Source organism: Rutidosis leptorrhynchoides, chromosome 2, assembly GCF_046630445.1.
Source record: "Rutidosis leptorrhynchoides isolate AG116_Rl617_1_P2 chromosome 2, CSIRO_AGI_Rlap_v1, whole genome shotgun sequence".
Taxonomy (NCBI): Eukaryota; Viridiplantae; Streptophyta; class Magnoliopsida; order Asterales; family Asteraceae; genus Rutidosis; species Rutidosis leptorrhynchoides.
The window spans coordinates 451,589,241-451,661,329 of record NC_092334.1 but is presented as its reverse complement, the minus strand read 5'-3'; the positions used below and the strand labels follow the sequence as shown (position 1 = coordinate 451,661,329).

At 34.5% G+C, this 72,089-nt stretch overlaps 1 protein-coding gene and 1 long non-coding RNA gene across 8 annotated transcripts; both read left to right on the top strand.

Moving 5' to 3' along the window:
• Window positions 1–33,204: 33,204 nt before the first annotated feature.
• LOC139892488 (uncharacterized) lies at window positions 33,205–35,577 on the top strand. 7 transcript variants are annotated; one of them, XR_011774094.1, is made up of 4 exons: window positions 33,408–33,902; window positions 34,092–34,960; window positions 35,049–35,129; window positions 35,442–35,577. It is a non-coding gene; the product is annotated as an uncharacterized lncRNA (long non-coding RNA). The 7 variants fall into 7 exon arrangements; XR_011774090.1 differs by adding an exon at window positions 33,205–33,248 and having other exon boundaries at window positions 33,757–33,902; window positions 34,092–35,577; XR_011774095.1 differs by having other exon boundaries at window positions 34,092–34,182; window positions 34,847–35,577.
• A 343-nt stretch (window positions 35,578–35,920) lies between these two features.
• On the top strand, window positions 35,921–39,261 carry LOC139889287 (uncharacterized). The gene is made up of 5 exons (XM_071872249.1): window positions 35,921–36,263; window positions 37,575–37,754; window positions 37,875–38,072; window positions 38,130–38,265; window positions 38,667–39,261. Exons 1-5 carry the CDS (start codon window positions 35,921–35,923, stop codon window positions 39,259–39,261), a joined length of 1,452 nt encoding a protein of 483 aa, XP_071728350.1.
• Window positions 39,262–72,089: the final 32,828 nt, after the last annotated feature.

Here is a 72,089-nt window from a genome sequence, read left to right as displayed (position 1 = left end):
ATATTGGGAGGATTACCAATTCTCCGATGAATCGGATTCTGACGAGAATTCCGATGATGTTATAGAAATTACCCCAACTGAATTTAAAAAGGCAAAAGAAAATAATAAGGGAAAGGGCATAAAAATAGAGAAATCTAATTCCAACCCCGATGAACTTTATATGTATCGTCAACCCCCGAAGTCCTTAAGTTGTAACAATGACCCGGGAACCTCTAAACCACCAGGTTTTTCTAAATCAATGTGGACAACGACGGCTCGTATTAGGAGAACATCATATATCCCTAGAAACTTGGCAAAACGAACCAAAACCGAACAAGAAGAAACGAGCGAGTCGGAATAAGATAGTTGTATTCGTGTGGTGTAATATATGTAATATAGTGGGCTTATGCTTTATGATATATGTAAAAATTGCTTGTATTAATAAGTATTTTTTTTATGAATCTAACTCTTGTCTATTTTACAGTATAAAAACACAAAATGGATAGACTACCCAATATTTTAAGAGACCTACCCGGAGACATGATTGATGAAATCTTGTCTAGAGTCGGTCAGAATTCCTCGGCACAACTATTTAAGGCGAGATCAGTTTGTAAGATATTCGAAGAACGTTCCAAGAATGCCTTGGTTTATAAAAGGCTTTCGTTCGAAAGATGGGGGATATCACATTGGGAAATCCATAAGTTACGATGTGTTTACTTTGACGCATATATTGCGGGGAACCCAAATGCTATTTTACGCAACGGGTTAAGAAATTATTTTGACTCAGTATATCCGAATATAGGACTTCGTGATTTAGAAAAAGTGGCTAACATGCAACATAAAGAAGCATGTTATGCTTACGGGTTAGTAATGTTCGCTTCTCACCAAAGTGAGAACAAGAACATCGGGCTACAACTATTAAACAAAACGTTCCCACAAGTGACGGAGTCGGTAATTGGGGTAAGAAATGAGGTTTTTAGGTTATTACGAGACTATTGGTCGTTACGTAACCCTCGTCCCTTTGACGACGTTACAACACGCTGTCTTATCAACGGCCATAACGGTTATGTTCCACAAGACCAAGGATGGGAAGTAGTCCTAGTAAAACCAGAATGCATGACTTGTTTCTGGACGTATGAATTACGTGTCTTTATTGCCTTTGCTGAACGACTTGTGTACTAGCTAGAATTATCTTCACAACTATCTTGTATCAAAGTTATTGTGTGCTATATTTCATGCTTTATGAAAAATAAGCGGTATTGTAAGTTTGTAAAATATTGTATAAAAATTTGAACGCGAAATATTATTACAATCAGTTTTTAATATAGAATTGTAGTAGTTGAATTGTATATTAGCTACTAAGTATGAACTTAACGGGTAGGTACTACCCGAATTTAAACTTATAAAATGCTAATATGAAGAAAAAGCTTTTATAAATGAGTTCATATTATGCTACGAAATACTATTAACTACTCTTAATATTCTGTATGATTAACTTGTTCCATTTGACTATTTTGAAGGAAATGGCACCGACTACTCGACACACCGTGAATATGAATGAAGAGGAATTCCGTACTTTTCTAGCTTCAAACATAGCCGCAGTACAGGCTGCGCTACATACCAACAATAACCTTGGATCTGGCAGTACAGGAAATCGTGTAGGATGCACCTACAAAGAATTCACTGCCTGCAAACCTTTAGAATTTGATGGAACCAAAGGACCGATCGGATTGAAACGGTGGACCGAGAAGGTCGAATCGGTGTTTGCCATAAGTAAGTGTACTGAAGAGGACAAAGTGAAGTACGCTACGCATACCTTCACAGGTTCTGCGTTAACATGGTGGAATACCTATCTAGAGCAAGTGGGACAAGATGATGCGTACGCACTACCGTGGTCAGCATTCAAGCACTTGATGAACGAGAAGTACCGTCCCAGAACCGAGGTCAATAAGCTCAAGATAGAACTTAGAGGGTTACGAACCCAAGGATTTGATATTACCACGTACGAAAGACGATTCACAGAATTGTGCCTATTGTGTCCGGGAGCATTCGAAGATGAGGAAGAGAAGATCGACGCGTTTGTGAAAGGATTACCGGAAAGAATCCAAGAAGATATAAGTTCACACGAGCCCGCCTCCATACAACAGGCATGTAGAATGGCTCACAAACTATTGAACCAGATTGAAGAAAGAATTAAAGAACAGACTGCTGAAGAGGCCAATGTGAAGCAAGTCAAAAGAAAGTGGGAGGAAAATGGTGATAAGAATCACCAATACAACAACAACAATAATCGCAACAATTATCCCAACAATCGCAACATCAATCGCAACTACAATAAACGGCCCAACAACAACAACAACAACAACAACAACAGCAACTACAACAATCATCCCAACAACAATAATAACCGCAACAACAACTACAATCAGAAGCAGCTATGCCAAAGGTGTGAAAAGTATCACTCGGGGTTCTGCACCAAATTTTGCAACAAGTGTAAAAGAAATGGTCATAGCGCGGCGAAGTGTGAGGTCTATGGACCAGGGGTTAATAGAACAAAAGGAACAAATGGTGTCGGAACGAGTAATGGCGGAGCAAGTAGTGTCGGAGCAAGTTATGCCAATGTAGTTTGTTATAAATGTGGAAAACCGGGCCACATTATTAGAAATTGCCCGAACCAGGAGAACACGAATGGACAAGGCCGCGGAAGACTTTTCAATATTAATGCGGTAGAGGCACAGGAAGACCCGGAGCTTGTTACGGGTACGTTTCTTATTGACAATAAATCTGCTTACGTTTTATTTGATTCGGGTGCGGATAGAAGCTATATGAGTAGAGATTTTTGTGCTAAATTAAGTTGTCCATTGACGCCTTTGGATAGTAAATTTTTACTCGAATTAGCAAATGGTAAATTAATTTCAGCAGATAATATATGTCGGAATCGAGAAATTAAACTGGTTAGCGAAACATTTAAGATTGATTTGATACCAGTAGAGTTAGGGAGTTTTGATGTGATAATCGGTATGGACTGGTTGAAAGAAGTGAAAGCAGAGATCGTTTGTTACAAAAATGCAATTCGCATTATACGAGAAAAAGGAAAACCCTTAATAGTGTACGGAGAAAAGGGCAACACGAAGCTACATATTATTAGTAATTTGAAGGCACAAAAACTAATAAGAAAAGGTTGCTATGCTATTCTAGCACACGTCGAGAAAGTACAAACTGAAGAAAAGAGCATCAATGATGTTCCCATTGCAAAAGAATTTCCCGATGTATTTCCGAAAGAATTACCGGGATTACCCCCACAGCGATCCGTTGAATTTCAAATAGATCTTGTACCAGGAGCTGCACCAATAGCTTGTGCTCCTTACAGACTCGCACCCAGTGAGATGAAAGAACTGCAAGGCCAATTACAAGAACTTTTAGAGCGTGGTTTCATTCGACCAAGCACATCACCGTGGGGAGCTCCTGTTTTGTTTGTCAAGAAGAAAGATGGTGCATTCAGGTTGTGTATCGACTACCGAGAGTTGAACAAACTTACCATCAAGAACCGCTACCCACTACCGAGAATCGACGACTTATTTGATCAACTACAAGGCTCATCTGTTTATTCAAAGATTGACTTACGTTCCGGGTATCATCAACTGAGGGTGAAAGAAGATGATATTCCAAAGACTGCTTTCAGAACACGTTACGGTCATTACGAGTTTATGGTCATGCCGTTTGGTTTAACTAATGCACCAGCTGTGTTCATGGACCTTATGAACCGAGTGTGTGGACCATACCTTGACAAGTTTGTCATTGTTTTCATTGATGACATACTTATTTACTCAAAGAATGACCAAGAACACGGTGAACATTTGAGAAAGGTGTTAGAAGTATTGAGGAAGGAAGAATTGTACGCTAAGTTTTCAAAGTGTGCATTTTGGTTGGAAGAAGTTCAATTCCTCGGTCACATAGTGAACAAAGAAGGTATTAAGGTGGATCCGGCGAAGATAGAAACTGTTGAAAAGTAGGAAACCCCGAAAACTCCGAAACACATACGCCAGTTTTTAGGACTAGCTGGTTACTACAGAAGGTTCATCCAAGACTTTTCCAGAATAGCAAAACCCTTGACTGCATTAACGCATAAAGGGAAGAAATTTGAATGGAATGATGAACAAGAGAAAGCGTTTCAGTTATTGAAGAAAAAGCTAACTACGGCACCTATATTGTCATTGCCTGAAGGGAATGATGATTTTGTGATTTATTGTGACGCATCAAAGCAAGGTCTCGGTTGTGTATTAATGCAACGAACGAAGGTGATTGCTTATGCGTCTAGACAATTGAAGATTCACGAACAAAATTATACGACGCATGATTTGGAATTAGGCGCGGTTGTTTTTGCATTAAAGACTTGGAGGCACTACTTATATGGGGTCAAAAGTATTATATATACCGACTACAAAAGTCTTCAACACATATTTAATCAGAAACAACTGAATATGAGGCAGCGTAGGTGGATTGAATTATTGAATGATTACGACTTTGAGATTCGTTACATCCCGGGGAAGGCAAATGTGGTAGCCGATGCCTTGAGCAGGAAGGACAGAGAACCCATTCGAGTAAAATCTATGAATATAATGATTCATAATAACCTTACTACTCAAATAAAGGAGGCGCAACAAGGAGTTTTAAAAGAGGGAAATTTAAAGGATGAAATACCCAAAGGATCGGAGAAACATCTTAATATTCGGGAAGACGGAACCCGGTATAGGGCTGAAAGGATTTGGGTACCAAAATTTGGAGATATGAGAGAAATGGTACTTAGAGAAGCTCATAAAACCATATACTCAATACATCCTGGAACGGGGAAGATGTACAAGGATCTCAGGAAATATTTTTGGTGGCCGGGTATGAAAGCCGATGTTGCTAAATACGTAGGAGAATGTTTGACGTGTTCTAAGGTCAAAGCTGAGCATCAGAAATCATCAGGTCTACTTCAACAACCCGAAATCCCGGAATGGAAATGGGAAAACATTACCATGGATTTCATCACTAAATTGCCAAGGACAGCAAGTGGTTTTGATACTATTTGGGTAATAGTTGATCGTCTCACCAAATCAGCACATTTCCTGCCAATAAGAGAAGATGACAAGATGGAGAAGTTAGCACGACTGTATTTGAAGGAAGTCGTCTCCAGACATGGAATACCAATCTCTATTATCTCTGATAGGGATGGTAGATTTATTTCAAGATTCTGGCAGACATTACAGCAAGCATTAGGAACTCGTCTAGACATGAGTACTTCCTATCATCCACAAACTGATGGGCAGAGTGAAAGGACGATACAAACGCTTGAAGACATGCTACGAGCATGTGTTATTGATTTCGGAAACAGTTGGGATCGACATCTACCATTAGCAGAATTTTCCTACAACAACAGCTACCATTCAAGCATTGAGATGGCGCCGTTTGAAGCACTTTATGGTAGAAAGTGCAGGTCTCCGATTTGTTGGAGTGAAGTGGGGGATAGACAGATTACGGGTCCGGAGATTATACAAGAAACTACCGAGAAGATCATCCAAATTCAACAACGGTTGAAAACCGCCCAAAGTCGACAAAAGAGCTACGCTGACATTAAAAGAAAAGATATAGAATTTGAAATTGGAGAGATGGTCATGCTTAAAGTTGCACCTTGGAAAGGCGTTGTTCGATTTGGTAAACGAGGGAAATTAAATCCAAGGTATATTGGACCATTCAAGATTATTGATCGTGTCGGACCAGTAGCTTACCGACTTGAGTTACCTCAACAACTCGCGGCTGTACATAACACTTTCCACGTCTCGAATTTGAAGAAATGTTTTGCTAAAGAAGATCTCACTATTCTGTTAGATGAAATCCAAATCAACAAAAAACTCCAATTCATCGAAGAACCCGTCGAAATAATGGATCGTGAAGTTAAAAGACTTAAGCAAAACAAGATACCAATTGTTAAGGTTCGATGGAATGCTCGTAGAGGACCCGAGTTCACCTGGGAGCGTGAAGATCAGATGAAGAAGAAATACCCGCATCTATTTCCAGAAGATTCGTCAACACCTTCAACAGCTTAAAATTTCGGGACGAAATTTATTTAACGGGTAGGTACTGTAGTGACCCGAACTTTTCCATGTTTATATATATTAATTGAGATTGATATTTACATGATTAAATGTTTCAAACATGTTAAGCAATCAAACTTGTTAAGACTTGATTAATTGAAATATGTTTCATATAGACAATTGACCACCCAAGTTGACCGGCGATTCACGAACGTTAAAACTTGTAAAAATGACATGACGATATATATATGGATATACATATGGTTAACATGAGATTATGTTAAGTAAGTATCTCCATAAGTATATTAACAATGAGTTATATACATATAAACAAGACTACTAACTTAAGGATTTCGAAACGAGACATATATGTAACGATTATCGTTGTAACGACATTTAAATGTATATATATCATATTAAGATATATTAATATATCATAATATCATGATAATATAATAATTTAACATCTCATTAGATATAATAAACAATGAGTTATCAACATTAATTGAGATCGTTAACTTAAAGGTTTCAAAACAACACTTACATGTAACGACTAACGATGACTTAACGACTCAGTTAAAATGTATATACATGTAGTGTATTTAGATGTATTAAAATACTTTTGGAAGACTTCAAGACATATATCAAAACACTCATACTTAACAAAAATGGTTACAGTTACTTTTCCATTCTTTTCTTTCATCAAGAATTCTAGTCGTATTCTTACCCGTATTATACACAGCTTCAAAATGTACTTACTATGAGTATATACCAATAGGAACTAGCATGGGATTCCACTCTTGATTATGTCATGTATGACTAATCAATTTTAACTTCTACCATGAGCTAGTCAACTAACTAGAACTCCTTTTAACCCCACTCACCACTCACCAATTACCACTCATCATTCACTCCATTTCACTTCCAATTCTCTTTCTAATTCTCTCTCAACACACACACACTATTATGAACGTATTTTTCCAGTATTTAATCATCATCTTCATCAAAAATCACTTCAAGAATCAAGCTATAATCATCATAGGAAGAACACTTCAAGAACACTTCAAAAATCCCTTCATGTTTACTAATTTAATTCCAAGCTTTCTAATCCATTCCAAGTAATCATCTAAGATCAAGAAACCTTTGTTATATACAGTAGGTTATCTTTCTTATTCAAGATAATATTCATATTCAAACTTTGATTCAATTTCTATAACTATAAACTATCTTAATTCGAGTAAAAATCTTACTTGAACTTGTTTTTGTGTCATGATCCTACTTCAAGAACTTTCAAGCCATCCAAGATCCTTTGAAGCTAGATCATTTCTTGTCACTTCCAGTAGGTTTACCTACTAAACTTGAGGTAGTAATTATGTTCATAACATCATTCGATTCATATATATAAAACTATCTTATTCGAAGGTTTAAACTCGTAATCACTAGAACATAGTTTAGTTAATTCTAAACTTGTTCGCAAACAAAAGTTAATCCTTCTAACTTGACTTTTAAAATTAACTACACACATGTTCTATATCTATATGATATGCTAACTTAATGATTTAAAACCTGGAAACACGAAAAACACCGTAAAACCGGATTTACGCCGTCGTAGTAACACCGCGGGCTGTTTTGGGTTAGTTAATTAAAATCTATGATAAACTTTGATTTAAAAGTTGTTATTCTGAGAAAATGATTTTTATTATGAACATGGAACTATATCCAAAAATTATGGTTAAACTCAAAGTGGAAGTATGTTTTCTAAAATGGTCATCTAGACGTCGTTCTTTCGACTGAAATGACTACCTTTACAAAAATGACTTGTAACTTATTTTTCCAACTATAAACCTATACTTTTCTGTTTAGATTCATAAAATAGAGTTCAATATGAAACCATAGCAATTTGATTCACTCAAAACGAATTTAAAATGAAGAAGTTATGGGTAAAACAAGATTGGATAATTTTTCTCATTTTAGCTACGTGAAAATTGGTAACAAATCTATTCCAACCATAACTTAATCAACTTGTATTGTATATTATGTAATCTTGAGATACCATAGACACGTATACAATGTTTCGACCTATCATGTCGACACATCTATATATATTTCGGAACAACCATAGACACTCTATATGTGAATGTTGGAGTTAGCTATACAGGGTTGAGGTTGATTCCAAAATATATATAGTTTGAGTTGTGATCAATACTGAGATACGTATACACTGGGTCATGGATTGATTCAAGATAATATTTATCGATTTATTTCTGTACATCTAACTGTGGACAACTAGTTGTAGGTTACTAACGAGGACAGCTGACTTAATAAACTTAAAACATCAAAATATATTAAAAGTGTTGTAAATATATTTTAAACATACTTTGATATATATGTATATATTGTTATAGGTTCGTGAATCAACCAGTGGCCAAGTCTTACTTCCCGACGAAGTAAAAATCTGTGAAAGTGAGTTATAGTCCCACTTTTAAAATCTAATATTTTTGGGATGAGAATACATGCAGGTTTTATAAATGATTTACAAAATAGACACAAGTACGTGAAACTACATTCTATGGTTGAATTATCGAAATCGAATATGCCCCTCTTTATTAAGTCTGGTAATCTAAGAATTAGGGAACAGACACCCTAATTGACATGAATCCTAAAGATAGATCTATTGGGCCTAACAAACCCCATCCAAAGTACCAGATGCTTTAGTACTTCAAAATTTATATCATATCCGAAGGGTGTCCCGGAATGAAGGGGATATTCTTATATATATGCATCTTGTTAATGTCAGTTACCAGGTGTTCACCATATGAATGATTTTTATCTCTATGTATGGGATGTGTATTGAAATATGAAATCTTGTGGTCTATTGTTACGATTTGATATATATAGGTTAAACCTATAACTCACCAACATTTTTGTTGACGTTTAAAGCATGTTTATTCTCAGGTGAATACTAAGAGCTTCCGCTGTTGCATACTAAAATAAGGACAAGATTTGGAGTCCATGTTTGTATGATATTGTGTAAAAACTGCATTCAAGAAACTGATTTCGATGTAACATATTTGTATTGTAAACCATTATGTAATGGTCGTGTGTAAACAGGATATTTTAGATTATCATTATTTGATAATCTACGTAAAGCTTTTTAAACCTTTATTTATGAAATAAATGTTATGGTTTGTTTTAAAAATGAATGCAGTCTTTGAAAAACGTCTCATATAGAGGTCAAAACCTCGCAACGAAATCAATTAATATGGAACGTTTTTAATCAATAAGAACGGGACATTTCACCTTGTAGTTGATCAAATAAGTCGTCGATTCTCGGTAGTTGGTAGCGGTTCTTGATGGTAAGTTTGTTCAACTCTCGGTAGTCGATACACAACCTGAATGTACCATCTTTCTTCTTGACAAACAAAACAGGAGCTCCCCACGGTGATGTGCTTGGTCGAATGAAACCACGCTCTAAAAGTTCTTGTAATTGGCTTTGCAGTTCTTTCATCTCGCTGGGTGCGAGTCTGTAAGGAGCACGAGCTATTGGTGCAGCTCCTGGTACAAGATCTATTTGAAATTCAACGGATCGATGTGGGGGTAATCCCGGTAATTCTTTCGGAAATACATCGGGAAATTCTTTTGCAATGGGAACATCATTGATGCTTTTTTCTTCAGTTTGTACTTTTTCGACGTGTGCTAGAACAGCATAGCAACATTTTCTTATTAGTTTTTGTGTCTTCAAATTACTAATAAGATGTAGCTTCGTGTTGCCCTTTTCTCCGTACACCATTAAGGGTTTTCCTTTTTCTCGTATAATGCGAATTGCATTTTTGTAACAAACGATCTCTGCTTTCACTTCTTTCAACCAGTCCATACCGATTATCACATCAAAACTCCCTAACTCTACTGGTATCAAATCAATCTTAAATGTTTCGCTAACCAGTTTAATTTCTCGATTCCGACATATATTATCTGCTGAAATTAATTTACCATTTGCTAATTCGAGTAAAAATTTACTATCCAAAGGCGTCAATGGACAACTTAATTTAGCACAAAAATCTCTACTCATATAGCTTCTATCCGCACCCGAATTAAATAAAACGTATGCAGATTTATTGTCAATAAGAAACGTACCCGTAACAAGCTCCGGGTCTTCCTGTGCCTCTGCGGCATTAATATTGAAAACTCTTCCGCGGCCTTGTCCATTCGTGTTCTCCTGGTTCGGGCAATTTCTAATAATGTGGCCCGGTTTTCCACATTTATAACAAACTACATTGGCATAACTTGCTCCGACACTACTTGCTCCGCCATTACTCGTTCCGACACCATTTGTTCCTTTCGTTCTATTAACCCCTGGTCCGTAGACCTCACACTTCGCCGCGCTATGACCATTTCTTTTACACTTGTTGTAAAATTTGGTGCAGAACCCCGAGTGATTCTTTTCACACCTTTGGCGTAGCTGCTTCTGATTGTTGTTGTTGTTGCGGTTATTATTGTTGTTGGGATGATTGTTGTAGTTGCTGCTGCTGTTGTTGTTTTTGTTGTTGTTGTTGTTGTTGGGCCGTTTGTTGTAGTTGTGATTGATGTTGCGATTGATGTTGCGATTGTTGGGATAATTGTTGCGATTATTGTTGTAATTGCTGTTGTTGTTGTATTGGTGATTCTTATCACCGTTTTCCTCCCACTTTCTTTTGACTTGCTTCACATTGGCCTCTTCAGCAGTCTGTTCTTTAATTCTTTCTTCAATCTGGTTCACGAGTTTGTGAGCCATTCTACATGCCTATTGTATGGAGGCGGGCTCGTGTGAACTTATATCTTCTTGGATTCTTTCCGGTAATCCTTTCACAAACGCGTCGATCTTCTCTTCCTCATCTTCGAATGCTCCCGGACACAATAGGCACAATTCTGTGAATCGTCTTTCGTACGTGGTAATATCAAATCCTTGGGTTCGTGACTCTCTAAGTTCTGTCTTGAGCTTATTGACCTCGGTTCTGGGACGGTACTTCTCGTTCATCAAGTGCTTGAATGCTGACCACGGTAGTGCGTACGCATCGTCTTGTCCCACTTGCTCTAGATAGGTATTCCACCATGTTAACGCAGAACCTGTGAAGGTATGCGTAGCGTACTTCACTTTGTCCTCTTCAGTACACTTACTTATGGCAAACATCGATTCGACCTTCTCGGTCCACCGTTTCAATCCGATCGGTCCTTCGGTTCCATCAAATTCCAAAGGTTTGCAGGCAGTGAATTCTTTGTAGGTGCATCCTACACGATTTCCTGTACTGCTAGATCCAAGGTTATTATTGGTATGTAGCGCAGTCTGTACTGCGGCTATGTTTGAAGCTAGAAAAGTACGGAATTCCTCTTCATTCATATTCACGGTGTGTCGAGTAGTCGGTGCCATTTCCTTCAAAATAGTCAAATGGAACAAGTTAATCATACAGAATATTAAGAGTAGTTAATAGTATTTCGTAGCATAATATGAACTCATTTATAAAAGCTTTTTCTTCATATTAGCATTTTATAAGTTTAAATTCGGGTAGTACCTACCCGTTAAGTTCATACTTAGTAGCTAATATACAATTCAACTACTACAATTCTATATGAAAAACTGATTATAATAATATTTCGCGTTCAAACTTTTACACAATATTTTACAAACTTACAATACCGCTTATTTTACATATAGCATGAAATATAGCACACAATAAATTTGATACAAGATGGTTGTGAAGATACATCTAGCTAGTACACAAGTCGTTCAGCAAAGGCAATAAAGACACGTAATTCATACGTCCAGAAACAAGTCATGCATTCTGGTTTTACTAGGATTACTTCCCATCCTTGGTCTTGTGGAACATAACCGTTATGGCCGTTGATAAGACAGCGTGTTGTAACGTCGTCAAAGGGACGAGGGTTACGTAATGTCCAACAGTCCCGTAACAATCTAAAAACCTCATTTCTTACCCCAATTACCAACTCCGTCACTTGTGGGAACGTTTTGTTTAATATTTTTAGCCCGATGTTCTTGTTCTCACTTTGGTGAGAAGCGAACATTACTAATCCGTAAGCATAACATGCTTCTTTATGTTGCATGTTAGCCGCTTTTTCTAAATCACGAAGTCCAATATTCGGATATATTGAGTCAAAATAATTTCTTAACCCATTGCGTAAAATAGCATTTGGGTTCCCCGCAATATATGAGTCAAAGTAAACACATCGTAACTTATGAATTTTCCAATGTGATATCCCCCATCTTTCGAACGAAAGCCTTTTATAAACCAAGCCATTCTTGGAACGTTCTTCGAATGTCTTACAAACTGATCTCGCCTTAAATAGTTGTGCCGAAGAATTCTGACCGACTCTAGACAAGATTTCATCAATCATGTCTCCGGGTAGGTCTCTTAAAATATTAGGTTGTCTATCCATTTTGTGTTTTTATACTGTAAAATAGACAAGAGTTAGATTCATAAAAAAAATACTTATTAATACAAGCAATTTTTACATATATCATAAAGCATAAGCACACTATATTACATATATTACACCACACGAATACAACTATCTTATTCAGACTCGCTTGTTTCTTCTTCTTCGGTTTTGGTTCGTTTTGCCAAGTTTCTAGGGATATATGATGTTCCCCTAATACGAGCCGTCATTTTCCACATTGGTTTAGAAAAACCTGGTGGTTTAGAGGTTCCCGGGTCATTGTTACAACTTAAGGACTTCGGGGGTTGACGATACATATAAAGTTCATCGGGGTTGAAATTAGATTTCTCAATTTTTATGCCCTTTCCCTTATTATTTTCTTTTGCCTTTTTAAATTCAGTTGGGGTAATTTCTATAACATCATCGGAATTCTCGTCAGAATCCGATTCATCGGAGAATTGGTAATCCTCCCAATATTTTGCTTCCTTGGCGGAAACACCATTGACCATGATTAACCTTGGTCGGTTGGTTGAGGATTTTCTTTTACTTAACCGTTTTATTATTTCCCCCACCGGTTCTATTTCTTCATCCGGTTCCGATTCTTCTTCCGGTTCCGATTCTCCTTCCGGTTCCGACTCTTCTTCCGGTTCCTCTTCGGGAACTTGTGAATCAGTCCACGAATCATTCCAATTTACATTTGACTCTTCATTATTATTAGGTGAGTCAATGGGACTTGTTCTAGAGGTAGACATCTATCACATAATATCAAACGCGTTAAGAGATTAATATATCACATAATATTCACATGTTAAAAATATATAGTTTCCAACAAAATTTGTTAAGCAATCATTTTTCAAGTAAACATGGTCGAAGTCCAGACTCACTAATGCATCCTAACAAACTCGATAAGACACACTAATGCAAAATTCTGGTTCTCTAAGACCAATGCTCGGATACCAAATGAAATGTCCCGTTCTTATTGATTAAAAACGTTCCATATTAATTGATTTCGTTGCGAGGTTTTGACCTCTATATGAGACGTTTTTCAAAGACTGCATTCATTTTTAAAACAAACCATAACCTTTATTTCATAAATAAAGGTTTAAAAAGCTTTACGTAGATTATCAAATAATGATAATCTAAAATATCTTGTTTACACACGACCATTACATAATGGTTTACAATACAAATATGTTACATCGAAATCAGTTTCTTGAATGCAGTTTTTACACAATATCATACAAACATGGACTCCAAATCTTGTCCTTATTTTAGTATGCAACAGCGGAAGCTCTTAGTATTCACCTGAGAATAAACATGCTTTAAACGTCAACAAAAATGTTGGTGAGTTATAGGTTTAACCTATATATATCAAATCGTAACAATAGACCACAAGATTTCATATTTCAATACACATCCCATACATAGAGATAAAAATCATTCATATGGTGAACACCTGGTAACCGACATTAACAAGATGCATATATAAGAATATCCCCATCATTCCGGGACACCCTTCGGATATGATATAAATTTCGAAGTACTAAAGCATCCGGTACTTTGGATGGGGTTTGTTAGGCCCAATAGATCTATCTTTAGGATTCGTGTCAATTAGGGTGTCTGTTCCCTAATTCTTAGATTACCAGACTTAATAAAAAGGGGCATATTCGATTTTGATAATTCAACCATAGAATATAGTTTCACGTACTTGTGTCTATTTTGTAAATCATTTATAAAACCTGCATGTATTCTCATCCCAAAAATATTAGATTTTAAAAGTGGGACTATAACTCACTTTCACAGATTTTTACTTCGTCGGGAAGTAAGACTTGGCCACTGGTTGATTCACGAACCTATAACAATATATACATATATATCAAAGTATGTTCAAAATATATTTACAACACTTTTAATATATTTTGATGTTTTAAGTTTATTAAGTCAGCTGTCCTCGTTAGTAACCTACAACTAGTTGTCCACAGTTAGATGTACAGAAATAAATCGATAAATATTATCTTGAATCAATCCACGACCCAGTGTATACGTATCTCAGTATTGATCACAACTCAAACTATATATATTTTGGAATCAACCTCAACCCTGTATAGCTAACTCCAACATTTACATATAGAGTGTCTATGGTTGTTCCGAAATATATATAGATGTGTCGACATGATAGGTCGAAACATTGTATACGTGTCTATGGTATCTCAAGATTACATAATATACAATACAAGTTGATTAAGTTATGGTTGGAATAGATTTGTTACCAATTTTCACGTAGCTAAAATGAGAAAAATTATCCAATCTTGTTTTACCCATAACTTCTTCATTTTAAATCCGTTTTGAGTGAATCAAATTGCTATGGTTTCATATTGAACTCTATTTTATGAATCTAAATAGAAAAAGTATAGTTTTATAGTCGAAAAAATAAGTTACAAGTCATTTTTGTAAAGGTAGTCATTTCAGTCGAAAGAACGACGTCTAGATGACCATTTTAGAAAACATACTTCCACTTTGAGTTTAATCATAATTTTTGGATATAGTTTCATGTTCATAATAAAAATCATTTTCTCAGAATAACAACTTTTAAATCAAAGTTTATCATAGTTTTTAATTAACTAATCCAAAACAGCCCGCGGTGTTACTACGACGGCGTAAATCTGGTTTTACGGTATTTTTCGTGTTTCCAGGCTTTAAATCATTAAGTTAGCATATCATATAGATATAGAACATGTGTTTAGTTGATTTTAAAAGTCAATTTAGAAGGATTAACTTTTGTTTGCGAACAAGTTTAGAATTAACTAAACTATGTTCTAGTGATTACAAGTTTAAACCTTCGAATAAGATAGCTTTATATGTATGAATCGAATGATGTTATGAAAATCATTACTACCTTAAGTTCCTTGGATAAACCTACTGGAAAAGATAAAAATGGATCTAGCTTCAACGGATCCTTGGATGGTTCGAAGTTCTTGAAGCAGAATCATGACACGAAAACAAGTTCAAGTAAGATCATCACTTGAAATAAGATTGTTATAGTTATAGAAATTGAACCAAAGTTTGAATATGATTATTACCTTGTATTAGAATGATAACTTACTGTAAGAAACAAATATTTCTTGAGGTTGGATGATCACCTTACAAGATTGGAAGTGAGCTAGCAAACTTGAAAGTATTCTTGATTTTATGTAACTAGAACTTGTAGAATTTATGAAGAACACTTAGAACTTGAAGATAGAACTTGAGAGAGATCAATTAGATGAAGAAAATTGAAGAATGAAAGTGTTTGTAGGTGTTTTTGGTTGTTGGTGTATGGATTAGATATAAAGGATATGTAATTTTGTTTTCATGTAAATAAGTCATGAATGATTACTCATATTTTTGTAATTTTATGAGATATTTCATGCTAGTTGCCAAATTATGGTTCCCACATATGTTAGGTGACTCACATGGGCTGCTAAGAGCTGATCATTGGAGTGTATGTACCAATAGTACATACATCTAAAAGCTGTGTATTGTACGAGTACGAATACGGGTGCATACGAGTAGAATTGTTGATGAAACTGAACTAGGATGTAATTGTAAGAATTTTTGTTAAGTAGAAGTATTTTGATAATTGTATTGAAGTCTTTCAAAAGTGTATAAATACATATTTAAACACTACATGTATATACATTTTAACTGAGTCGTTAAGTCATCGTTAGTCGTTACATGTAAGTGTTGTTTTGAAACCTTTAGGTTAACGATCTTGTTAAATGTTGTTAACCCAATGTTTATAATATCAAATGAGATTTTAAATTATTATATTATCATGTATGAATATCTCTTAATATGATATATATATACATTAAATGTCTTTACAACGATAATCGTTACATATATGTCTCGTTTAAAAATCATTAAGTTAGTAGTCTTGTTTTTACATATGTAGTTCATTGTTAATATACTTAATGATATGTTTACTTATCATAGTATCATGTTAACTATATATATATCCATATATATGTCATCATATAGTTTTTACAAGTTTTAACGTTCGTGAATCACCGGTCAACTTGGGTGGTCAATTGTCTATATGAAACATATTTCAATTAATCAAGTCTTAACAAGTTTGATTGCTTAACATGTTGGAAACATTTAATCATGTAAATATCAATCTCAATTAATATATATAAACATGGAAAAGTTGGGGTCACTATAGAGACCAAACGAATCCTGCCCCTCTGCTGCATCTTTTGGCTATTCGAAACGTGAGCAAAATCAGAAAAGTCTATTAATTGGATAACTTATATAATTTTTCTTTCCTTTTAAAAACTAATAGGATATTCAGTGAATGCACCGAGCAAGACGTTCACCACCTGTAACTCGATCAAGACATCTAGCTAAAATTACCGCCGTTGATTTTTCTCTAGAATCGTCATCCAGTCGACCAAGTACTCCAATTCAAATTTCCGATAATCCATTTTTTGAACCCGACCTCACAATTGAGAATTCGGAGAATATTCAGGGACAATTCATAGATCCTGAACCATTAATTTTTCCTCCGGAACCACCAATCATTCAAACAGAGATTGTTGAGGAACGAACCATTAAATCAGAATCCTCTAGTGATTCAGATTCAACAAATTCAATCATGGAGAATCTGGAACCTTTAAGTATGGAAGACCGAATGCGAGCTAAACGCACTGTCCAAGGTCACGCAATTTCTCATCCTGACATTAATGCACCAGATTATGAGATCAAAGGACAAATTCTACATATGGTGACTAATCAATGCCAATTTAGTGGTGCGCCGAAGGAAGATCTAAATGAACATCTTCGTACCTTAAATAGGATCTGCACACTATTTAAAATCCGAGAAGTTGAAGATGAACAGATATATCTCATGTTATTTCCCTGGACTTTAAAGGGAGAAGCCAAAGATTGGTTGGAATCGTTACCTGAAGGGGCGATCGATACATGGGACGTTTTAGTTGAAAATTTTATTAAACAATTCTTTCCGGCATCTAAAGCCGTAAGACTTCAAGGAGAAACTGTTACGTTCACACAGAAGCCGAATGAAACTCTATATGAGGCGTGGACAAGATTTGGAAAGTTATTAAGAGGATGTCCGCAACATGGTTTAGACACCTGTCAAATAGTACAAATATTCTACCAAGGATGCGACATCACTACAAGGAAAGACATCGATATAGCAGTTGGTTGTTCTATTATGAAGAAAACCGAAACTGATGCTTACAAAATTATTGATAACACTGCTTCCCACTCACATGAGTGGCACCAAGAAAAAGATATCATTAGATCATCTAAAGCAGCTAGAGCCGATTCTAGCCATGACTTAGATTCCATTTCAGCAAAGATAGATGCTGTTGAGAGACGAATGAAAAAGATGACTAAGGATATTCACTCAATACGAATTAGTTGTGAGCAGTGTGGAGGACCACATTTGACAAAAGATTGTCTTAGTATTGAGCTAACAATGGAACAAAGAGAGAATGTTTCATATCTAAACCAAAGGCCTGGAAATAATTATCAGAATAATTATCAACCGCCAAGACCGATTTACAATCAAAACCAGAATTATAACCGAAATGTTCCATACAACAACCAACAAGGTTCTAGCAATCAACAAGTATCCAATAATACTTACAATCAGCAAAGACCTAATTTTCAAAACAAACCACCACAAACCGATGATAAAAAGCCGAATTTGGAATATATGATGACGAAGCTAGTTGAAACTCAAACACAGTTTTTCACATCTCAGAAACAAACTAATGAACAAAATGCTCAAGCATTTAGAAATCAACAAGCTTCTATTCAAAATTTGGAACAAGAAGTAAGTAACCTAGCAAGGTTAATAGGTGAAAGAAAACCGGGAAGTTTACCTAGTGATACAAATGCTAACCCCCAGAATGAAACAGCTAAAGCCATTACCACAAGAAGTGGTATTACACTTAAACCACCTGAAATACCTGTAATTTCTGATGAAGCTATTCCTACTCCACAAGAACCACAACCTGAGCAAGATAAGGAAACAGAACTGGTAGTTGAAAAGGTTAATGAAGATAACACAGTTAAGGCTAAACCTTATGTTAAACCATACCAACCACCACTTCCTTACCCGAGTAAATTGAAAAAAGAGAGACTTGAAGCCGAGCAATCCAAATTCTTGGATATGTTTAAACAGATAAATGTAAATCTTCCATTCATTGATGTGATTTCAGGAATGCCTAGATATGCTAAATTTCTGAAAGATCTAATCACAAATAGAAAGAAATGGAAGAACTCTCGGCTGTTACTATGAATGCTAATTGTTCAGCAGTGTTGTTGAATAAGATACTAGAAAAATTATCTGATCCAGGAAGTTTCACAATTCCATGTTTTCTGGGTAGTCTTAGTTCAATAGAAGCATTGGCAGACTTAGGTGCTAGTATAAATTTAATGTCATATTCACTATACACTAAACTAGACCTTGGAGAATTAAAACCAACACGAATAAGCATACAACTAGCCGATAGATCAATAAAATATCCTAGAGGGATAATGGAGAACATGCTAGTTAAAGTTGATACTTTAGTATTTCCAGTAGATTTTGTGGTTCTGGACATGGAAGAAGATTCTCAAGTTCCTCTCATATTAGGAAGACCATTCTTAAACACGGCTAAAGCAATGATAGACGTGTTCGGTAAGAAACTGACCCTAAGTATAGAGGACGAGAGTGTTACCTTTTCAGTTGATAGAGCAATGCAACAACCGCAATCTGTAGATGATACATGCTATTATATTTAAACTATAGATTCACATGCAGAATTGTTAAAAGAATTTCCAGAATTACAAGGAACAGGAGAATGTTCTTTAGGAGAAGGAACTGAACCAATTGATGAAGCTGAAATGTTAGCTACACTTATAGCTAATGGATATGAACCAACAACAGAAGAAATTCAAATGCTAAAAGAAGAAGACAGATATCGATATAAATCATCGATAGAAGAACCTCCGACATTAGAGTTAAAGCCACTTCCAAACCATTTGGAATACGCTTATTTACATGGTGAATCTAAATTACCTGTAATAATATCGTCTTCTCTTACTGAAAATGAAAAATCTCAACTCATTTCTGTGGTGAAAGCTCATAAACCAGCCATTGCATGGAAGATTCATGATATTAAAGGCATAAGTCCTTCGTATTGCACACATAAAATCCTTATGGAAGAAGGTCATAAAACGTATGTGCAACGCCAATGAAGACTAAATCCTAATATGCAAGATGTAGTTAAGAAAGAAATTATTAAACTGCTAGATGCAGGTTTAATTTATCCAATTTCTGATAGTCCATGGGTAAGCCCAGTTCAATGCGTGCCTAAGAAGGGTGGCATGACTGTCATTACAAATGAAAAAAATAAGCTTATTCCTACTAGGACTGTAACAGGATGGCGTGTATGTATTGATTATAGAAAATTAAATGACGCCTCCAGAAAAGATCACTTTCCCTTACCTTTTATTGATCAAATGTTGGAAAGATTAGCCGGAAATAGTTACTATTGTTTTCTTGATGGTTTTTCCGGATATTTTCAAATTCCAATAGCACCCGAGGACCAAGAGAAAACCACATTCACGTGCCCTTATGGTACTTTTGCTTACAAACGCATGCCATTTGGACTTTGCAACGTCCCTGCAACCTTTCAAAGGTGCATGATGGCGATTTTTCACGACATGATAGAAGAATGCATGGAAGTTTTCATGGATGACTTTTCAGTCTTCGGTCATACATTTGAATCATGTCTAGCTAATCTTGAACTAATACTTATTAGATGCGAACAATCAAATCTAGTACTTAATTGGGAGAAATGCCATTTCATGGTTAAAGAAGGCATCGTTCTTGGTCATAAAATTTCAAAGGAAGGAATTAAAGTGGATAGAGCTAAAGTAGATGTAATTGCTAAACTTCCACATCCCACCAATGTTAGAGGAGTTAGGAGTTTTCTAGGGCATGCCGGTTTTTACCGACGTTTCATAAAAGATTTTTCTAAAATTGCCACTCCTATGAATAAACTCCTAGAAAAGGATGCTCCATTCATCTTTTCATATGAATGCATCAAATCTTTTAATATTCTTAAAGAAATACTCACTAATGCGCCGATCATGATAACTCCAAATTGGAATCTACCGTTTGAACTTATGTACGATGCAAGTGATTTTGCAATGGAAGCCGTTTTAGGACAAAGGATTGAAAAACGATTTCAACCTATATATTATGCTAGTAAGACGCTACAAGGAGCACAAACAAATTACACAACTACTGAAAAAGAACTCCTTGCTATTGTCTTTGCTTTTGACAAATTTCGTTCATATCTCGTTCTAGCTAAAACGGTGGTCTATACCGACCATTCTGCTCTTAGATACCTATTTTCGAAACAAGATGCTAAACCAAGATTAATCCGTTGGATCTTACTCTTACAAGAGTTCGATATTGAAATCCGAGATAAAAGAGGAGCAGAAAATCTCGCCGCTGATCATCTTTCTCGTCTTGAAAATCCCGAATTAGAAGTTCTAAATGAATCGGCCATACAAGACAACTTTCCTGATGAATATCTATTGAAGATAGATTATAATAAAATTCCATGGTTTGCTGACTATGCAAACTACTTAGTATGTGGATTCCTTGAAAAAGGGTTGTCGTACTAAAAACGAAAGAAATTCTTTAGTGATATAAAACACTATTTCTGGGAAGATCCACATCTGTTTAAAAGTTGTCCCGATGGAATAATACGCCGATGTGTATTCGGAGATGAAGCCAATCAAATCTTAAACCATTGTCACACAGGACCAACAGGAGGGCATTATGGGCCTCAACTAATAGCAAGGAAAGTTTATGATGCTGGATTCTATTGGCCTACAATTTACAAAGACGCACACCTTCTTTGCAAATCCTGTGATGCTTGTCAAAGGGCTGAAAAAATAAGTCAACGTGATGAAATGCCACAAAATGTCATTCAAGTATGTGAAGTATTTGACATTTGGGGTATTGACTTTATGGGTCCATTTCCAAAATCTCATAATAATCTCTATATTCTCATAGCCATTGATTATGTATCTAAATGGGCGGAAGCACAAGCTCTCCCAACTAACGATGCGCGAGTTGTAGTCAATTTTTTAAAACGTCTTTTTGCAAGGTTTGGAACACCGAAAGCTTTAATAAGTGATCGGGGAACTCATTTATGTAATAATCAACTTGAGAAAGTTCTCAAAAGATATGGAGTAACTCATAAAATCTCCACCGCATATCATCCACAAACAAGTGGACAAGTTGAAAATACCAACCGAGCATTAAAACGTATTCTAGAGAAAACCGTAGGATCAAATCCGAAGGAATGGTCCATAAAATTGGAGGATGCACTCTGGGCTTTTAGAACAGCCTACAAAACTTCAATTGGAACCACACCTTTCAGACTCGTTTACGGAAAAGCATGTCATCTTCCAGTAGAAATTGAACACAAAGCATTTTGGGCTTTGAAGACATGTAATCTTGATTTACATGAAGCTGGACGTCTACGGTTAAGTCAATTAAACGAATTAGAAGAATTAAGACATGAAGCATACGAAAATTCGTTAATCTATAAAGAAAGAACGAAGAAATGGCATGATAAAAGAATCAGAAGTTCAAAAGAATTCAAAGAAGGAGACAGAGTTCTTCTTTTCAATTCACGATTCAAGCTATTTCCTGAAAAATTGAAATCAAGATGGTCTGGACCATTCATAGTCAAAAGAGTTTTCCCATACGGAACAGTAGAATTAATAAATTCAAATGGGATTGAATTTAAAGTTAATGGTCACAGAGTTAAACATTACATACATGGTCCGATGGAAGTTGACAACGAAGTTAATCACAATTTCAACTAAGTGTGGGGAGAATCAAGTCTTTAAAGGATAATATGTATTTATGTTAGAGTTAGATTTTCTGTTTTCGTGTAGTTCTCGAAAATGGAACCCGAATGGTCTTTCCCTAGCAGACCCTAAAGAACTAGTCTTCTTCCCCCATTCTGAATTTTTATTTTTTTTAGGTTTTTACGAAATGAAGACTTCCTGTGAACTGAACCATGGTCTAATGCTACACGCTTTGATCACTAAACGTAATAATGACACACTTCCGAGTGAAATAGTATCATTAATTAGAAGTAAATTGGACGGAGTAAGAAAAGAATCCAGATGCTAAGATAATAAGTTACAATTTGGTAAAGGAAAATCAAAATCCGCAGCGAAAAGAAGAGCACGACACCTTGAAAAATGTCACAAATGCTGAAAATGGTCACACGAAGGTAAATGTTCAAATAATCAAACCTATTCAAACACCGAATTTGTTACTTTATGCAGAGATGGACCGTTCATATGTTTAGAAGAAAAAATGTTAAATGCTCGAGGTTACGCCTATGTAGCCATGGAAAATCAATTAGTCCGACTATCTTATGAGTGGGCTAGAGCATATCACTAAGAAATCTATTTCACAGGTAAGTTTGTACAGTTTTCATTTTTATTTTTATTTTTATTTTTAACCTTTTGATAATAAACGCTAATTTGTTCGCTATAAAGTATTAAATTAGTATTCAATAAAATTAGGTCTTGCGACCGAAAGTATTGATATCATACAAAAATTTATTACATCACTGCGAAATTTAACGTTTATTCTTAAGGTATAAATATCTTTAATCAATCAACCCAAAAATATTTCAAAAATTCGTCATGAGTTAAATTAGGTTATGGAACCGAAATTACTTTACCGAAAAGAGGGGCACATATTTTTGATAATATTTGATTGATTAAAGTGGGATAAAAGCCAAAAAGATTTTTAATTTTATTTTTACCATGTTTTTAAAAAATTAATATTAAATAAATATTGTAAACTTTTAAAATTGTAAATATTTGGAAAATTAATATTTTTAATATAAGTTTGTATGTATAAAAACAAAAATATAATTTAAGTTTGGTGTGAATTTATAATATGAATTTTTAATTAAGTTTGATATGAATTTTTAATTTTATGCATTTTAAATTTAAGTTTGGTGTGAATTTAAAAACAAAAATTTACTTTATTTCGCTAAGTTAAAAATATGATTTTTAAAATTCGCCGTGAGTTGAAGACTAGGTCGTTGAACCGAAATTGCTTTACCCGAGGGTGGGACGAGAACTTTTATTATCATTATTTTTAATCTTATTGAATTAAAGTATGCCAAAAACATTAAAAAAAACCCAAAAAATCTTATACTTTTAAAACCGCGCTTTAAATTGACAAATTTTAAAATTTTATCGAGGGACGGACTAGGACATCGTTCCGAAACGACCTCGTCCTAAATAACAAGGGAAACAAAATTTTAAAATTAATTAATTAATTGTTTTATAAGTTAAGGTTTTTATAAAAAAAAAAAAAAATACAAACACCGCGACTCGCGGAGTTTGTAATGTGCAAACACCGCAAGTCGCGGAGGACCAAAATTCCAGAAAAAAATATAACGCTGGAACAGATCAGTCCCCAACACAAAACACCCACAAACTGCGAAAAACACCCGAGAAAACACACAAATCCACAATTTTTGGCCATTTTTCATCAAATATTTCACAAAATCATGTTGAGAAGGATGCTATCAAGGAATTACTCAAGAAAAACGGTAAATTTCTACACCAAAACTCCCTTTAATCTGAAAATTTAGTGTTCTTGAGCAAATTTATACCCAATTTGATTTTGATGCTTTTTAGTGTAATTATGCTTAAATTGTTTATGTATTATGCTTGTATAACCTAGATTGATGCTATTTAACATGATTAGAAGCCTTAAACTTCAAATTTTGAGTAATCTAGGGTTTGTGTTCTTGAGCAATTTGGGGCTTTTTGATATAAACATGTTATGGCCGATTATTGTCATGAATTATTGCTAAATTAAGTAGTGTAACATGTTTAGGTAGTTAAATGATCCAAACTTTGAGCCTAAACATGATTTTTGAGAATTAAAGTGGACTTTTTCAAGTCTAAAATTCATGAACTTGATTTTTGAGAGATAATGCCATTTGAAACTTGTTTAATTGCTAATAATGATTATTTTGACATGTTATTTGAGTTGAATGCTTATGAACTTGGCGAACATTTTCGTATATGCTTATTTGAAAAAGTGTAGATTTGATAAAAATATGAAAATGAGCATAAGTTTGATATAAATTGAACATGTCATTGTAATTATTTTGATTGATGATTTTGCTGACACTAATGCATATTTGAATGCACAAAAAAATTGTGTTTGATGTGTTTTGCAGACTGAAAGGGGTGAAACTTCATCCCAAGCTCGCATTGCTCCTCCTGAGAATGCGGAACAACAGGATGTTGATAACTATTACAAACAAGATATACCTCATCCAGTTATGACATTTTCAGATATGCACGTGGAAAATTTGCACCCGAACTTGAGATTAGACAGACGTTGGATAGATTATCCAAAATACCAAAGGAGCTTGCACACTCTTCATTCTAAAGCTGTTGAAGTACCTAGGGTAATAGAATGGGAACCGTTAGAAGCTGTAGAATTGGCCGAGCCAATTAGAGAATTACTTACACAGAGGTATGGTAATTCTACTTTTAACGATTGGGTACGATTATTCAACATGCGTAGACCTGTATATAAAGTATGGTGTGAAGAATTATTGTGTAGTATAGAAATAAATGATCTGGTAGCTAGTTTAACCGATCGATCTTTTATTAGATTTTTGTTAGGAGGTTCGATGCGCCACATGTCTCTACTAGACATGGCTTAGGCCTTACGTATATATACGCCTGAGGAGCTAGCATCTGCCGATTGTCGAGGGTTGATATTAAATGGTAGGAGGATAGACGAAAGTTTTGATACGCATGGTGTATGGAGTCAAATGACTAGCCATCACCGATTTAAAGGGGGAAATTACTCTTATTTGGATATAGATAGAGCTGAGTTAAGAGTAATTCACAGATTTCTAGCGAACTCGGTTACACAGCGAGGTAAAAATAAGGAAAAGGTAAATGAGCAAGATTTATTTTACCACATGTGTATTCGAGACCCACAAAGCGCTGTAAGTATACCTTATTGTGTGGGTTATTATTTATCAGCTATGGTTAGGGGGATGAGACCGCACAGTATAATAGGAGGTGGTATATTTATTACATTAATTGCTGAGTATCTCGATGTGGATATAAGTCGGGGGGATTATTAATCGAAGAACCAGAACCCCACGATACAATTGGTTTAAATGTATATCATGGTGCTAAGGTTTTGAAGAGGCGAAATAACGCCGCAGTAGCATATAATGGAAGACATCCACAGGTTGAGAGAAATCAACAGCCAGGTAATGTGGGAGGGGGAAATGAAATGACAGAAATGCAAAGGTTTATAGCTTCACAAGAATATGAAAATGCTAGACATCGAGCATTTGAAGATTGGCAAGTTCATCAAAACCAAATCATAGCACATTGCCAACATGTAGGTAGAAACTATATTCCTACTCCAACGTCCATATTTCCTCCCTGGTCTATAGAGATGCAACCACCGTATCCTACTTATAACCCAGCTGAAGCATTCTATAACACATACGGTTATGCATGGAACCCCTACTGGTATCAGTAACAACCCTAGTTTATTTAGTTTTATTTATTTTTGTAATGTTACTACTTTTAACACTTATATTAATATTGTAATAGTTTTTATAATTTTCTAACTTTTATTATTAGATTTTAATAATTTTTGAATGTGGGGTAATATACCAAACTTCAAAAATATGTATATATGTTTGCAGTTTATCTTATGTACACAATAGGGTAAAACAACGTATTTTCAAAGACTGGCATTAAGTTCAGCAAAAGCAACTAATTTCGACGACAAGATGCAAAATATATGTGAAATAACAACAAGACGGAATGAACAAATGATGTGCACCATTTATCATTCAACACAAACAACAATATGTTTGAAAACTTTGGTAAAATTTAATCATTTTTCTACGCTAATCACCCTCAATAATTTAAATTGTTACTGATTTCTTGCAAATGAGGGCATTGCAAGATCTTAAGTGTGGGAAGGGGTTAAATTCTTTCGGATTTTAAAATTTTTACTTTATACACTTGGTTACCATTAGAAATACTAGTAAAGCAGTAGTTGTATTAGAATCTAGTGCTCTCTGATAATAAAGAACAGCCCTAGTCTTATATACTGACTACCCAATTCTAGTAAAATTTTTCAAAATTTTCAATTAAATGAACTCAAAATCATGTTTATACATATTTATGAATGATAAAACTAGGTGTTAACACCGAAATTATTGTTACCTTGGAAATGACATAAATTAAGAAACAACTCAAAATGTTAGAATTCATTTAAAATGGAATAGAGGACAATAAAAATGAAAAATAAAAGCCAAGTGTGGGAAAATTTACCAAGTTATTTTAAACATATGTCACATATTAAAGATACTTTTGCTTTGGACTAAACTAAAAAATTTTACCCGATTTACTGTAAGAAAGATGGATCTACACGATGAATCAGTTCCATCACTAAAAGAAAGTAAAGTCTTCCGAAAAAGACACGCGCTTCTTGATTTAGGTCATGAAGTTGCCGTCCAGACCAGCTGTAGGTTGACGAAAAACCTAGAAAAGTCATCTCTAAAATCAGCAGGAAATCCACGGACCTCAGCATCAAACAGGGTCGCCAAGTGGTCAGACTTATCCTAACCATGAGATGATCTGTCTTGTAAAATGGGGAGGACGCCGTGCAAATTAGCTGGATAAGACTAATGAATCAGATCTCCAGAAAGGATAATCTCCTTAAAGATTAAAAATCAGCTTTTAAGACTGATATTACTCAATCCTAGAGATTGACCTTAAAGATTGAGAATTACAAACTCATGGAATTCAATGATATCTAAACTCGAGCTTGAACGAGAAAATATTTTTAAAAATTACAAACCGATTTGTTTTTTAAAACCCATTTTCAATGCGTTCATTACCATTGAACGTAAAATCCTAGGAATTTACCTGGAATTCATTAGGTCACCTGAACCAAATCGGGTGTCAACCGTAAGAACGGTGGTTGCATATCAGGGTCAAAGACAGGACCTTGTGCCAGACCGAAAAATTATAAGGGTGAGCTTTACTATTGCTCCTACAAAGGATAGTAATTGTGTCCGACATGTTATAGACCATAATTAAAAGAATGTCAGGGGACATTGCCTTAACAGTTGCTTGTTCAACGCTTTCCTTTACAACCGGACGGTAGTTTATCGAAAGGTAATATACGGAGCAAGTATACTGGACGTGTTGCTTTCCTAATACAAGGTTAGCAAGTGGGTGACACAAAACCGTAAGTTTTGAGCTAAAATTTTCAAATGTGAAACCCACCAAACCCACAAAAAAAGAATTTGCAAACACCGGTGAAGGGTTATTCCGGAAAACTTATCTAGGGTAAAAACTAGATTGAATTTTCAAAAAGATCAAATGTTTTCATAAAGATCCAATTTCCTTAATGGATCTAAATTTTATAGTCATGTGAGACTGTAAACCACATCGTTACTACCATTGTTTATACCGCCGTATAGAAATCACTGATGTACAAAGTGTGAAGAATAAAGAAGTGATTCTAGTATTTCAAGACTATATTGCTTGAGGACAAGCAACGCTCAAGTGTGGGAATATTTGATAATGCTAAAAACGAACATATATTTTATAGCATTATTCCTCAAGAAAGACAAGCTTTTAGTTGCAATTGTTCTATTTACAAGTGATATTCGTTTAAATAATAAAAGGTGAAGACAAAAGACAGATTCGATGAATTGAAGACGCAAATGACCAAAAAGCTCAAAAGTACAAAATACAATCAAAGAGGTTCCAATTATTGATAAGAAACGTCTCGAAATTACAAGAGTACAAGATTCAAAACGCAAAGTACAAGATATTAAATTTTACGCAAGGACGTTCGAAAATCCGGAACCGGGACCTGAGCCAACTCTCAACGCTCGACGCAACGGACTAAAAATTACAAGTCAACTATGCACATAAATATAATATAATATTTAAATAATTCTTATAATTATTTATATATTATATAATATATTATAAACCGTCGGCAAGCTAGGAGCCAAACCTTTGTGAGCTGGATTTACGAACTCTGCGAGTTGCGGAGTTTGAAGAAGAGAAGTGCCGCGACTCGCGGAGCCCCCAATTATGAAACTGCCTATAAAAGCTCGCGCATTCTGATCGTAAAATAATATCATATATCCATCCTCTCTATCTATATACGTAATTATAATATATAATTTATATTTTAATTTTAATTTCTAATAATAAGGGTATGTTAGCGAATGTTGTAAGGGTGTAAGTCGAAATTCTGTCCGTGTAACGCTACGCTATTTTTAATCATTGTAAGTTATGTTCAACCTTTTTACATTAATGTCTCGTAGCTAAATTATTATTATGCTTATTTAAATCGAAGTAATCATGATGTTGGGCTAAAAATATTAAAATTGGGTAATTGGGTTTTGTACCATAATTGGGGTTTGGATAAAAGAACGACACTTGTGGAAATTAGACTATGGGCTATTAATGGGTTTTATATTAACTAAACAATACCTTGTTAATTTAATATACAAACTTATAATTTGACGTATTTATATATAACCACATACGCTTGACTGGGTACGGTGGGCGGGATATCTATAAATATCAATAATTATTCATTTTACCGGACACAGAACTGGATTAATAGTTAATAGACTTGTTGAAACAGGGGTGAATTACATTCAAGGGTAATTGGTGTAATTGTTAACAAAGTAGTAAAACCTTGGTTTACACGCAGTCGATAACCTAGTGTATTCATTAAACAAAGTATTAAAACCTTGTTACAATTCGAATCCCCAATTAGTTGGAATATTTGACTTCGGGAATAAGAATAATTTGACGAAGGCTTTCGCTCTTTATATTTATGACCGATGGACTATTATGGACAAATCCGTATGGACATATTAAATAATCCAGGACAAAGAACAATTAACCAATGAGAATAAACTAAAATCAACACGTCAAACATCATGATTAAGGAAGTTTAAATAAGCATAATTCTTTTATTTCATATTTAATTTCCTTTATTTTATATTTAATTGCACTTCTAATTATCGCACTTTTATTTATTGTTATTGTATTTAATTGCACTTTTAATTATCGTACTTTTTAATTATCGCAATTTTATTTTATCGCACTTTTATTTATCGCAATTTCATTATCGTTATTTACTTTACGCTTTAAATTAAGTCTTGTATTTATTTTTAATATTTTACATTAGGTTTTAACTGCGACTAAAGTTTTAAAAATCGACAAACCGGTCATTAAACGGTAAAAACCCCCCTTTATAATAATAATATTACTTATATATATTTGTATTTTTATAAATTAAAACTAATATAGCGTTAAGCTTTGTTTAAAAGATTTCCTGTGGAACGAACCGGACTTACTAAAAACTACACTACTGTACGATTAGGTACACTGCCTATAAGTGTTGTAGCAAGGTTTAATAGTATTTTATACCCCTTAGCTTTAACTATCACTCTCTCTTCTATAATAATAAAACTATTATGATAGCTATTTTAGATGAAAAATAAACAGTTGGCATACTAATAATAACACCCATTAGATGACTAATCTATATTTTAATCCCACCTTTTAAATTATTGATGGCGTCATTTAACAATTTAAGCGGCAGTTACACTTCCTAATTACAGACATGCCCTTAATATTATGATTGTATTCAGATTCAGTAAATAACTAGTGTTCGAACCCTCGCTTCGCGCCGGGGTTCGGTTTTCAATGCATTATATTGCGTTTAGTTTGTAAAATTATTTCGTGGCTAACGATGATATCGTTGAAGCGCAACTCGAGTCGAACTAAAAGGTATAATCCGTGAAAGATTTAAATGTTATTTTAAATTAATAATATATGCACATCTCCGCATTTCACTATGGAATTGTCGACTTTTAAAAATTTAAAGCAAAATCGACGTGTATGAAAAATACCTCAAATATTTAGCGTTTTTTAAAAAGCGTCTGTATTGCGTATAGTTAGTGACAGTGTGCTCCTAAAATTATTTCGAGTTTAACGATGGTGTCAGAAAAATTTAACTCGTTGCGAGCGAGAAGATATGGCCTGTTGAATATTTGGGTGGAGTTTATTTAAATTTTTTTATGAAAATGAGTATTTGACACTATACCCCCTGTTTGGGGTGTCGATTTTAATATTTGAACAAACTATGGGGCCTTTTTTAAAAAAAAAGGTGGAAAAGGAGAAAAAAAAGTGAAAGGACGAAAGCGCCCCTAGTGACTATTAATCATTTTTGTGTATTAGGTAGTATATAAAGTATGTGGTCGATTTATAATGAATGAGAAGTTTAATGGTTAAAGTATAAAATGTTAAAAGTTTGTGGTAAGTTTATAAAAATCATAAAGTTAACGATTATATATTTTGGGGCTAAAATGTAAGTTAGTAAAAGATTGGGGATAGTGTGTGAAACTTGTGAGAGTTGCTATTCATTTAGCTATGCCTTTTCTTTTAGATATACAGATATAACTAGTGTTCGAACCCTCGCTTCGCGCCGGGGTTCGGTTTTCAATGTATTATATTGCGTTTAGTTTGTAAAATTATTTCGTGGCTAACGATGATATCGTTGAAGCGCAACTCCAGTCGAACTAAAAGGTATAATCCGTGAAAGATTTAAATGTTATTTTAAATTAATAATATATGCACATCTCCGCGTTTCACTATGGAATTGTCGACTTTTAAAAATTTAACGCAAAATCGACGTATATGAAAAGTACCTCAAATATTTAGCGTTTTTTAAAAAGCGTCTGTATTGCGTATAGTTAGTAACAGTGTGCTCCTAAAATTATTTCGAGTTTAACGATGGTGTCAGAAAAATTTAACTCGTTGCGAGCGAGAAGATATGGCCCGTTGAATATTTGGGTGGAGTTTATTTTTTTAATTTTTTTTTATGAAAATGAGTATTTGACACTATACCCCCCTGTTTGGGGGGTCGATTTTAATATTTGAACAAACTATGGGGCCTTTTTTTAAAAAAAAAGGTGGAAAAGGGGAAAAAAGTAAAAGGACGAAAGCGCCCCTGGTGACTATTAATCGTTTTTGTCTATTAGGTAGTATATAAAGTATGTGGTGGATTTATAATAAATGAAAAGTTTAATGGTTAAAGTATAAAATGTTAAAAGTTTGTGGTAAGTTTATAAAAACCATAAAGTTAACGATTATATTTTTTGAGACTAAAATGTAAGTAAGTAAAAGATTGGGGGTTGTTTGTGAAAGTTGTGAGATTTACTATTCACTTTGGCTATGTCTTTTAGATATGTACTAGTTGTCAAGCCCTCGCTTCGCGCCGGGGGCTCCGTTTTGAATGCGAGTTAAAAAAAAAGTCTTGATCTATTTTGTAAAAAAGAATTTTTTTCGACATAACATTGAAGGATTGTTCCTTTTGTGAAAGTTGCTTCTTTTAGCGTTCGGGTTTAATTTTAAAAAAAAAAGTTAGTAAAGTGGGGGTTCGATTTGTATTTTAATAAAAGTTAGTGGGTTAAGTTTGTGAAATTTGAAAAAAATTTACGTATAAAGTGGGGGTTCGATTTGTATTTTAATAAAAGTTAGGGGGTTAAGTTTGAGAAAATAGAATATTAGTAAAAAAAAAAATTAGTAAAGTGGGGGTTCGATTTGTATTTTAATAAAAGGTAGGGGGTTAAGCTTGTGAAATTTGGGAAAAAATATACTTATAAAGTGGGGAGTTCGATATGTATTTTAATGAAAGTTAGGGGGTTAAGTTTGTGGAAATTGAAAAAGAAATAGTACTATTCATTTCCCATTTACCTTTTAGATATAGGTATATAAATTGAAAAAGGAATACTGCTATTCATTTCCCATTTACGATATAGGTATATAACTAGTTGCACGACCTCGCTTTGCGCCGGTTCTTCACCCTTGATTAACATTAAATACATAGTTAATTATTGAAAAAGTAGTTATTTATCATCTTTTTTGTTATATTTTTTGTTTTGTCGAGGAATGACTCAAAATAGGTATGTGATTGATTTGTAATAAGGGTGAAAGTAATTATTCATCAATTTTTGTTTTAGTTTTCGTCTTGTCGAGATAAACGACCCAAATGCTCAATCAATAAAGTGAGACGTACATCAACGATTGGTACAAACTATTTAATAAAATAGGAAAAACTATTTATGTAATATATATATATATATATATATATATATATATATATATATATATATATATATATATATAACAATAAAACAGTTATTAGAAAATGAGTTACGTGGTTAATTTATAATAAGAAAAAAAAGTTAAATAATAATAAAGTGAAAATTATGTGATTTAATAATAATAGTAATGATAATAATAATAATAATAATAATAATAATAATTTATAGTTAGTAGATAGTAGATAGTAAAAAATTTGGAGTAAGTTTATAAAAACTATAGAGTTAAGTATTAAAAAGTGTGTGGTTGAATTATAATAAATAAAAAATTTGTTGTAAAATTGTAAAAGTTAGGAAGTTCACCTTTCATTTCAACTCTCTCTTTTAGATAGAAAGAATAATAATTAATAAAAATGTCACGCAAAATTTGGTGAAATAACTGCATCTTGAAGAGGTTACAAATAAGTGCAACTTGAAACCTTTCATACACTGCACGACGGTAATGGATATTCGACTTTTAGGTTTACGCTGCATATTGATTTCCTTTATTGTTAATCTATTGTGTGTTTTGCCTAATATTTGGGGATTTGATGTAAGTTACTTCGATTACAGTTCGTCCTTTTCCTATTTTTTTTCTGATTTTTAAATTTATCAAAACATAATTGTTGTCACGATGACCATTCAAAAACTTCAACATGAAATCCTTACCCCATTAAACAAATCGTCTACATGAAAGATGAATCCACTGTACGATACATAAATTGAGATTATATTTCTTCCATTATGATCTTCGAACCAGGTATGGCAATTTTTGATTTATATTATTTATTCTTAATCTAGGGTTCATAGTTATAGTTAGATTCAATACAAATAATAGGGTTTACAAGAGGTATGCGTATTGTTATTAGTGGGTTCAAGAATAGGCTTTTCAAGTCACCAAGTCATTCACATATTCTAATTGTTTGATTTTTCTTGCACATTACAGATTATAATGGTTTGATTTGCAGAAATTATGGATCAGTTGTTGGGGAATCATCTAAATATATACACAAATTTTGATGAACTGGACTAGGTCGAAACATGGCGGATGAATGGTATTGTTCTTTCTTTTTTACTTCAGTCCGAAGGCCTCCTGAATTATTTTTCGAATACGGTAAGTTTCATGGCTTTGCTGGAATATATATTTTAATTAGCTTCATGTGTGATTTTCAGTCTCACATATTTCCACCATATGTTTGATGAAATGCTTAAAAAAGTTAGTGCTATCAATCGTTGAACTTTATAAACGGATATTAAATGGTGATAGTTGCATCCATTAAAATTAAAAAAAAAAATGAATTAGAGTTGGGAAGTGGAAACAAGGAAACAAAACAAAGGCCTTGTCACAAAAACTGATGATGACAGAACCGTTCATGGTGAAGAAGACGATTACTGTAAGTATCTCCTACCGTTTTCATTGATTTCAAACTATATTTTGATCTGATTCTATAATACTTTGAATACAATTGATTGTTAATGCTCTATAGCCGTAGCTAGACAATCCTGTAGGTGAAATGTCCCAAATTCATTGACCTTAATGAACCCTTACGGAATTGTCAGGTTTTCACATATGGTGCGCGTGTGAGTGAGTGTGTGATGTAGCTAATTTCTTTATTAGATGTGAATATAACAATCTGTAATCCAAGGCAATGATTAATTAGCTATTCTACCACTTTCATTAAATTTAGGTCACTTTGGACTTGCTAAGATATTAAAAGTCGATGACACGATTGTGGAAGCAACTGAGCATTTCTTCTACTTCATCTTAGTATGCGATTTTGTATGAACGCATATATGATTGGTTTTCATTCATTATTATGCGATTTTGTAGGAAGGCATATATGATTGTTTATGATTCATTATCGGGCTAGGCCTTGGATTGTAATCTACATTATCGGGCTTGGCCTTAGGCTATTAGAGATATCACGTTGTGATTTCATTATTCCAAAATTACTAGATGCAGATAGGTAAACTACTTAACTGATAAACGTAAACACATCTTCAATACGTCACAAATGATTTGATCGGAACTTCTAAATATTGTATGTATATTTTCAGTTAGATAAAATTGGACGAAGCTGCTTTTCTGCATTACACCTACACCAAATGTGAAAGATCTGACATCAAGGCTTTTCCAATGTGGCTGCAACCCTACAATAGAAGACTTTAAAAGTGTGCAACGAAAGTAATACAAATAATAAGTATATATTATTGAACACTTGCTACCTCAGTTTTAATGATCTTAAATGTTTTTGTATAGGTAGAGCTACAACTGTTGATGCATGATGATCTTGCCAAGAAAGTAATATTGATCACAGTTTGATTCAGTTAGTTATTACATGTATATTTTTTGAAGATTTGATAAGCTTTTATGTTAGGATTCGCATAAGTCATGCATCAACAGTTGCATCTCATTGTCAACATTTCATATTATATATACAAAAGTACACGAGCAGAAAGCTCTTGGTCTAGAGGACTTTCACTGATTGTTATTACCAACAATCTTTGTAGATCATATTTTTCAAACTCGATCAAGGAGTAGTCAAGTTTATAATCTAATCTTTTATTTGCCAAAGTCTATTTTGTTCTCTCATTGTTTATTTGCTTCACGGGTGCATCGTAATTAACGTTAGCTCCGGTTGTTTTGTTGCAGAAGCAAGATGGCATGACTATTTCAGACGAAAGTGAGTCTCAACAATCATACGTGTTGAGTAAAGTGGATAGCATACTAAATCAGTAAAGATTTTGTGATTTTAAAAGTTGACTTCAATTAGTCAAATGTAATTGAAGTAGCAAAATGTTAATCATATATGTACATCAATAACATTGTTTGGTTAATACTTCTAAATTATCCCATATTATCCTGCAAAATGTTATGATTTTAATTTCTCACATAAAGCGTTGCAACTCCAATTCAAGTGACGTAAGCATCCATAACTAACAAGGATTGACATAATTATTTGCATCTATAAATATGGAAAAACTTTAGTTACATAATCCCGCGAATTCGCGGGTTATAAACTAGTTGATATAATAAAAGCTTGTACAAGAAGTTATATTCTTATTGACTTAAATTAATTAAATTTTATTTATTTGATGACTTTGTACCTAATTCACAAGACATAAACTTCCATGCTTGTGTTCGAGTATATAAAAATTGAGTATGTATTAAAAAGTTCATTTTTAAAGTTAAAATGTTTAAAAGATAGTTTGAAATTTAATGTTTTTTTATCACACTTACAATTTGATGTTGCTGAGTTGTTCGGTGAGGTAATCACCGAGGCTAAGTCGTCTTTGGATTTGGATAGCGTTGGTTCATTTTTTGCGTTCATTAAGACTACTGCTGTTAAACACGTTCATGAGATAGTTGTGGCGGATGTGGAGGATACGTATTGTTCTAGAGTTGACGTTTGTGAATATGAGCTCTCGAATACGTCAAAGGTGGATCGTTTCATTTTTTACTCGTTTGATCTTGGTTTGTTGGTTTCCACTAATCGTTTTGTGGTGTCGAGGGCCCGATCAATGGCGGACCTTTCTAGAGACAAGAGAGGGCTATAGTCATCCTAAATTATTTGGTCAGAGCTATACTTTTATTATATACCTATATCTAAAAACAAAGGCCAAATGAATAGTACTATTCCTTTTCCACTTTCCGCAAACTTAACCCCCCAACTTTTATTAAAATACAAATCGCACCCCCACTTTATACTCTTATTAAAATACAAAACGCACCCCCACTTTATACGTATATTTTTTTCCAAATTTCACAAACTTAACCCCCTAACTTTTATTAAAATACAAATCGAACCCCCACTTTACTAACTTTTTTTTAAACTTAACCCCCTAACTTTTATTAAAATACAAATCGAACCCCCACTTTACTAACTTTTTTTTTTTTTTTTTTTTTACTAATATTCAATTTTCACAAACTTAACCCCCTAACTTTTATACGTATATTTTTTTCAAATTTCACAAACTTAACCCCCTAACTTTTATTAAAATACAAATCGAACCCCCACTTTACTAACTTTTTTTTTTTAAATAAAACCCGAACGCTCAAAGAAGCAACTTTCACAAAAGGAACAACCCTTCAATGTTAGATGTCGAAATTTTTTTTTTTTACAAAATAGATCAAGACTTTTTTTTTAACTCGCATTCAAAACGGAGCCCCCGGCGCGAAGCGAGAGCTCCACAACTAGTTATATTGAAAGGGCAAAAAAAAAAAAATATATATATATATATATATATATATATATATATATATATATATATATATATATATATATATATAGTTTATTAGTCCTCCTAAAATTGAATATTTGATTTCCCTCTTTGAGAATTCAACCGTCCCCATTGTCCCAATACTCTCTCTTCTGACTGCCTTTTTTTTTTTACACTATCTTTAAAAGAAAAGGTGTTGTCGTTGTCCTAGTGTCCTACTTGCTTGCCAATTTACAAATTACAAATCTTTTTCACTTGCTTGTCAATTGTCAACATTGAAGAACCCCAAAATAAATAAATTAAGGTATGTTTAAAGAAAATCATTTCATCCCTAAGGATCGAACTCATGACCTCTCCCTATCTCATGACACAAAGTGCATGAGGAGAACCGTTGTGCTATGCCCGCAAGTTCACAATTTAATATTAATATAATTATATATCTATAAATGCAGGATTCCATATTATGAATAAACAAAAATCTATTACTTCTTTTTTCAAGAGAACCATAGATGATACAACAAACGTTGTTGTATCATCTATGGTTCTCTTGAAAAAAATCAACAAGAGCCACAAGTTTTTGAATCTTCTAGGCCGAATAAAGAAGTGGACCCTAATTTTTTTGAAAGAGATCCCGGGAAGCGAGAACAAATATGGAGTTATCCGGCTGATAAACGAGAACACGTAAGAAGATTTTATTTGAGTCAAGGACCTTATCAGATTAGTTTGGACGAGTATCCTACTAAAGGTACATCAACTAATCCTCGTAGGTTTCGATACTCTTGGTTTGCTAAATTTTCTAGTTGGTTAGATTATTCTCCAACAAAAGATTGCTTTCTTTGTTACTTATTTTGTGACAAACCCGCAGTACGAATAGGTGATGGTACTTTTATTGTTAAAGGATTTGATAAATGGAAAAAAGTTAATGATGGAAATAGATGTGCATTTCTTAAGCATATGAATTGTTCACAACATAAAAAAGCCTTAATATCTAGTGAAAATTTATTGAATCAAGCTGGACATATTGAAAATATCTTTGAGAAGCAACGTTCAGAGGTGGCCTTAAGTATTCGTCTACGACTTAAAGCTTCAATTGATATTGTCCGTTGGTTGACATTTTAAGCTTGTGCTTTTCGAGGGCACGATGAATCAGCTAATTCAAGCAATCGTGGTAATTTTCTTGAACTTTTGAAACTTTTAGCTTCTTATAATGATGATGTTGCCAAGGTTGTGTTGGAGAATGCTCCTTATAATTCAAGGTACACTTCGGGGTTGATTCAATAAAAACTTTTAAATATAATTGCCAACAAAGTTCGAAAACATATTCGTTGTGAAGTTGGAGATTCTTACTTTTGTGTCAAGATTGACGAGTCACGTGATGAATCTAAGAAAGAGCAAATGGCCATTGTTTTAAGATTCGTTGATACAAATGGGCAATTAATTGAAAGGTTCTTTGATTTGGTGCACGTTTAAGATACATCAGCAAAAACTCTTAAAAAAGTTTATGGGAACGACTTTCACATTATGAGTTTGACACTAGTAAAATACGAGGTCAAAGTTATGATGGAGTTAGTAACATGAGAGGTGAATAGAATAGATTAAAAGCTCTTGTTCTTAAAGATTGTCCTTATGCATACTATGTCCACTGTTTTGCTCACAGATTACAACTTGCTTTAGTTGCAGCCTCGAGAGAAGTTATCCCAGTTCACCAATTCTTCGAGAAGCTAACTTTTCTCATAAATGTGATATGTGCATCTAGTAAACGTCATGATGAATTGCAAAAGGCAAAGGCTATTGAAACTGAACGTTTGTTGGAACTTGGTGAAATTGAAACGGTTAAAGGAGCTAATCAGGCTGGGACCTTAAAAAGAGCAGGCGATACTAGTTGGGGTTCCCATTATTCTCCAGTTTGCAGTTTGCTTGCGATGTTTAATGCTACCCGTGTTGTTCTTAAAGGAATAATTGATGAAGGATCTTGTTCTCATCAACGCGGAGATGCTGATACAGCTTACTGTTATACAACATCATTTGAGTTCGTATTGATTTTACACTTGATGAAGGAAATATTGGGGAAGACTGAATTTCTTTCCCAAGCTTTACAAAAGAAATCTCAAGATATTATCAATGCCATGGATCTAGTTGCAGCAACGAAGGAATATTTTAATGAGTTGAGAAATAATGGATGGGAATCCTTACTTTCACGAGTAAAAATATTATGTGAGAAACACGATGGGAATCCTTACTTTCACGAGTAAAAATATTATGTGAGAAACACGAAGTAGATATTCCTGATTTGAGTGCTCCATACAGGTCCGGTCGATATCGCCTTCGTCTACAAGATAATCATGTTACTTTTGAACATTATTATCGGGTAGATGTCTTTATTAGCACGCTTGACAAACAGTTGTTAGAGCTAAACAATATATTAAATGATCAAGCCATGGAGTTATTAACTCTTAGCTCCACTTTAGTTCCAAACAAAGTTTTGAAAGAGTTAAATGTTGATAATCTTTGTTCTCTTGTTGATAAATACTATCCTGTAGATTTTACAGAGCATGAGAGGAACCGACTGAAATATGAGTAGGAGCTGTTCAATATTGAGATGCCAAGGAACCCTAAGCTTAGTGGTGCATCAACTCTTGTCGAACTATGTAAAGGTCTTGTGGAAACTGGGAAACACGAGAACTATAATATGCTGGACAGGTTAATTCGCTTGATCTTAACGCTTCCCGTTTCAACCGCTACAACCGAAAGAGCATTTTCTGGGATGAAAATATGCAAGACCCGGCTTCGCAACAAGATGTCCGATGACTTTCTAGCGGATAATTTGGTTGTTTTTATCGAACGAGAAATTGCTGAAAAGGTTGATTCAGAATCTGTTATCGATGAATTTAAAATGCTCAAAGGTCATCGAGCCGAGTTGTAATTCTTTTTATCATAATATATGAATATGATGATGTTTATTTTTGTTAAGAACTACACTTGAAAAAAAAAAAAATTAATGTTCGCCCTCATACTCATAAATTTCAAGTTCCGCCACTGGGCCGGATGGTTGATGACGGGTTTAGGTGTGGAGCTGCGCATGTAAATTGTGAGCAACAAAAGAAGGTGTGTGATAATCATATAGGCGAAGTAAGGAAAAAGTTGAGGTGACCTTCTTCGGTTGATGAAATACACGATCCTGTTTCGGGTTGTAGTTGTCAACATAAGACTACACCTTTTGCGTTGGTTTTTGGATCTTCGGATGAGGCGGTTCTGAATAAGCTTGAGTCGAATCAACCTAGATATGTTTCGGTTAAGTTATCATCTAATGGAGGAGCCACAAATTTCGACCAAATTAAGAAGAAGATGGGACGCAGAGAATGTGTTACTGAGGTGAAGGATAGTGACTCTTTAAATGTGAATGACTTTGATTCATTAGATATAAAGGAGCATGCTAGTGTCGCTGTTAATGTGAATATGTTTGATTCATTAAAAGTAAAGGATCTAGTTAGTGACTCTGTTATAGTGAATAGGTTAAATTCATTAATATTAAAGGTTAAAGTTAATGTTGGGTTTTCAGAAAATGTTTCACTTGTGGTTACTAAGGTCGTTGATAACAGTTTAGTGTCCAATTGTGCGGGTAAGTCCTTGGAAGACGGACCCTTTGCGTGCCCGTGCTATGGTATAAAATGCGAGAAGAAGTGTGTTAAATCTTGGAGATTTCCCGTGAGCACAAGGTCTCCTTTAAGTGTGTTGGTGCTACGAAGTTGAATCATTGCAAGCCGAAAAAATCCGTAGTCAAGTATTGCGCTTGTTTCGATGATTCGTGTAATGGTTCTTGTCTTGCTTGGTACCATCTTAACAAGAGCTTCTTCTTCATCGGTAACATGTAGTGGTGACGGGCCCTCCAACATACTTTCTTTTAAGATTGAAAATCGGTCAGGCAAAATTATTCGAAGGGAGACTATCAACGACAATCTGAAAAAGGTAGTCTCATACGTTGTGGTAGTCTTTTGTTTGTTTGGTCGTTAGTAGTGTATTCGTTCTACTGTATTTTTCGCTTGGTTTAAGTGGTTGGAATTGGTGGTAGTATTTTTGTTGTTCTCGGTTTTTAGTTTGTTTTTGGTTTTGGCGGATGAGGCTCGTTTATAGGTAGTTTAGCCGATAGTTTTCTTTGTATCTTTTTATGTTCGAGCCTCATCCGACCACATCTTTGTTCTTTTTGAGTTTCTTTACGAGTTTTCATTTTTTTAGCCCCCAAAAAAAAAATCGTCATCCGTTTTTTTCACTCCATGTCTATCAAGCTTATTACTTACATCTCTTCTCCATCTTCTCAATATTCTCCAATTTTCTCCAATAACCATTTCTCTCTCTCTCTCTCTCTCTCTCTCTCTCTCTCTCTCTCTCTCTCTCTCTCTCTCTCTCTCTCTCTCTCTCTCTCTCTCTCTCTCTCTCTCTTCAATTTTGTTATTCTCTCAAGTCACCATCTTTTTTCTCCTTTCATTTTACATTTACAGAGTCATTGGGCGAATATATATTTGAATAATTACATGTACCAATTTGATGCTTTTGATTTAACTGCGGTTTATTATCTTATGTATGTTTTTTAGATTGAAGAAATGCAAGTACCATTTTTATGTTATCATTATTATGTTCAAATGCCCTCGAAGTGTTTGTTAGTTTGTCAATGTTAATGTTAATGTTTTTGGGTTATTGTATGTTTCTTTATCCATAATTATATATGTGTTCGATTATTGTTTAATTGCCCTCAAAGCATTTGTTATTTTGTATTTTAATGTTGGTTACTGTATGTTTCTTTATCCATAACTATATATTCGTTCGATTTTATATATGGAAGAGTCTCACTCATCAGATAAATGTGTCAGTTGTAATATAAATTTGTAATTGACCTTTATTTTGTTATAGCTAATGTAGTTCCTTGAGTTTCAGTTGATATTTTCTTTCCTTTATTACAATTCTTTTGAGTCAAGTTGATTCGAATCATTGTTGGACAGCTTGATGGTGTTTTGCAGAGGTTAAATATTAGTAGTATTTTCTCCATCATTTACACATTAGTAGAAAAAATCCAATGATAATTATGACAACAAATAACTTGCTAGAATAGAAGTGTAGTAAACAAAATATGAACTTGGAATGTGCAAAATAAATGTGTATTATAAATGATTTACCTTATTCAAATGGTTACAACTACACTTGCTTAAATACTAGATCAAGCACAAACACAATGATTAAACACACATATAAGCCACCTATTAAAGCTAGATGACACCTAACACACATGTGAAAATAAATCACATAACATGGGCAAAAGTATGCCAACAAGAAAGCAATACACCAAAATAATCAAAAGAAATCGGGTTAACTTTAACAGCCTGTCCAGATCTGCTGATCTGCTAGTGATGCGCCGCATCTCTTTGTGGTGGTGCGCCGTATCCCTTTGAAATGCCGCATTTAAAACCTTCGGCACATTTTGGTGCATAGATGCGCCGCATCTATGAAGAGATGCGCCACATCTCTTTGTTTCACGTTTACCGAAATCTGCAAAATTCGTACAATACATAGGTTGATTTTTAGTGGCACTTTGAGGTGCACTTTTAGTGACACTTTGAGTTTGTACCAATATTTTAACACTCCCCCTTGGTACAAACTCCCAATCAACAATTCCCAACGCCTCTCGAAACTCCATAAACTTGGTCTTCATCAAAGCTTTAGTAAAGTCATCATCCGTCTTTACATTGGTGAGCTTTATATCCCCGTTACGAACCTTTTCACGAATAAACCAACAAAGCATTTCTATATGCTTAACACGTGAACAAAAAATAGAATTCGAAGCTACCTTGATTGCACTTCCGTTGTCACAATTCAATTTGACAACACCATATGTAACATCCCGCGTTTTTTCGTTAAATTTATTTTTAACACCGTCTTTTTTTTTAAATAATACCTTTCGTGATTTAAAAATCGTATTTTCCGTTGACTAACGTTCTTAATATTCATGTTATTTAATTATAACATCTCTCGGTTACTCTAGCGTTTTTAAAATAATTCGTTTGGTTAATTCCCGCACCCGCTTTGAAACTTGAGGGACCGAAGTTGTCAAGTGGGCAAACTAGTTGACTAGGTCAACTAGTCAACCCACCATTCTCATCCATTCATTTCCATCCATCTTCACCTCCTTTTTCTCTCTAGCTCAAGAACTCCATTTCTCCCAACTTCACTAAATCATCATCTAAATTCGATCTAGGAGGCTTACAACAAAACAAATTACATATTTGAAATCCCCTCTTCATCCTCTTCGATTTGGTACAAATTTCATAGCTTGGGGTAAGGTTTCTAAAAACACTAGATTTCTCTAAATTCGTTTTATATACTTGAAATGGTGTTAGTTAGTGTCTATGGCTCGTGTCTAGCATGAATATATGAGTTACTTGCTCGATTTGTTGTCTTGAGTAACTAGTTTGAACATTTGAAATGGGTGTACTTAATCTTTAATTTTGGATGATTAAATGTTGTTTAAATGTTAAAGTTCATGTATTAAATGTGTTACTAGCATCATTAGCTTCATTTTGATGTGTAGGTTGATTTAGAAAAGCTTCATTTACAAAATTGTTGAATTCATGATTTTGGTTAGGGTTTGATGAACTTTAAAACGGGATTTTGATGCATTGAATGCTTGTTAATGTTGTTAGTAAGTGTTTAATTGTATTGTATGTTTCATTACCTTCAAAACGATGTATCGTATGTGTAAATTGGATTCCCGAGTCAAGAAATGCGTTTTGTGAACTTGAAACTTTGATTTTGAACGTTTAATGATCATTTGATGAGGATTTCATTGTTGTTAGTGATGGATTTGATTCATGAAATGTGTTTAGTTGTATTCCTCTTTAAATTACCTTTCCAACGATATAAGATACGTGTTTTGAATGTTAACGAGTCAAAAGTTATGATCGTTTGAAGTTGAAATCGTATAAGTGAAAACTGCCCCAGAATTTGCTGATACAGCTGCAGATGCGGCGCATCTGCCTCAGATGCGGCGCATCTGAGGTAGACTGCCCAAAAACATCAATTTTCGCTTAATTCTAAGTATGCTACGCACCCCCGATCAACATGAAACTTGGACAACATGCTTATACATGACTTCTAAGCCCAGAAAAATAGTTCGGGACCCGACCCGATCCCGTTGACTTTTTTGTTGACTTTGACCAAGTTTGACTTTTAGTCAAACTTAACAAAACACTTATGCAATCGTTCTAATCTTGTTTCATACTTGATTCTTGCATGAAACTTGACAACGTGATTCACATGCTATATATTCGAGTCGTAACGAGCCATAGGACCAATTGAACACATTTCGCCAGACCTTGTGTCGTAACCGGTCAATTGATATAACTTACTTGTTTAGGTCAAGGCTAAGCAACTTTCATGCACACGTTTACTTTGTGAAGTACATTTATACTCGTGCACTCGAGGTGAGATCATAGTCCCACCTTTTCAACAACTTTTTATGCTTTTAAATTGTGGGCTGAGAAACATATACTTTGTTACATTTTGTACTACTTACTTTTATACTTTGAACACAAGTACGATGAAACAAACATTCCACAGCGAGTTAGAACAAAAATTCTCAATTCGATTATCATTAGTTACATTTGCAGGGTGTAAGCGAGAACTTATATTGTGTGGCCATACGGGTTTGACAAACCCTCATTACGGACGGTTCGCTACCGTCTACGGATGAAATATATTTTCGAGAAATAGTGTATGTTCTAACACTATTGTGATGGGGTTCTATGGAAGGAAACGTTAAGTCTTGATAATTGGGTGCTCGCGAACAAACTTTTGGAATGCAAACGATTTAGATAATCAATGTTATGGAAATACAAAATCTTGTGGTTCAAAAACAACGTTTACAAACACCTATGATTTCACCAACGTTTTTCGTTGACAGTTTTCTATATGTTTCTCAGGTTCATACTTGGCTATTTGATATATGCTTCCGCATTCACTCATACTTGCTTGGGGTCAAGCATACATGCATACACTCTGATTATTTGCTTGGAGTCAAGATACATACATACATACATACGCTAGTGATAGCACCTTTGGATTCAAACATATTGTTTACATACTTACGCTATTTATAGCAACTGTGATTTTCAACTAATTATGTCGCAAGTTATTTCATTTTTACATTACTACTTTTGTAAACTTAAACTTGTTGTCGATCCGTTTGGTAAACTAAACTTTGCAAATCTTGTACTTTCAAATGAATGCGACATAATTTTGGTCAAACGAGTCTCATATAGGGACTACGACCACGTAACGGGACCTAAGTTAGCGGCACCGTCAATGACGATTTTGCCGGGTCGCTACAGATGGTATCAGAGCGTTGGTTGTAGGGAACTAGGATGTGCATTAGTGTGTCTGACAGAGTCGTTAGGACGCATTAGTGAATCTAGACTACAACCGGATAGTTAATCATTGCATTCTGACATACATTTGCTATAGACAGCACTTACTTGACTACTTGTGCATTATACTTGAATCATTCTTAGGCAAACTTTTTAATGGTACCAAGTTTTCATCATACGAACTCGTATTCTGCAACTTTCTGGTAACATGCGTAAATTCATGATTCATACGCGTATGGATGACGACGACTTCATTAGTCACACTTGTTCGGGAACTCTGTCTCCCGGATTGTTATTCGCCACCGTTTCAACTTACTATCGGTTTCCCACCAGTGTTTCTTATTATCTACTATTTCTTGTTACTACCATCACTACTCTAGGTGAGTATCGTCATCACTATTTATCGCTACGGTTGAGTACTATTCGTTATCATGATTCGTTACACTTCTCGTACCGGAATACATTATTGTTTGACTTGAATCGCATTGACATGAACAATCATTTATACACTTCCCTCGGGGAACGCTTCTTTAGAGTTGCGCTAATTCTTTCGATTCAATACGAGTCACGTTAGAGACATCGTTACACTTTGTTCATTTTAAAATTTCACTATTATACGAACTTGAATCTATGGAGTGATGTGGGAATGGAGGTATGAGTTAGCGTAATATAACGACACTCGATCAACGTGGTTATATTACGGTAAGTCATACCAAAGTTCTAATGACTCGTGATGGTGATTGGACTCGATCAACCTAATCACCACCATGTGCCATGTACATGACTTCATTTTTCTTGTTTGAACATCCGAAAACTCCGAGAATACTGATAACAACCATACCCGGGACACATCTTCGATTATTGTCGAACCATATTTATGCTTCAAAATGAATGGAAAATTCTTTCAACATCAGACGTATGTTACACGTGTATACTATCTCGTTTTCGCACAGTTTTATCGACGAACTACAAACTGTTTGGTATGCTCACATCGAGGTGGAAACTTCTCTTGCATTACACTCGTACTTCCGTATAAGGAAATCTTTATTCTACATTCTCAATTGAGAGAGACTCTTCACGTTATACTAGTATTCACTGCAGGGTGAATAGTCCTAACGAATGTTTTCGAAAACCGATAAATCTTCCGCGACGCGAAATTCTTGAGAAAACAGAAACTTTTTCTAACAAACGTTTTCAGGTCCTAATAAGCTTATTCAAATGTATCTTAAAAGAACTGTACCTCGTTTCGGATCGAGATCCTCGTTTCACTTCTAGATTTCAGAGTGCCTTACAAAAAGCCGCGGGACCACGTTTAGACATAAGTACTGCGTGTCATCCACGCATCGACGAATAAAGCAAATGTACGATTTGAACCTGGGGAACCATAATACGAATTTGTGTTATCGACTTCAAATATACTTGGGAAAATTCTTTGCCTTTAACCGAATTCTCTTACAACGATAATTATCACACGAGTATTAACGCCACACCTTCCGAAAACTCATATAGCCGCAATTGTCATTTTCTTAATCGTTGAACCGAAGTAGGTGACAAGCAAACCACCGGACCCGAACTCATTCATGAAACAACCGAAAAATTATTCAAATCCAAGAAAGGCTCAATACGGCCCGTAGTCGCCAAAAGTGCTACACCGATGTTAGACGTAAACATTTCAAATTCCAAGTGGGTAACCGCGTAACGTTAAAAGTCGCACCTTGAAAAGGTGTAATCCGTTTCGGGAAACGTAGAAAGCTAAATTTGCGATACTTTGATCCTTTTGAAATCTTGGGGCGTTTTGGACCCGTTGCTAGCCGTTTATATTTTTCGATTCATTTGATTCTTCGCTCGTCCAACATCCTACGTATCAAACTTAAAGACGTGTCTAGCGGAACAAGAACTTGTTATCCTTTTGATGAACTTCCTATAGATGACAAACTTCACTTCCTAGGAGAACCGGTTAAAATTTTGAATCATGAAACCAAACTCTGAAACGACGAAAAATCCCGACTGTCAAAGTTCGTTGAAACACCCAAGGAAGTACCTTTACTTATTCATAGAATTGACAACGCAAGATCTCGAGGAATAAACAACGACTACTACTTCCAACCAAATTTCGGGACGAAATTTCTTTTAAGGTGTAGGTAATGTAACATCCCGCATTTTTTCGTTAAATTTATTTTTAACACCGTCTTTTTTTTTTAAATAATACCTTTCGTTATTTAAAAATCGTATTTTCCGTTGACTAACGTTCTTAATATTCCTGTTATTTAATTATAACATCTCTCGATTACTCTAGTGTTTTTAAAATAATTCGTTTGGTTAATTCCCGCACCCGCTTTGAAACTTGAGGGACCGAAGTTGTCAAGTGGGCAAACTAGTTGACTAGGTCAACTAGTCAACCCACCATTCTCATCCATTCATTTCCATCCATCTTCACCTCCTTTTTCTCTCTAGCTCAAGAACTCCATTTCTCCCAACTTCACTAAATCATCATCTAAATTCGATCTAGGAGGCTTACAACAAAACAAATTACATATTTGAAATCCCCTCTTCATCCTCTTCGATTTGGTACAAATTTCATAGCTTGGGGTAAGGTTTCTAAAACACTAGAATTCTCTAAATTCGTTTTATATACTTGAAATGGTGTTAGTTAGTGTCTATGGCTCGTGTCTAGCATGAATATATGAGTTACTTGCTCGATTTGTTGTCTTGAGTAACTAGTTTGAACATTTGAAATGAGTGTACTTAATCTTTAATTTTGGATGATTAAATGTTGTTTAAATGTTAAAGTTCATGTATTAAATGTGTTACTAGCATCATTAGCTTCATTTTGATGTGTAGGTTGATTTAGAAAAGCTTCATTTACAAAATTGTTGAATTCATGATTTTGATTAGGGTTTGATGAACTTTAAAACGGGATTTTGATGCATTGAATGCTTGTTAATGTTGTTAGTAAGTGTTTAATTGTATTGTATGTTTCATTACCTTCAAAACGATGTATCGTATGTGTAAATTGGATTCCCGAGTCAAGAAATGCGTTTTGTGAACTTGAAACTTTGATTTTGAACGTTTAATGATCATTTGATGAGGATTTCATTATTTTTAGTGATGGATTTGATTCATGAAATGTGTTAAGTTGTATTCCTCTTTAAATTACCTTTCCAACGATATAAGATACGTGTTTTGAATGTTAACGAGTCAAAAGTTATGATCGTTTGAAGTTGAAATCGTATAAGTGAAAACTGCCCCAGAATTTGCTGATACAGCTGCAGATGCGGCGCATCTGCCTCAGATGCGGCGCATCTGAGGTAGACTGCCCAAAAACGTCAATTTTCGCTTAATTCTAAGTATGCTACGTACCCCCGATCAACATGAAACTTGGACAACATGCTTATACATGACTTCTAAGCCCAGAAAAATAGTTCGGGACCCGACCCGACCCCGTTGACTTTTTCGTTAACTTTGACCAAGTTTGACTTTTAGTCAAACTTAACAAAACACTTATGCAATCGTTCTAATCTTGTTTCATACTTGATTCTTGCATGAAACTTGACAACGTGATTCACATGCTATATATTCGAGTCGTAACGAGCCATAGGACTAATTGAACACATTTCGCCAGACCTTGTGTCGTAACCGGTCAATTGATATAACTTACTTGTTTAGGTCAAGGCTAAGCAACTTTCATGCACACGTTTACTTTGTGAAGTACATTTATACTCGTGCACTCGAGGTGAGATCATAGTCCCACCTTTTCAACAACTTTTTATGCTTTTAAATTGTGGGCTGAGAAACATATACTTTGTTACATTTTGTACTACTTACTTTTATACTTTGAACACAAGTACGATGAAACAAACATTCCACAGCGAGTTAGAACAAAAATCCTCAATTCGATTATCATTAGTTACACTTGCAGGGTGTAAGCGAGAACTTATATTGTGTGGCCATACGGGTTTGACAAACCCTCATTACGGACGGTTCGCTACCGTCTACGGATGAAATATATTTTCGAGAAACAGTGTATGTTCTAACACTATTGTGATGGGGTTCTATGGAAGGAAACGTTAAGTCTTGATAATTGGGTGCTCGCGAACAAACTTTTGGAATGCAAACGATTTAGATAATCAATGTTATGGAAATACAAAATCTTGTGGTTCAAAAACAACGTTTACAAACACCTATGATTTCACCAACATTTTTCGTTGACAGTTTTCTATATGTTTCTCAGGTTCATACTTGGCTATTTGATATATGCTTCCGCATTCACTCATACTTGCTTGGGGTCAAGCATACATGCATACACTCTGATTATTTGCTTGGAGTCAAGATACATACATACATACGCTAGTGATAGCACATTTGGATTCAAACATATTGTTTACATACTTACACTATTTATAGCAACTGTGATTTTCAACTAATTATGTCGCAAGTTATTTCATTTTTACATTACTACTTTTGTAAACTTAAACTTGTTGTCGATCCGTTTGGTAAACTAAACTTTGCAAATCTTGTACTTTCAAATGAATGCGACATAATTTTGGTCAAACGAGTCTCATATAGGGACTACGACCACGTAACGGGACCTAAGTTAGCGGCACCGTCAATGACGATTTTGCCGGGTCGCTACACCATATACTTGTTGAAGTATATCACCAATCAATCCCTTTAACCAAGTAAACTCTTTTGGCTCCTTTTCACAATTTGGCTCTTTTTCACAATCTTTCTCTTGCTTGAGGTTTGGTTCCAAAGTAATCATGTGTTTTGACTCCCCCATGTTGGAATGCTCCAAGATACCCCTTGCATAACCCTTGTTAGAGATTAAAAATCCGTCTTCTAGCTTACCGGTTTCCACCCCTAGAAGACAACCAATCTCCCCCAGATTCTTCATTTTACAATGAACCGAAAGATCATCATTAAACCGAGCCTTGAACCTATTGATGGTTCCATATGAGTTCTTTTTCAAGAGGTTAGCCCACTTACAAGTAACCAGATTATTTGCTTCCGGCTTCTTATCAAACTCCCATGTTTCAATCTTCTCCAATGCACCATTCTCTTCTTGCATTGCTATTCTCCAATCCGGAGAATCTTTGGCTTCCTTGTAACTTGTCGGTTCCTCGAAAACGCCCCCGGAAGATAAACATATACATACCTTGTTGATGTCCATCTCATCATCATTGAAATGCTCGGGTTGTCTTTTCTCCTTTATTGATTTCCTTTCCTCCGATTTGTCACATGCTTCTCCATTTTCAGCATCATAACTCCTTGATTCTGAAATTTGTGAAGAGTTTTCACCATGAGAAGTTCCAACCGAATCATCAACTTCTATCGAAAGACAATGCTCCCAACTTTCATCAATAATAAAATCCTTCTTTTTATTTGCGAAAAGAACACCATCAACAATTTCCTTATCACAAAGGATAGTTTCATCACCGGTCATACAACGAGATCTACCCAAATCAAAATCACATTGATTCGTCTTCATAACCGTGTCAGCGGTAAAACATTGCTCCCATTTCACGTCATCATCGTTGCTTGTGCAAGCCACGTTTGCTTTTATGACTTTTGAATGACAAAATCTCTTAATATGACCAACCTTTCCACATTTGTAACATGTAGGAGGTTTCCTTCCTTTGTATTCACTATCATTATCACTTGACGACTCTTCCTCCTCTTCATTCTTCTTGCAGAATGAAGCTTCCTTGTCGTCTTTGTTGGATGAAACCTTCTTCTTGTTCTTTCCTTTCGAGAACAAAACCGCATCGGACTCAAAACTCTTGGCCATTTGCTTAGCCAAAGCTTCTTGATTAGTGAGAAGATTTTCTAATTCTTCAACCGAAGGTTGAGTAGCCCATCCTTGAATAGAGGTTATAAACGGGACATACTCCTTCTTCAACCCACGAATCAAATACCGACGCAAACGAGATTCACTAATCTTCTCTTTATCATCAATCTCTGAAATTTCTGCACAAATGCTTTTGACCCACAAGAAATATTCAGAAATTGTCATTCCTTCTTGTCTTGAAATTGCTAACTCATTTTCTAGGAATTGCAACCTTGCGGTGTTCTTCCTTGTGAAGAGTTTTTCAAGAGTGTCCCACACTTCCTTTGGCGAACTTATATCACGAACGTGTTCTATGCACTCTTTGCTAATTGATGTCCTCAATGCAAAGAGAGCCTTCCCACACTTTATCTTCCATTTCCTTCGTGATTCACCATGATCAAGAGTTTCTATGGGAATAACGACATCACTTCCAGCCACAAGTTCCCATAGGTCTTGACCTTGAAGGTAAGCCTCCATACACATCTTCCAATACTTGTAGTTGTTGCCTACAAGTCTCTCCATACCATTGAACATACCTCCATTGTTTACATTTGAGACTTCCATTTTTGATTAGCAAGAAACTAGTTTACACTTTGAGTAATTGCACACAAAGTTTAACTTAGGACTAAACTTATAACCAAGTTTATAACCAAGCTCTTGATACCATATGACAACAAATAACTTGCTAGAATAGAAGTGTAGTAAACAAAATATGAACTTGGAATGTGCAAACTAAATGTGTATTGTAAATGGTTTACCTTATTCAAATGGTTACAACTACACTTGCTTAAATACTAGATCAAGCACAAATACAATGATTAGACACACATATAAGCCACCTATTAAAGCTAGATGACACCTAACACACATGTGAAAATAAATCACATAACATGGGCAAAAGTATGCCAATAAGAAAGCAATACACCAAAATAATCAAAAGAAATCGGGTTAACTTTAACAGCCTGTCCATATCTGCTGATCTGCTAGTGATGCGCCGCATCACTTAGAGATGCGCCGCATCTCTTTGTGGTGGTGCGCCGTATCCCTTTGAAATGCCGCATTTAAAACCTTCAGTACATTTTGGTGCATAGATGTGCCGCATCTATGAATAGATGTGCCACATCTCTTTGTTTCACGTTTACCGAAATCTGCAAAATTCGTTCAATACATAGGTTGATTTTTAGTGGCACTTTGAGGTGCACTTTTAGTGACACTTTGAGTTTGTACCAATATTTTAACACTCCCCCTTAGTGCAAACTCCCAATCAACAATTCCCAACGCCTCTCGAAACTCCATAAACTTGGGCTTCATCAAAGCTTTAGTAAAGTCATCATCCATCTTTACATTTGTGAGCTTTATATCCCCGTTACGAACCTTTTCACGAATAAACCAACAAAGCATTTCTATATGCTTAACACGTGAACAAAAAATAGAATTCGAAACTACCTTGATTGCACTTCCGTTGTCACAATTCAATTTGACAACACCATATACTTGTTGAAGTATATCACCAATCAATCCCTTTAACCAAGTAAACTCTTTTGGCTCCTTTTCACAATCTTTCTCTTGCTTTAGGTTTGGTTCCAAAGTAATCATGTGTTTTGACTCCCCCATGTTGGAATGCTCCAAGATACCCCTTGCATAACTCTTGTTAGAGATTAAAAATCCGTCTTCTAGCTTACCCGTTTTCACCCCTAGAAAACAACCAATCTCCCCCAGATTCTTCATTTTACAATGAACCGAAAGATCATCATTAAACCGAGCCTTGAACCTATTGATGGTTCCATATGAGTTCTTTTTCAAGAGGTTAGCCCACTTACAAGTAACCAGATTATTTGCTTCCGGCTTCTTATCAAACTCCCATGTTTCAATCTTCTCCAATGCACCATTCTCTTCTTGCATTGCTATTCTCTAATCTGGAGAATCTTTGGCTTCCTTGTAGCTTGTCGGTTCCTCGGAAACGCCCCCTGAAGATAAACATATACATACCTTGTTGATGTCCATTTCATCATCATTGAAATGCCCGGGTTATCTGAAATGTCCCGTTCTTATTGATTAAAAACGTTCCATATTAATTGATTTCGTTGCGAGGTTTTGACCTCTATATGAGACGTTTTTCAAAGACTGCATTCATTTTTAAAACAAACCATAACCTTTATTTCATAAATAAAGGTTTAAGAAGCTTTACGTAGATTATCAAATAATGATAATCTAAAATATCCTGTTTACACACGACCATTACATAATGGTTTACAATACAAATATGTTACATCGAAATCAGTTTCTTGAATGCAGTTTTTACACAATATCATACAAACATGGACTCCAAATCTTGTCCTTATTTTAGTATGCAACAGCGGAAGCTCTTAGTATTCACCTGAGAATAAACATGCTTTAAACGTCAACAAAAATGTTGGTGAGTTATAGGTTTAACCTATATATATCAAATCGTAACAATAGACCACAAGATTTCATATTTCAATACACATCCCATACATAGAGATAAAAATCATTCATATGGTGAACACCTGGTAACCGACATTAACAAGATGCATATATAAGAATATCCCCATCATTCCGGGACACCCTTCGGATATGATATAAATTTCGAAGTACTAAAGCATCCGGTACTTTGGATGGGGTTTGTTAGGCCCAATAGATCTATCTTTAGGATTCGCGTCAATTAGGGTGTCTGTTCCCTAATTCTTAGATTACCAGACTTAATAAAAAGGGGCATATTCGATTTCGATAATTCAACCATAGAATGTAGTTTCAAGTACTTGTGTCTATTTTGTAAATCATTTATAAAACCTGCATGTATTCTCATCCCAAAAATATTAGATTTTAAAAGTGAGACTATAACTCACTTTCACAGATTTTTACTTCGTCGGGAAGTAAGACTTGGCCACTGGTTAATTCACGAACCTATAACAATATATACATATATATCAAAGTATGTTCAAAATATATTTATAACACTTTTAATATATTTTGATGTTTTAAGTTTATTAAGTCAGCTGTCCTCGTTAGTAACCTACAACTAGTTGTCCACGGTTAGATGTACAGAAATAAATCGATAAATATTATCTTGAATCAATCCACGACCCAGTGTATACGTATCTCAGTATTGATCACAACTCAAACTATATATATTTTGGAATCAACCTCAACCTTGTATAGCTAACTCCAACATTCACATATAGAGTGTCTATGGTTGTTCCGAAATATATATAGATGTGTCGACATGATAGGTCGAAATATTGTATACGTGTCTATGGTATCTCAAGATTACATAATATACAATACAAGTTGATTAAGTTATGGTTGGAATAGATTTGTTACCAATTTTCACGTAGCTAAAATGAGAAAAATTATCCAATCTTGTTTTACCCATAACTTCTTCATTTTAAATCCGTTTTGAGTGAATCAAATTGCTATGGTTTCATATTGAACTCTATTTTATGAATCTAAATAGAAAAAGTATAGGTTTATAGTCGGAAAAATAAGTTACAAGTCATTTTTGTAAAGGTAGTCATTTCAGTCGAAAGAACGACGTCTAGATGACCATTTTAGAAAACATACTTCCACTTTGAGTTTAACCATAATTTTTGGATATAGTTTCATGTTCATAATAAAAATCATTTTCCCAGAATAACAACTTTTAAATCAAAGTTTATCATAGTTTTTAATTAACTAACCCAAAACAGCCCGCGGTGTTACTACGACGGCGTAAATCCGATTTTACAGTGTTTTTCGTGTTTCCAGGTTTTAAATCATTAAGTTAGCATATCATATAGATATAGAACATGTGTTTAGTTGATTTTAAAAGTCAAGTTAGAAGGATTAACTTTTATTTGCGAACAAATTTAGAATTAACTAAATTATGTTCTAGTGATTACAAGTTTAAACCTACGAATATGATAGCTTTATATGTATGAATAGAATGATGTTATGAACATCATTACTACCTCAAGTTCCTTGGATAAATCTACTGGAAATGATAAAAATATATCTAGCTTCAAAGGATCCTTGGATGGCTTGAAAGTTCTTGAAGCAGAATCATGACACGAAAACAATTTCAAGTAAGATTTCCACTCGAAATAAGATTGTTATAGTTATAGAAATTGAATTAAAGTTTGAATATGATTATTACCTTGTATTAGAAAGATAACCTACTGTAAGTAACAAAGGTTTCTTGATCTTGGATGATTACTAGGAATGGATTTAGAAAACTTGGAAGTAAACTTGCAATCTTGGAAGTATTCTTGATTTTATGAAACTAGAACTTTTGGAATTTATGAAGAACACTTAGAACTTGAAGATAGAACTTGAGAGAGATCAATTAGATGAAGAAAATTGAAGAATGAAAGTGTTTGTAGGTGTTTTTGGTCGTTGGTGTATGGATTAGATATAAAGGATATGTAATTTTGTTTTCATGTAAATAAGTCATGAATGATTACTCATATTTTTGTAATTTTATGAGATATTTTATGCTAGTTGCCAAATTATGGTTCCCACATGTGTTAGGTGACTCACATGGGCTGCTAATAGCTGATCATTGGAGTGTATATACCAATAGTACATACATATAAAAGCTGTGTATTGTACGAGTACGAATACGGGTGCATACGAGTAGAATTGTTGATGAAACTGAACGAGGATGTAATTGTAAGCATTTTTTTTAAGTAGAAGTATTTTGATAAGTGTCTTGAAGAATTTCAAAAGTGTATGAATACATATTAAAACACTACATGTATATACATTTTAACTGAGTCGTTAAGTCATCGTTAGTCGTTACATGTAAATGTTGTTTTGAAACCTTTAGGTTAACGATCTTGTTGAATGTTGTTAACCCATTATTTATTATAACAAATGAGATGTTAAATTGTTATATTATCATGATATTATGATATATAATATATCTTAGTATGATATATATACAGTTAAATGTCGTTACAACGATAATCGTTACATATATGTCTCGTTTCGAAATCATTAAGTTAGTAGTCTTATTTTTACATATGTATTTCATTGTTAATACACTTAATAATATATTTACTTATCATTTAACATAATTAACCAAGTGTATCAATATCTTAATATGATTCATATGTACCTAGTAAGACGTTGTTATAACGATAATCGTTATATATATCGTTTTCGAGTTTCTTAAATTAATAGTCTCATTTTTATGTATATAACTCATTGTTAAAATACCTAATGAGATACATACTTATAATAAAATCATGTTAACTATATATATAACCATATATATGTCATCATATGGTTTTTACAAGTTTTAACGTTCGTGAATCACCGGTCAACTTGGGTGGTCAATTGTCTATATGAAACCTATTTCAATTAATCAAGTCTTAACAAGTTTGATTGTTTAACATGTTGGAAACACTTAATCATGTAAATAACAATTTCATTTAATATATATATAAACATGGAAAAGTTCGGGTCACTACAGTACCTACCCGTTAAATAAATTTCGTCCCGAAATTTTAAGCAGTTGGAGGTGTTGACGTATCTTCTGGAAATAAATGTGGGTATTTCTTCTTCATTTGATCTTCATACTCCCAGGTGAACTCGGGTCCTCTACGAGCATTCCATCGAACCTTAACAATCGGTATCTTGTTTTGTTTAAGTCTCTTAACCTCACAATCCATTATTTCGACGGGTTCTTCAATGAATTGAAGTTTTTCATTGATTTGGAGTTCATCCAACGGAATAGTGAGATCTTCTTTAGCAAAACATTTCTTCAAATTTGAGACGTGGAAAGTGTTATGTACAGCCGCGAGTTGTTGAGGTAGCTCCAGTTGGTAAGCTACTGGTCCGACATGATTTATAATCTTGAATGGTCCAATGTACCTTGGATTTAGTTGAAATGTCCCGTTCTTATTGATTAAAAACGTTCCATATTAATTGATTTCGTTGCGAGGTTTTGACCTCTATATGAGACGTTTTTCAAAGACTGCATTCATTTTTAAAACAAACCATAACCTTTATTTCATAAATAAAGGTTTAAAAAGCTTTACGTAGATTATCAAATAATGATAATCTAAAATATCCTGTTTACACACGACCATTACATAATGGTTTACAATACAAATATGTTACATCGAAATCAGTTTCTTGAATGCAGTTTTTACACAATATCATACAAACATGGACTCCAAATCTTGTCCTTATTTTAGTATGCAACAGCGGAAGCTCTTAATATTCACCTGAGAATAAACATGCTTTAAACGTCAACAAAAATGTTGGTGAGTTATAGGTTTAACCTATATATATCAAATCGTAACAATAGACCACAAGATTTCATATTTCAATACACATCCCATACATAGAGATAAAAATCATTCATATGGTGAACACCTGGTAACCGACATTAACAAGATGCATATATAAGAATATCCCCATCATTCCGGGACACCCTTCGGATATGATATAAATTTCGAAGTACTAAAGCATCCGGTACTTTGGATGGGGCTTGTTGGGCCCGATAGATCTATCTTTAGGATTCGCGTCAATTAGGGTGTCTGTTCCCTAATTCTTAGATTACCAGACTTAATAAAAAGGGGCATATTCGATTTCGATAATTCAACCATAGAATGTAGTTTCACGTACTTGTGTCTATTTTGTAAATCATTTATAAAACCTACATGTATTCTCATCCCAAAAATATTAGATTTTAAAAGTGGGACTATAACTCACTTTCACAGATTTTTACTTCGTCGGGAAGTAAGACTTGGCCACTGGTTGATTCACGAACCTATAACAATATATACATATATATTAAAGTATGTTCAAAATATATTTACAACACTTTTAATATATTTTGATGTTTTAAGTTTATTAAGTCAGCTGTCCTCGTTAGTAACCTACAACTAGTTGTCCACAGTTAGATGTACAGAAATAAATCGATAAATATTATCTTGAATCAATCCACGACCCAGTGTATACGTATCTCAGTATTGATCACAACTCAAACTATATATATTTTGGAATCAACCTCAACCCTGTATAGCTAACTCCAACATTCACATATAGAGTGTCTATGGTTGTTCCGAAATATATATAGATGTGTCGACATGATAGGTCGAAACATTGTATACGTGTCTATGGTATCTCAAGATTACATAATATACAATACAAGTTGATTAAGTTATGGTTGGAATAGATTTGTTACCAGTTTTCACGTAGCTAAAATGAGAAAAAATTATCCAATCTTGTTTTACCCATAACTTCTTCATTTTAAATCCGTTTTGAGTGAACCAAATTGCTATGGTTTCATATTGAACTCTATTTTATGAATCTAAACAGAAAAAGTATAGGTTTATAGTCAGAAAAATAAGTTACAAGTCGTTTTTGTAAAGGTAGTCATTTCAGTCGAAAGAACGACGTCTACATGACCATTTTAGAAAACATACTTCCACTTTGAGTTTAACCATAATTTTTGGATATAGTTTCATGTTCATAATAAAAATCATTTTCTCAGAATAACAACTTTTAAATCAAAGTTTATCATAGTTTTTAATTAACTAACCCAAAACAGCCCGCGGTGTTACTACGACGGCGTAAATCCGGTTTTACGGTGTTTTTCGTGTCTCCAGGTTTTAAATCATTAAGTTAGCATATCATATAGATATAGAACATGTGTTTAGTTGATTTTAAAATTCAAGTTAGAAGGATTAACTTTTGTTTGCGAACAAGTTTAGAATTAACTAAACTATGTTCTAGTGATTACAAGTTTAAACCTTCGAATAAGATAGCTTTATATGTATGAATCGAATGATGTTATGAACATCATTACTACCTTAAGTTCCTTGGATAAACCTACTGGAAAAGAGAAAAATGGATCTAGCTTCAATGGATCCTTGGATGGCTCGAAGTTCTTGAAGCAGAATCATGACACGAAAACAAGTTCAAGTAAGATCATCACTTGAAATAAGATTGTTATAGTTATAGAAATTGAACCAAAGTTTGAATATGATTATTACCTTGTATTAGAATGATAACCTACTGTAAGAAACAAAGATTTCTTGAGGTTGGATGATCACCTTACAAGATTGGAAGTGAGCTAGCAAACTTGAAAGTATTCTTGATTTTATGAAACTAGAACTTTTGGAATTTATGAAGAACACTTAGAACTTGAAGATAGAACTTGAGAGAGATCAATTAGATGAAGAAAATTGAAGAATGAAAGTGTTTGTAGGTGTTTTTGGTCGTTGGTGTATGGATTAGATATAAAGGATATGTAATTTTGTTTTCATGTAAATAAGTCATGAATGATTACTCATATTTTTGTAATTTTATGAGATATTTCATGCTAGTTGCCAAATGATGGTTCCCACATGTGTTAGGTGACTCACATGGGCTGCTAAGAGCTGATCATTGGAGTGTATATACCAATAGTACATACATCTAAAAGCTGTGTATTGTACGAGTACGAATACGGGTGCATACGAGTAGAATTGTTGATGAAACTGAACGAGGATGTAATTGTAAGCATTTTTGTTAAGTAGAAGTATTTTTATAGGTGTATTGAAGTCTTTCAAAAGTGTATAAATACATATTAAAACACTACATGTATATACATTTTAACTGAGTCGTTAAGTCATCGTTAGTCGTTACATGTAAGTGTTGTTTTGAAACCTTTAGGTTAACGATCTTGTTAAATGTTGTTAACCCAATGTTTATAATATCAAATGAGATTTTAAATTATTATATTATCATGATATTATCATGTATGAATATCTCTTAATATGATATATATACATTAAATGTCTTTACAACGATAATCGTTACATATATGTCTCGTTTAAAAATCATTAAGTTAGTAGTCTTGTTTTTACATATGTAGTTCATTGTTAATATACTTAATGATATATTTACTTATCATAGTATCATGTTAACTATATATATATATCCATATATATGTCATCATATAGTTTTTACAAGTTTTAACGTTCGTGAATCACCGGTCAACTTGGGTGGTCAATTGTCTATATGAAACATATTTCAATTAATCAAGTCTTAACAAGTTTGATTGCTTAACATGTTGGAAAAATTTAATCATGTAAACATCAATCTCAATTAATATATATAAACATGGAAAAGTTCGGGTCACTACAGTACCTACCCGTTAAATAAATTTCGTCCCGAAATTTTAAGCTGTTGAAGGTGTTGACGAATCTTCTGGAAATAGATGCGGGTATTTCTTCTTCATCTAATCTTCACGCTCCCAGGTGAACTCGGGTCCTCTACGAGCATTCCATCGAACCTTAACAATTGGTATCTTGTTTTGCTTAAGTCTTTTAACCTCACGATCCATTATTTCGACGGGTTCTTCGATGAATTGGAGTTTTTCGTTGATTTGGATTTCATCTAACGGAATAGTGAGATCTTCTTTAGCAAAACATTTCTTCAAATTCGAGACGTGGAAAGTGTTATGTACAGCCGCGAGTTGTTGAGGTAACTCAAGTCGGTAAGCTACTGGTCCGACACGATCAATAATCTTGAATGGTCCAATATACCTTGGGTTTAATTTCCCTCGTTTACCAAATCGAACAACGCCTTTCCAAGGTGAAACTTTAAGCATGACCATCTCTCCAATTTCAAATTCTATATCTTTTCTTTTAATGTCAGCGTAGCTCTTTTGTCGACTTTGGGCGGTTTTCAACCGTTGTTGAATTTGGATGATCTTCTCGGTAGTTTCTTGTATAATCTCCGGACCCGTAATCTGTCTATCCCCCACCTCACTCCAACAAATCGGAGACCTGCACTTTCTACCATAAAGTGCTTCAAACGGCGCCATCTCAATGCTTGAATGGTAGCTGTTGTTGTAGGAAAATTCTGCTAACGGTAGATGTCGATCCCAACTGTTTCCGAAATCAATAACACATGCTCGTAGCATGTCTTCAAGCGTTTGTATCGTCCTTTCGCTCTGCCCATCAGTTTGTGGATGATAGGCAGTACTCATGTCTAGACGAGTTCCTAATGCTTGCTGTAATGTCTGCCAGAATCTTGAAATAAATCTGCCATCCCTATCAGAGATAATAGAGATTGGTATTCCATGTCTGGAGACGACTTCCTTCAAATACAGTCGTGCTAACTTCTCCATCTTGTCATCTTCTCTTATTGGTAGGAAGTGTGCTGATTTGGTGAGACGATCAACTATTACCCAAATAGTATCAAAACCACTTGCAGTCCTTGGCAATTTAGTGATGAAATCCATGGTAATGTTTTCCCATTTCCATTCCGGGATTTCGGGTTGTTGAAGTAGACTTGATGGTTTCTGATGCTCAGCTTTGACCTTAGAACACGTCAAACATTCTCCTACGTATTTAGCAACATCGGCTTTCATACCCGGCCACCAAAAATGTTTCGTGAGATCCTTGTACATCTTCCCCGTTCCAGGATGTATTGAGTATCTGGTTTTTTGAGCTTCTCTAAGTACCATTTCTCTCATATCTCCAAATTTTGGTACCCAAATCCTTTCAGCCCTATACCGGGTTCCGTCTTCCCGAATATTAAGATGCTTCTCCGATCCTTTGGGTATTTCATCCTTTAAATTTCCCTCTTTTAAAACTCCTTGTTGCGCCTCCTTTATTTGAGTAGTAATGTTATTATGAATCATTATATTCATAGATTTTACTCGAATGGGTTCTCTATCCTTCCTGCTCAAGGCATCGGCTACCACATTTGCCTTCCCCGGGTGGTAACAAATCTCAAAATCGTAATCATTCAATAATTCAATCCACCTACGCTGCCTCATATTCAGTTGTTTCTGATTAAATATGTGTTGAAGACTTTTGTGGTCGGTATATATAATACTTTTGACCCCATATAAGTAGTGCCTCCAAGTCGTTAATGCAAAAACAACCGCGCCTAATTCCAAATCATGCGTCGTATAATTTTGTTCGTGAATCTTCAATTGTCTAGACGCATAAGCAATCACCTTCGTTCGTTGCATTAATACACAACCGAGACCTTGCTTTGATGCGTCACAATAAATCACAAAATCATCATTCCCTTCAGGCAATGACAATATAGGTGCCGTAGTTAGCTTTTTCTTCAATAACTGAAACGCTTTCTCTTGTTCATCATTCCATTCAAATTTCTTCCCTTTATGCGTTAATGCAGTCAAGGGTTTTGCTATTCTGGAAAAGTCTTGGATGAACCTTCTGTAGTAACCAGCTAGTCCTAAAAACTGGCGTATGTGTTTCGGAGTTTTCGGGGTTTCCCACTTTTCAACAGTTTCTATCTTTGCCGGATCCACCTTAATACCTTCTTTGTTCACTATGTGACCGAGGAATTGAACTTCTTCCAACCAAAATGCACACTTTGAAAACTTAGCGTACAATTCTTCCTTCCTCAATACTTCTAACACCTTTCTCAAATGTTCACCGTGTTCTTGGTCATTCTTTGAGTAAATAAGTATGTCATCAATGAAAACAATGACAAACTTGTCAAGGTATGGTCCACACACTCGGTTCATAAGGTCCATGAACACAGCTGGTGCATTAGTTAAACCAAACGGCATGACCATAAACTCGTAATGACCGTAACGTGTTCTGAAAGCAGTCTTTGGAATATCATCTTCTTTCACCCGCATTTGATGATACCCGGAACGTAAGTCAATCTTTGAATAAACAGACGAGCCTTGTAGTTGATCAAATAAGTCGTCGATTCTCGGTAGTGGGTAGCGGTTCTTGATGGTAAGTTTGTTCAACTCTCGGTAGTCGATACACAACCTGAATGTACCATCTTTCTTCTTGACAAACAAAACAGGAGCTCCCCACGGTGATGTGCTTGGTCGAATGAAACCACGCTCTAAAAGTTCTTGTAATTGGCTTTGCAGTTCTTTCATCTCGCTGGGTGCGAGTCTGTAAGGAGCACGAGCTATTGGTGCAGCTCCTGGTACAAGATCTATTTGAAATTCAACGGATCGATGTGGGGGTAATCCCGGTAATTCTTTCGGAAATACATCGGGAAATTCTTTTGCAATGGGAACATCATTGATGCTCTTTTCTTCAGTTTGTACTTTCTCGACGTGTGCTAGAACAGCATAGCAACCTTTTCTTATTAGTTTTTGTGCCTTCAAATTACTAATAAGATGTAGCTTCGTGTTGCCCTTTTCTCCGTACACCATTAAGGGTTTTCCTTTTTCTCGTATAATGCGAATTGCATTTTTGTAACAAACGATCTCCGCTTTCACTTCTTTCAACCAGTCCATACCGATTATCACATCAAAACTCCCTAACTCTACTGGTATCAAATCAATCTTAAATGTTTCGCTAACCAGTTTAATTTCTCGATTCCGACAAATATTATCTGCTGAAATTAATTTACCATTTGCTAATTCGAGTAAAAATTTACTATCCAAAGGCGTCAATGGACAACTTAATTTAGCACAAAAATCTCTACTCATATAGCTTCTATCCGCACCCGAATCAAATAAAACGTAAGCAGATTTATTGTCAATAAGAAACGTACCCGTAACAAGCTCCGGGTCTTCCTGTGCCTCTACCGCATTAATATTGAAAACTCTTCCACGGCCTTGTCCATTCGTGTTCTCCTGGTTCGGGCAGTTTCTAATAATGTGGCCTGGTTTTCCACATTTATAACAAACTACATTGGCATAACTTGCTCCGACACTACTTGCTCCGCCATTACTCGTTCCGACACCATTTGTTCCTTTCGTTCTATTAACCCCTGGTCCGTAGACCTCACACTTCGCCGCGCTATGACCATTTCTTTTACACTTGTTGCAAAATTTGGTGCAGAACCCCGAGTGATTCTTTTCACACCTTTGGCATAGTTGCTTCTGATTGTTGTTGTTGTTGCGGTTATTATTGTTGTTGGGATGATTGTTGTAGTTGCTGTTGTTGTTGTTGTTGTTGTTGTTGGGCCGTTTGTTGTAGTTGCGATTGATGTTGCGATTGTTGGGATAATTGTTGCGATTATTGTTGTAATTGCTGTTGTTGTTGTATTGGTGATTCTTATCACCGTTTTCCTCCCACTTTCTTTTGACTTGCTTCACATTGGCCTCTTCAGCAGTCTGTTCTTTAATTCTTTCTTCAATCTGGTTCACTAGTTTGTGAGCCATTCTACATGCCTGTTGTATGGAGGCGGGCTCGTGTGAACTTATATCTTCTTGGATTCTTTCCGGTAATCCTTTCACAAACGCGTCGATCTTCTCTTCCTCATCTTCGAATGCTCCCGGACACAATAGGCACAATTCTGTGAATCGTCTTTCGTACGTGGTAATATCAAATCCTTGGGTTCGTAACCCTCTAAGTTCTTTCTTGAGCTTATTGACCTCGGTTCTGGGACGGTACTTCTCGTTCATCAAGTGCTTGAATGCTGACCACGGTAGTGCGTACGAATCGTCTTGTCCCACTTGCTCTAGATAGGTATTCCACCATGTTAACGCAGAACCTGTGAAGGTATGCGTAGCGTACTTCACTTTGTCCTCTTCAGTACACTTACTTATGGCAAACACCGATTCGACCTTCTCGGTCCACCGTTTCAATCCGATCGGTCCTTCGGTTCCATCAAATTCCAAAGGTTTGCAGGCAGTGAATTCTTTGTAGGTGCATCCTACACGATTTCCTGTACTGCTAGATCCAAGGTTATTGTTGGTATGTAGCGCAGCCTGTACTGCGGCTATGTTTGAAGCTAGAAAAGTACGGAATTCCTCTTCATTCATATTCACGGTGTGTCGAGTAGTCGGTGCCATTTCCTTCAAAATAGTTAAATGGAACAAGTTAATCATACAGAATATTAAGAGTAGTTAATAGTATTTCGTAGCATAATATGAACTCATTTATAAAAGCTTTTTCTTCATATTAGCGTTTTATAAGTTTAAATTCGGGTAGTACCTACCCGTTAAGTTCATACTTAGTAGCTAATATACAATTCAACTACTACAATTCTATATGAAAAACTGATTGTAATAATATTTTGCGTTCAAACTTTTATACAATATTTTACAAACTTACAATACCGCTTATTTTACATAAAGCATGAAATATAGCACACAATAACTTTGATACAAGATAGTTGTGAAGACAATTCTAGCTAGTACACAAGTCGTTCGGCAAAGGCAATAAAGACACGTAATTCATACGTCCAGAAACAAGTCATGCATTCTGGTTTTACTAGGACTACTTCCCATCCTTGGTCTTGTGCAACATAACCGTTATGGCCGTTGATAAGACAGCGTGTTGTAACGTCATCAAAGGGACGAGGGTTACGTAATGTCCAACAGTCCCGTAATAATCTAAAAACCTCATTTCTTACCCCAATTACCGACTCCGTCACTTGTGGAAACGTTTTGTTTAATAGTTGTAGCCCGATGTCCTTGTTCTCACTTTGGTGAGAAGCGAACATTACTAATCCGTAAGCATAACATGCTTCTTTATGTTGCATGTTAGCCGCTTTTTCTAAATCACGAAGTCCAATATTCGGATATATTGAGTCAAAATAATTTCTTAACCCGTTGCGTAAAATAGCATTTGGGTTCCCCGCAATATATGCGTCAAAGTAAACACATCGTAACTTATGGGTTTCCCAATGTGATATCCCCCATCTTTCAAACGAAAGTCTCTTATAAACCAAGACATTCTTGAAACGTTCTTCGAATGTCTTACAAACTGATCTCGCCTTAAATAGTTGTGCCGAAGAATTCTGGCCGACTCTAGACAAGATTTCATCAATCATGTCTCCGGGTAGGTCTCTTAAAATATTGGGTTGTCTATCCATTTTGTGTTTTTAAACTGTAAAATAGACAAGAGTTAGATTCATAAAAAAAATACTTATTAATACAAGCAATTTTTACATATATCATAAAGCATAAGAACACTATATTCCATATATTACACCACACGAATACAACTATCTTATTCTGACTCGTTCGTTTCTTCTTCTTCGGTTTTGGTTCGTTTTGCCAAGTTTCTAGGGATATATGATGTTCCCCTAATACGAGCCGTCGTTGTCCACATTGGTTTAGAAAAACCTGGTGGTTTAGAGGTTCCCGGGTCATTGTTACAACTTAAGGACTTCGGGGGTTGACGATACATATAAAGTTCATCGGGGTTGGAATTAGATTTCTCTATTTTTATGCCCTTTCCCTTATTATTTTCTTTTGACTTTTTAAATTCAGTTGGGGTAATTTCTATAACATCATCGGAATTCTCGTCGGAATCCGATTCATCGGAGAATTGGTAATCCTCCCAATATTTTGCTTCCTTGGCGGAAACACCATTGACCATAATTAACTTTGGTCGGTTGGTTGAGGATTTTCTTTTACTTAACCGTTTTATTATTTCCCCCACCGGTTCTATTTCTTCATCCGGTTCCGATTCTTCTTCCGGTTCCGATTCTTCTTCCGGTTCCGACTCTTCTTCCGGTTCCTCTTCGGGAACTTGTGAATCAGTCCACAAATCATTCCAATTTACATTTGACTCTTCGTTATTATTAGGTGAGTCAATGGGATTTGTGCTAGAGGTAGACATCTATCACACAATATCAAACATGTTAAGAGATTAATATATCACATAATATAAACATGTTAATAATATATAGTTTCCAACAAAAATGTTAAGCAATCATTTTTAAAGAAAATACGGTCGAAGTCCAGACTCACTAATGCATCCTGACAAACTAGATAAGACACACTAATGCAAATTTTCTGGTTCTCTAAGACCAACGCTCGGATACCAACTGAAATGTCCCGTTCTTATTGATTAAAAACGTTCCATATTAATTGATTTCGTTGCGAGGTTTTGACCTCTATATGAGACATTTTTCAAAGACTGCATTCATTTTTAAAACAAACCATAACCTTTATTTCATAAATAAAGGTTTAAAAAGCTTTACGTAGATTATCAAATAATGATAATCTAAAATATCCTGTTTACACACGACCATTACATAATGGTTTACAATACAAATATGTTACATCGAAATCAGTTTCTTGAATGCAGTTTTTACACAATATCATACAAACATGGACTCCAAATCTTGTCCTTATTTTAGTATGCAACAGCGGAAGCTCTTAATATTCACCTGAAAATAAACATGCTTTAAACGTCAACAAAAATGTTGGTGAGTTATAGGTTTAACCTATATATATCAAATCGTAACAATAGACCACAAGATTTCATATTTCAATACACATCCCATACATAGAGATAAAAATCATTCATATGGTGAACACCTGGTAACCGACATTAACAAGATGCATATATAAGAATATCCCCATCATTCCGGGACACCCTTCGGATATGATATAAATTTCGAAGTACTAAAGCATCCGGTACTTTGGATGGGGCTTGTTGGGCCCGATAGATCTATCTTTAGGATTCGCGTCAATTAGGGTGTCTGTTCCCTAATTCTTAGATTACCAGACTTAATAAAAAGGGGCATATTCGATTTCGATAATTCAACCATAGAATGTAGTTTCACGTACTTGTGTCTATTTTGTAAATCATTTATAAAACCTACATGTATTCTCATCCCAAAAATATTAGATTTTAAAAGTGGGACTATAACTCACTTTCACAGATTTTTACTTCGTCGGGAAGTAAGACTTGGCCACTGGTTGATTCACGAACCTATAACAATATATAAATATATATTAAAGTATGTTCAAAATATATTTACAACACTTTTAATATATTTTGATGTTTTAAGTTTATTAAGTCAGCTGTCCTCGTTAGTAACCTACAACTAGTTGTCCACAGTTAGATGTACAGAAATAAATCGATAAATATTATCTTGAATCAATCCACGACCCAGTGTATACGTATCTCAGTATTGATCACAACTCAAACTATATATATTTTGGAATCAACCTCAACCCTGTATAGCTAACTCCAACATTCACATATAGAGTGTCTATGGTTGTTCCGAAATATATATAGATGTGTCGACATGATAGGTCGAAACATTGTATACGTGTCTATGGTATCTCAAGATTACATAATATACAATACAAGTTGATTAAGTTATGGTTGGAATAGATTTGTTACCAATTTTCACGTAGCTAAAATGAGAAAAATTATCCAATCTTGTTTTACCCATAACTTCTTCATTTTATATCCGTTTTGAGTGAATCAAATTGCTATGGTTTAATATTGAACTATATTTTATGAATATAAACAGAAAAAGTATAGGTTTATAGTCGGAAAAATAAGTTACAAGTCGTTTTTGTAAAGGTAGTCATTTCGGTCGAAAGAACGACGTCTAGATGACCATTTTAGAAAACATACTTCCACTTTGAGTTTAACCATAATTTTTGGATATAGTTTCATGTTCATAATAAAAATCATTTTCCCAGAATAACAACTTTTAAATCAAAGTTTATCATAGTTTTTAATTAACTAACCCAAAACTGCCCGCGGTGTTACTACGACGGCGTAAATCCGGTTTTACGGTGTTTTTCATGTTTCCAGGTTTTAAATCATTAAGTTAGCATATCATATAGATATATAAAATGTGTTTAGTTGATTTTAAAATTCAAGTTAGAAGGATTAACTTTTGTTTGCGAACAAGTTTAGAATTAACTAAACTATGTTCTAGTGATTACAAGTTTAAACCTTCGAATAAGATAGCTTTATATGTATTACTGCCTCAATTTCCTTGGATAAACCTACTGGAAATGAGAAAAATAGATCTAGCTTCAAAGGATCCTTGGATGGCTTGAAAGTTCTTGAAGCAGAATCATGACACGAAAACAATTTCAAGTAAGATTTCCACTCGAAATAAGATTGTTATAGTTATAGAAATTGAATTAAAGTTTGAATATGATTATTACCTTGTATTAGAAAGATAACCTACTGTAAGTAACAAATGTTTCTTGATCTTTGATGATTACTTGGAATGGATTTAGAAAACTTGGAAGTAAACTTGCAATCTTGGAAGTATTCTTGATTTTATGAAACTAGAACTTTTGGAATTTATGAAGAACATTTAGAACTTGAAGATAGAACTTGAGAGAGATCAATTAGATGAAGAAAATTGAAGAATGAAAGTGTTTGTAGGTGTTTTTGGTCGTTGGTGTATGGATTAGATATAAAGGATATGTAATTTTGTTTTCATGTAAATAAGTCATGAATGATTACTCATATTTTTGTAATTTTATGAGATATTTTATGCTAGTTGCCAAATGATGGTTCCCACATGTGTTAGGTGACATGGGCTGCTAAGAGCTGATCATTGGAGTGTATATACCAATAGTACATACATCTAAAAGCTGTGTATTGTACGAGTACGAATACGGGTGCATACGAGTAGAATTGTTGATGAAACTGAACGAGGATGTAATTGTAAGCATTTTTGTTAAGTAGAAGTATTTTGATAAGTGTCTTGAAGTCTTTCAAAAGTGTATGAATACATATTAAAACACTACATGTATATACATTTTAACTGAGTCGTTAAGTCATCGTTAGTCGTTACATGTGAATGTTGTTTTGAAACCTTTAGGTTAACGATCTCGTTGAATGTTGTTAACCCATTATTTATTATAACAAATGAGATGTTAAATTGTTATATTATCATGATATTATGATATATAATATATCTTAGTATGATATATATACAGTTAAATGTCGTTACAACGATAATCGTTACATATATGTCTCGTTTCGAAATCATTAAGTTAGTAGTCTTATTTTTACATATGTATTTCATTGTTAATACACTTAATAATATATTTACTTATCATTTAACATAATTAACCAAGTGTATCAATATCTTAATATGATTCATATGTACCTAGTAAGACGTTGTTATAACGATAATCGTTATATATATCGTTTTCGAGTTTCTTAAATTAATAGTCTCATTTTTATGTATATAACTCATTGTTAAAATACCTAATGAGATACATACTTATAATAAAATCATGTTAACTATATATATAACCATATATATGTCATCGTATAGTTTTTACAAGTTTTAACGTTCGTGAATCACCGGTCAACTTGGGTGGTCAATTGTCTATATGAAACCTATTTCAATTAATCAAGTCTTAACAAGTTTGATTGCTTAACATGTTGGAAATACTTAATCATGTAAATAACAATTTCATTTAATATATATATAAACATGGAAAAGTTCGGGTCACTACATTGTCTTTTCTTCTTCTTCGGTTTTGGTTCGTTTTGCCAAGTTTCTAGGGATATATGATGTTCCCCTAATAAGAGCTGTCATTTTCCACAACGGTTTAGAAAAACCTGGTGGTTTATAGGTTCCCGGGTCATTGTTACAACTTAAGGCCTTCGGGGGTTGACGATACATATAAAGTTCATCGGGGTTGGAATTAGATTTCTCTATTTTTATGCCCTTTCCCTTATTATTTTCTTTTGCCTTTTTAAATTCAGTTGGGGTAATTTCTATAACATCATCGGAATTCTCGTCGGAATCCGATTCATCGGAGAATTGGTAATCCTCCTAATATTTTGCATCCTTGGCGGAAACACCATTGACCATAATTAACCTTGGTTGGTTGGTTGAGGATTTTCTTTTACTTAATCGTTTTATTATTTCCCCCACCGGTTCTATTTCCTCCTCCGGTTCCTCCTCTTCCGGTTCTGATTCTTCTTCCGGTTCTGATTCTTCTTCCGATTCTTCTTCGGGAACTTGTGAATCAGTCCAATATATATTCGACTCTTCGTTATTATTAGGTGAGTCAATGGGATTTGTGCTAGAGGTAGACATCTATCACATAATATCAAACATGTTAAGAGATTAATATATCACATAATATATACATGTTAATAATATATAGTTTCCAACAAAAATGTTAAGCAATCATTTTTAAAGAAAATACGGTCGAAGTCCAGACTCACTAATGCATCCTGACAAACTAGATAAGACACACTAATGCAAATTTTCTGGTTCTCTAAGACCAACGCTCGGATACCAACTGAAATGTCTCGTTCTTATTGATTAAAAACGTTCCATATTAATTGATTTCGTTGCGAGGTTTTGACCTCTATATGAGACATTTTTCAAAGACTGCATTCATTTTTAAAACAAACCATAACCTTTATTTCATAAATAAAGGTTTAAAAAGCTTTACGTAGATTATCAAATAATGATAATCTAAAATATCCTGTTTACACACGACCATTACATAATGGTTTACAATACAAATATGTTACATCGAAATCAGTTTCTTGAATGCAGTTTTTACACAATATCATACAAACATGGACTCTAAATCCTGTCCTTATTTTAGTATGCAACAGCGGAAGCTCTTAGTATTCACCTGAGAATAAACATGCTTTAAACGTCAACAAAAATGTTGGTGAGTTATAGGTTTAACCTATATATATCAAATCGTAACAATAGACCACAAGATTTCATATTTCAATACACATCCCATACATAGAGATAAAAATCATTCATATGGTGAACACCTGGTAACCGACATTAACAAGATGCATATATAAGAATATCCCCATCATTCCGGGACACCCTTCGGATATGATATAAATTTCGAAGTACTAAAGCATCCGGTACTTTGGATGGGGTTTGTTAGGCCCAATAGATCTATCTTTAGGATTCGCGTCAATTAGGGTGTCTGTTCCCTAATTCTTAGATTACCAGACTTAATAAAAAGGGGCATATTCGATTTCGATAATTCAACCATAGAATGTAGTTTCAAGTACTTGTGTCTATTTTGTAAATCATTTATAAAACCTGCATGTATTCTCATCCCAAAAATATTAGATTTTAAAAGTGGGACTATAACTCACTTTCACAGATTTTTACTTCGTCGGGAAGTAAGACTTGGCCACTGGTTGATTCACGAACCTATAAC

Excerpts from the sequence above, each read along its gene's own strand:
- LOC139889287 (XM_071872249.1), top strand. The coding sequence starts at position 35,921 with ATGCTTGTGTTCGAGTATATAAAAATTGAGTATGTATTAAAAAGTTCA. Across the intron at positions 36,264-37,574 it reads TTTTTACTCGTTTGATCTTG|AGCCACAAGTTTTTGAATCT; the intron begins GTTTGTTGGTTT and ends AAAATCAACAAG. Across the intron at positions 38,266-38,666 it reads AATGCTCCTTATAATTCAAG|ATTACAACTTGCTTTAGTTG; the intron begins GTACACTTCGGG and ends TTTTGCTCACAG.